At 50.8% G+C, this 71,928-nt stretch overlaps 1 long non-coding RNA gene across 1 annotated transcript; it reads left to right on the forward strand.

The window, feature by feature from the left end:
* The first annotated feature begins 40,052 nt into the window (after positions 1 to 40,052).
* Positions 40,053 to 54,483, forward strand: LOC144110958 (uncharacterized). The gene is made up of 2 exons (XR_013309958.1): positions 40,053 to 40,344; positions 54,344 to 54,483. It is a non-coding gene; the product is annotated as an uncharacterized LOC144110958 (long non-coding RNA).
* Positions 54,484 to 71,928: the final 17,445 nt, after the last annotated feature.

The raw sequence follows: 71,928 nt of genomic DNA on the forward strand, positions 1-71,928 counted from the left end.
TTTCTGCTTCTTAAGAGTTGAAATATTGACGATTTTATTCCATTTTCTTTTCATTGAAATGCCCATGCAAAAGTAGAATAGGCATAGAGCAGCAGTCAGGGCTAAGGTCAATGCAGTTTCAGTCACCCGGTGCCGCATTGAAACATGAACTGCTTCAACCTGCATTCCAGGTTGCGACCATTTGTCGGTACAGGAACATTAATCATAGCATATAGTCTGGCTGCTCAGCGAATTTACCAGGAAAAAAAAATAAATTCTAGCACAATATTGTAGTAACGCGTACGTTAAGCGATGTGACGGCATTTTTTTTTCGTTTATTTATCTTGAAGGTCCATGCGGGCATAGGATGGCAACGTCACGCAAGAAAAACAATGAACAAAACACAATAGTAATACAGTCGAGCCCACTTGTATCGAGTCTGACGGTCGCACGGATTCCGTTCGTTGTATCGGATGTTCGTAGTAACCGGTCTTCCCACATTAAAGCCAAAATACAAAGTCAGGCAAAAGCGGCAGTTATTTCTTTAAAGAAGTTCGTTACGCGAGTCTCACTGTGGTCTCCTTCCACATAACGGCTCTTTCCAAGCTCTCCAACTCGGTCACGTGTTCCTCGTCGAGACCATTGGTGCCAACGAGCTGCTTTGGGGGCGCAATAAAACTGATCGCCGTCGAAGCGCTCACGGAAACTGCTGGTAGGCGTCACCCTCATCATCATCGTCAAATGCCTGGCCGCGCATACTTTGCGTACACTGGCCTCTTCTGTTCGTGGCTCTGCGATAACGGCATCGACATCCGTGCCAACGAAATGGTCTATGCATCAACGAGGCGTCGCCACAAATCCACATGCGTCTGATCACATGCGTTTTAGACGTCGACAGAGGAGGGAAAAATTAGACGTCTACCATTCATAGCCCCATGCGGCGACGAAGCTAGCGCAACGCACGGCCTGTAGTAGCGCAGAATGTGGACAGTCGACCGGGGCAGGCCATGCAGGCGACGTGACTGGTATTCGAACGCCTCAAATCGATGCCACTGGCTGATCGGCGACCGTGGGCAGTATAGTTTCGCTTTCAATGCTCCCCTTTATCGCGCCAGCCGCGCTTCCACCCTAAGGTGGTGGTGGTGAAAAACTTTATAAAGTAGAGCAAGCCTTAACTGTTACATCCTAGTGGTGGGATTGCTCTTGGATGCGTGTCGTGGCCGGAAGGTGATGCTTCTCAGCGACTTCCAAAGCCCAGTCCACTAGCTGCCGTTGGGCAGCCGGGTCAGAACTGGACACCGCAGCCTCCCATCGCTCGAGGTCTGTGAGTTGCCAATCGGCTGGTGGAAGGAGCTCAGAGCAAGAATAAAGAATGTGTGCAAAATCCGCTTTCGGAGCGCCGCAGAGGGTGCATACTGGCCTGAACAGTCCCGGGTGAACCAGGGCTAAGTGGGCAGGGGAGAGGAAGGTGCGGGATTGTAGCTGTCGCCACGTCACCTGCTGCAATTTAGCGAGAGACTGTGCGAGCAGGAGCCGCCGACGCCTGGGGAGACGCTCGAGATCGATTGGTCGCGTATCACGAGATCACTCTACACTACCGTGAGCAACGGCTTCCACCCTAAGCGCTTTGCAAAGCCAGTACACAGACACGCACCAGCATGGTTGACCTTATAGGCCTTGTAACTCATCAGCGTGCGTTTGGCGCGCGTTTACTTGGTTCATCGATTCCACCTTTTTTGTTGATTTTTAAGTCGCCACTTTGTCCTGGCAGTGTCGCGCAGGTTGGGAGACGTTATCCAATCTCCGCGCTTGCGGAAAGCGGGATATCTTCGAACGCAGCGGCGAGTTATGGCACGCCTTCGTTCGTTCTGGAGGGGCCATATTTGTTCGTTTTATCTCGACGGTAGCATCGCCCTCGTTTGTAATAAGTGAGCGTTCGCTACAACTGCGACCGTTCAAGTGGACTTGACTGTATAACGGCGTTTAAATGAGCATGCTGGAATACATCATAACAACAGGTTTGAGCAACTGATAACGCGAATATAATATAAAATAATTCAAACATGCAAGGAAATACATCACAAGTTGCGAGTAGTGTGTTACGAGCCATAAGCTAGCCTCATTAGGTACTGCAGTTTTCGACATTATTCACAGTCTATAGTTGAAAATGCTCCCACTCCTCTGCTCCAGGCTCACCATTAATCAGGACCACTGTGAATCCCCGCGTGCCATTCTCAGCGACCGGTGTTTGATGTTAAACTGCGCGTTTTTCAGTCGGTGTTTCGGCCGCGACATGCTGCGACACTGACTCCGTTCGTCCTGCGAACAGTGTCAGAAACAAGAAAGAAGCACACGATGGTCCCACGTAAAGTTTTTACTTCAGAGATAATGTCGATGACGGGTCTTTTAGTCTGCTGCGTAGTTTACTTAGTTTGTTACATAAACAGAAGCCGTTTCAATTTTTCTCTCAACCGCCTCCTTCAGACGTTGCAATCGCAGAAACAGATCTGCGAACTGGCAGGTCTCCACTGTTTCGGGGTTTGAAGGATGACTCATTTGTATTCCCGTCAGGTGAATGTAGCCCTTGACGATGGCCTCAAATTTGTTGTAAAGATTCAGGAACGTCTTCAAAATCCCCTGTAGTAAAACCGGCGAGCACTGAAGACTGCCATCAAGGAAGGCTTCAAGCGTTTCGCGCAAAACCACCTTGATGAATTCGTGCTGAGCAAACATGCTCCTCTTCCGGACCACGGCTTGTTCGGCAACCTGCGCAGGACGTTGGGCAGCAGTTCCTACGGCAGCCCCCTCGCTTCTCATCTGGACCGCCTCCTTCAGAAGTTGTAGTCGGGAAAGCAAAGCATCGAACCGACAGGTGTCCACTCGTGCGGGGTTTAGAGGGTGCCTCATTTGTGTGCCCGTCAGGTGAAGGTAGCGCTTGACGATGGCCTCATATCTGTCGTAGACCTTCAGGAAGTATTTGAACGTCTGCTCCTTTACGGCTGGCGGGCACTGAAGAGTATCGCTGAGGGCGGCATCAAGCTGATCACACACAGCCACCTCGATCATCTCGTGCTGAACGAACACGTCGTACTGGTATCCTGTGGCATCAAGCTGATCACACACAGGCACCTCGATCATCTCGTGCTGAACGAACACTTCGTACCGGTATTCTTCCATTCGGAACGTGCTGAAATAAATGGGTGGTGGTTAATGGTTAATTATACCTCTGCGTGGCCAAACCAGCAATGCATGAAATGTCGAAATGAAGATGACCACCAACCACTGAGTGAATGGCGGTATAGTGATGATTTCTACAGAGTGTTTCAACTAAGACTGTTAGTCGCTTTTAAAGAGCATTTCTTAGTTAGAAGACCGCTTTCCTTGCAACAGCCTTTTTTAGTGGAGCTGTGCAACAGAATAGAGCTAAGACGTGGTAACTAGCCGGCTGGTTAACTTCTATATTTACCTTTTAAACTGTTGCAGCTAAGCCCCTAATTTATTGAGAGGCCTGTAGCCAGCCGTAGATAATATCCATACCAGTTTTATAGATTTTCGAAAATGCTATTCGCGTCGCCGCTGCAGCACACGGAATTTTGTGGCCGCTCACGGGCAAAACCGAAACCGCTCGGCCAGAGAGAGACGAGCTTCTTAAAATGTCCACCCTCCGACCGATGGCGTTGACCTACTGCCACCCGCTCGCGCAATATGTTCCCAGGGACGCTGTTATTCCCAGCACATCTCGCGTGTTCTCTGCCAGTTGGCCGCTCCGGGAAGGGCGCTGTGTGACGCGTGCTCGTAGGCGGCATGGCTATCGGCTGGCGCTCTTTCTCACCGCGCGGTTTCGCTATCGCCTGTGTGCGGCCCCAGAATTCCTTGAGCTGCAGCGGCGAGGAGAATGACATTTTCGGGAATCCAAAAACTGTTACATATATTAGTCAGAGGGGGCTACGAGCCTCTTAATAAATTAGATGAGTAACGGTTAAAAGTTAACTATTCATTAACCACCACGCTAGTTAACACCTATCGGCTGTATACTGTGATGCACACCACCGTTGGAAATGCTATGGCGAAGAGTTCGCTCCTCTAACTCCGCCTAATTTTAAGTATTGCTAACAGTTTAAGGTGAAACTCTCTCTCTATGAGCAACTAACTGTCCTTCATTTAAATTCGGGTGTGGTCGCATTGGTTCGCGGCAGACCTCGTTTGCAATCAGGTTCGCTTTGAAACTCGCGTGGCTGCTGTGGCCCCGCGCACAGCTGCAGTAGTGCTGGTAGCAGCAAGTCATTTCGCAAGCACGCTTCGTAGTTCTGCGCTCCTTGCAAGCCGGCATGGCCACCGCGGTGACGTCAGTGCGGGCTACTTACATAAGTTTTAAATATGATTCCAATTGTCAAACCGCCCTAGGTTTTATGTTTTAAAATTCGAAAAATTAGTACGCTTCGTAGTTCTGCGCTCCTTGCAAGCCGGCATGGCCACCGCGGTGACGTCAGTGCGGGCTACTTACATAAGTTTTAAATATGATTCCAATTGTCAAACCGCCCTAGGTTTTATGTTTTAAAATTCGAAAAATTAGTACGCTTCGTAGTTCTGCGCTCCTTGCAAGCCGGCATGGCCACCGCGGTGACGTCAGTGCGGGCTACTTACATAAGTTTTAAATATGATTCCAATTGTCAAACCGCCCTAGGTTTTATGTTTTAAAATTCGAAAAATTAGTACGCTTCGTAGTTCTGCGCTCCTTGCAAGCCGGCATGGCCACCGCGGTGACGTCAGTGCGGGCTACTTACATAAGTTTTAAATATGATTCCAATTGTCAAACCGCCCTAGGTTTTATGTTTTAAAATTCGAAAAATTAGTACGCTTCGTAGTTCTGCGCTCCTTGCAAGCCGGCATGGCCACCGCGGTGACGTCAGTGCGGGCTACTTACATAAGTTTTAAATATGATTCCAATTGTCAAACCGCCCTAGGTTTTATGTTTTAAAATTCGAAAAATTAGTACGCTTCGTAGTTCTGCGCTCCTTGCAAGCCGGCATGGCCACCGCGGTGACGTCAGTGCGGGCTACTTACATAAGTTTTAAATATGATTCCAATTGTCAAACCGCCCTAGGTTTTATGTTTTAAAATTCGAAAAATTAGTACGCTTCGTAGTTCTGCGCTCCTTGCAAGCCGGCATGGCCACCGCGGTGACGTCAGTGCGGGCTACTTACATAAGTTTTAAATATGATTCCAATTGTCAAACCGCCCTAGGTTTTATGTTTTAAAATTCGAAAAATTAGTACGCTTCGTAGTTCTGCGCTCCTTGCAAGCCGGCATGGCCACCGCGGTGACGTCAGTGCGGGCTACTTACATAAGTTTTAAATATGATTCCAATTGTCAAACCGCCCTAGGTTTTATGTTTTAAAATTCGAAAAATTAGTACGCTTCGTAGTTCTGCGCTCCTTGCAAGCCGGCATGGCCACCGCGGTGACGTCAGTGCGGGCTACTTACATAAGTTTTAAATATGATTCCAATTGTCAAACCGCCCTAGGTTTTATGTTTTAAAATTCGAAAAATTAGTACGCTTCGTAGTTCTGCGCTCCTTGCAAGCCGGCATGGCCACCGCGGTGACGTCAGTGCGGGCTACTTACATAAGTTTTAAATATGATTCCAATTGTCAAACCGCCCTAGGTTTTATGTTTTAAAATTCGAAAAATTAGTACGCTTCGTAGTTCTGCGCTCCTTGCAAGCCGGCATGGCCACCGCGGTGACGTCAGTGCGGGCTACTTACATAAGTTTTAAATATGATTCCAATTGTCAAACCGCCCTAGGTTTTATGTTTTAAAATTCGAAGAATTAGTAAAAGCCGCGCTGGGAAGTTTTGGAGACTAGCAAAATTTCGCGCCACCTGTACAGTCAACTGTGCTGTGTTTAGAGGTGTGCGCCGAGGCATCAGCGCGCCACTGCCGACACAAACTGATCGGTGCGCCACCGTTTCTAAAGCAAAAGCTTTACTGGCCGCGAACTTGCGATTTCGCCGTGGCGGTACTCCAAGGAGGCTCATGACGTCACAACGTCCGCCTCGCCGCGGACATTTCTCTCCCTCTGGCTCCCTAGTCAATACTGCGCATGCGCCACTAGTAGCACCGAGCCACAGGTGTTCCGCTGCTGCGCAGCGCCGCGTCTTTCCTCAAAATCCAACTTTCAATTTTCTCTTTCTTCTTTCCCTCCCTCCTTTATCCCTTCTTTACGGCGCGGTTCGGGTGTCCACCGAGATATGTAGACGGTTACTGGCCATTTCCTTTCCTCAAAAAATAAACAAAACAAGTGAGCCGACGGCGTTAATAGAGTTCATTGGCGTTGACTACTTTGCAAAGGCCGTTCATTTTCACGAAAGAGAAGGCGCACAACCGGCTCGATGGGTCAGTGGAGACCTCAACCTCGCTTTCATGTACGTGGCGTTTTTATGGAGGCCAAAGACTAAAGCGCCCGTGTGCTGTGCGATGTCAGTGCACGTTAAAGATCCCCAGGTAGTCGAAATTATTCCGGAGCCCTCTACTACGGCACCTCTTTCTTCCTTTCTTCTTTCACTCCCTTGTCCACTGAGAGAAGTGAGAAAATTACAGAGCCATTTCCTTTCCTCAAATCCATTTTTTTTTCAACGAGAAGAAAATAAATAGTCATAATAGTTGGTTTTTGGGGAAAGGAAATGGCGCAGTACCTGTCTCATATATCGTTGGACACTTGAACCGCGCCGTAAGGGAAGGAATAAAGGAGGCAGTGAAAGATGAACGGGAGAAAGAGGCGCCGTAGCGGAGGTCACCGGAATAATATCGACCACCTGGGGATATTTAACGTGTACTGACATCGCACAGCACACGGGCGCCTTTGCGTTTCGCCTCCATCGAAACGCACCCGCCGCGGTCGGGTTCGAACCCGGGAACTCCGGATCATTAGCGAGAACCAGTGAGCCACTGAGCACCCTACCACTGAGATGAAACAACGGTCTTGAACATCGGAATCACGACTCGATGGTCGTGGCCATTGTGGCTGCGTGTGTAATCGGCGACATGTCCGAATACGGCATCAACGCATCATAACGTATCTCAGATGGAAAATGCTCAGCTGGTGCTGCAAAAAAAAAAAGTGCTTTAATTTTTTTTTATTCTGGGAAAAGGCCGTTATAAGAAAAGTTCCTTTAAACAAATGGCGATTAATATTGAAAACAAGCGACTTCACAAATTGTCAGTCTGGAATGTTTGTGTTATAACATCTGCTCATTGGTTGACAGGTAAAGGGCTGAAGCAAGCAAAAGTTGGTCTTAGAAGAGGTCTGTTTCTTTTTACGTAAAGAATAATCTATAAACGCAATCCCAGTCAGAACAAGTGGAAGTACGATTACCATATCGAGTGTCACGTGCGTAGGCGCCGGTTTAGCAATTCTAGACGAATTGACTGACTCTGCGCAATGGAAAAAATTTACCGTGGCAAAGCAAAAAAAGAAAACAATTGCTACTACGACGCAGAAAACAAGAAAGGTTCTGAACGTTCGTGGAGCAAGAAATATATAAACACAATCAACATACGCGCTTGAGATATGTGCCTATTTTTTTATATATATGGCACCTAAATTAACAAGATTTACAGAACATTTTACATTTCTCTCACCCTTCATCCCCTCCTTATTCTGTCCTCTCAGCCCTTAGCACGAAAAGCCCTAAAATTTGAACCAGTTTAGTAAAGAAGGCTGCAGCGAAGTAGCATTTTAAATTTGTGGTTTAGGCTTTCACGCCGCCGACTAGAAAGGAGCGCCACGCCGCCGCCGTTCGAAACAGACACTCCAGCTGTGTTGCGCATGGAATGGCTAGAGCACTACAAAGCAACCTCCGATGACTGACACCAGAGCTCGCAGGCGACGCCCTCTCTGCTCAAGTCCGCAACTTGGCCACAGGACGCATGGGCTATGAGTTTGGAGCCATCCGCGCTAATGCATTCAGGCCACATCTCTCTCGGCACCGCCACATGTATCAAAGCACGAATGAGGCGTCCGCATATCCAGGGAGCCAGTTATGCGCCCTTCCTTTGCTCAAAGCTATCTCCATCTAGAACATTGTCAACGCGAACGTCAATGAACACAGTGAACGCTGACATATTTCGCTTTGTATACCCTGGATTGGCTGAACTAATCGACATTAATTTTTTCGATTACTATTGAACTGAATGGTCACTGCGATTTGAAGGGCCATTGGGTACTCAACACGCTTCAGCTGTTTCCTCATATACCCGCGACTACACCGTACCGAAGCAACGCTACCTGAACTCAAGAAACCTATTATTAAAAATCGCCCGCTGTCGTTGCTGAGACGCATTATTTAGAAAAGTCGAAACGTTTTCGTTGAATAATAACTAGCGTCTCAATGAGCATAGAGTTGGTCGGAGCAATAGGGGCAGTGTATCTGTTGTCAAACAAGGAAGGTTGAAACAGGTGATATGACAGAGTTCAGTCAGTGGTTGGAGGAAACCGTTGGCAGACGGCGTCTCTGGCAATATCGCGTCCGAGTCGCTAGCTTGAGATGAAGCCGTACCTGTTGGCGTCGGCCTGCTGGAGGCGTCAAGTTAGGCGACGTCCTTCGTTAAGCTCCGGCTGCCGTCGCAGAAAGGGCTCCTCGTAGTCGTGGTATGACGGAGCATATGACATATGACGGAGCAATACAACACGAACGCGCAGCAGTCGGCAAAACAGATGCTATCTTATTGATGTCGATGTTGCTGTTGCCATCTTCCCCATCTTTGGCGAAACTAAACCCTCTTTTCTTCTTCTGAAAAAAAAAGTGACTTTTTTTCCTCCTTGGAGTAGTCAAAATATTCTTGCGCATATAAGCACATACCCCTCTGTGAGGCAGAGAAACACGGCAGAGCAATTTAAAACGTAATTTTTCGACATGGGAATGTAGCCTTCGCGTGGTGGTCAATGTCAGCAACCCTGCCATCGACGATGACAGTAGCATTAACTCAGATGTATAGATTATCTTAAAGTGCAGTTTACGGCATTGCGGTGATTTTAAACGCTATCTGTAAAATAAGACTACTAATATGTGTCAAATATCTCCGCAAACGTTTTTTGCCGGCAGCAGCGCTGTCCATGGCAGCGCCACTGTCACCATAGTGGCAGCCTGCGTTTTTTTTTTCGTGTTATTAATTAATTGGTTTTTGGTGGAAAGGAAATGGCGTAGTATCTGTCTCATATATCGTTGGACACCTGAACCGCGCCTTAAGGGAAGGGATAAAGGAGGGAGTGAAAGAAGAGAAGAACAAAATAGGTCCGTAGTGGAGGGCTCCGGAATAATTTCGTGTGAAATCAGTTCTAGCCGCACTCCCCGGGTTTCACCTCAGTCACGTTGTGAGTGGGCGAGGGCGTCCACCTATAGCTTCAGGCAGCTATGCGTCTTTCCTTTTCTCAAAACCAGCAGAAGGTTTAGGGCGCGTTCAGACTTGGACATTCGGCGGCGAGAGGAAGCGGAATCCGCGGCCGCCGAAATGCTGTCTCGTTCACACTTCCCGGCCACCGCATCGCCGCTCATCGTGTGTGTGTCGTCTGCTCACGGCGTTTACAGATGTGGCAAGAGGTTAATCGATGCTGTCTACATACCAAAACCTTATGCACGCTTGCGTACGCTAAATGCAGCTATTTTGTCGGACGTTACGACATTTCTAACATTCTCACTTTTTAAACTCCCAATGGCGCCATCTGGTGGTTAGAACAGGAACAATTGTTGTCAACAACTCGACGCTCCTCTTAAGCCTAAAAGGGGAAGAATCGTCACCCGAAATAAAAATTAAAGCAAATTTATCGTTAAAAAGTTTTCATATGGGCGAGATAAGACAAAGCGAGAGACCGCTGGCTCTTTTATGGCCTGTGAACGTGCTGAAAAATGCAGTAACAGCGACGAATCCAGTCCGAAGCGAGGCGTCCTGCATCGAAGGGCGCCGCCATGTTTGTCGCCGCGGGTACTCGCCTTCCTATTGGCTGACGAGATTCGGCGGATTTTTTTCCGGCGGCAGAATTCGGTCCTGGACCGATCGGCCTTCCCGCTGGGTATTCCGGCGGAATCTCTGCCGCGGAAGCGGATTCCGCTCGCTCTCGCCGCCGAATATGTCCAAGTGTGAACGCGCCATTAGACTCCGTTGACTTTGAGGGACTGAAAGGCGCATAACTGGCTCCTTGGGCCATTGGACCCCTCAATCGCGCTTTGAGGTACGTGGCGGTGGTGCCCACCTGCAAAAAAAAAAACGTACTTTCGCACAATATTTCGCGCTAAGCAATGCGAACCCGCTAGCCGTCTTTTTCTGCGCGCTCAGATCCGTTCTGCCATTTGTCGTTTTGAAACATTTTAAGATGTGATAAAAAGCAGTGTTGAACCGGGCAAGACACGGTAACTATAGTGGCGCGGAAAAAAAATTAAGGTGACTGAAGTTTCGCAGGCGCAGGCTCAATATATCCACCCAAGGCAATGTATACCCCGACTGCAAGACGAAAGCTGAACACAGCACGGCGCCAGACTCGGCTCTGGCTTTGCCAGTTTAAAAGAGTATGGACACATAACTTTCGGGTGCGTGCTTTCTTCTTTGTAACGATGCGTAAAGCATTGTTATACATGGATTACCAAGTGGTATTCTCCTACGACACCTAAATAATTGGCACTCGAAGTTCTTCTGTCTCGTGCTGTTTCGGTTTCAACAGCCGTTCGACGTTCGTTGTGATTTCTGCGCTTGGTGAAGGCTCGCTTCAGCACTGTGGTGAATTGAAACGATGAAGAAGCGATTATGTCGCAGTTTTTTATGCCTCACGTGACATATAACCAACTTAACCATCGTTCAGCTGTTGAAACCGAAACCAAGAACACATGAGAGAAAAATTCGATTATAAATTATTTAGTGGTCGTAGGCGAACACCACATGGTGATTCATGCGCAGTAGTGTCTTCCGCATCATTGTGGAGAAAGAAACATGCCATCGAAATCAGGTGATTTAATATAAACCAAGTGTTTCAGCGACATTTCCACAAATTCAGGAAAAAAACAAGGAATTCGATATAGGAAGAAAATCGTTTCATGAACAAACTTTCAATAGTTGCAGACCTCACTTATGATAAAAATCATCCGAATTAGCTCGCTAACTAAAATTTACTAACTTTTAATTAGGCAGCTTCATGGTTACTGCCAATAATGAGTTCGAAGCCATGGACAAGACGATGCCGTATCATATTTTGAAACGCAAATAAACTCGATCTCTAAAGCTCTGCAGCGCGAGGAAATCGGGTACATTAGTTGCGCAGGAATCTCAAGTGCAAACGCAACGTCCGCCGGGTGCGCGTTGCAGTGACTTCGGCGCCAAATTCGAACCGCGCCATGCACTTTATTTTGCTTCGTCACTCTCAAAATAATTACGACCACGTAGTTGGCGACTACTGTCCTTCTCTTTGCAGCGAGCGGCAAAACAAGCGAATATGCATGCCGCGGTGCAACAGTATCTGTCACCAGCGGACGCTGCGTTTGCACCGAGATTCCAGCGCACCTCAAAAAACAACCCGCCGCGATGGCTCAGTGGTTAGGCGCTCGGCTACTGAGCCGGAGTTCCCGGGTTCGAACCCAGCCGCCGCGGTCGGGTTCGAACCCGGGAACTCCGACTACTGATCCGGAGTTCCCGGGTTCGAACCCGACCGCGGCGGCTGCGTTTTTATGGAGGAAAAACGCTAAGGCGCCCGTGTGCTGTGCGATGTCAGTGCACGTTAAAGATCCCCAGGTGGTCGAAATTATTCCGGAGCCCTCCACTACGGACCTATTTGTTCCTCTCTTCTTTCACTCCCTCCTTTATCCCTTCCCTTACGGCGCGGTTCAGGTGTCCAACGATATATGAGACAGATACTGCGCCATTTCCTTTCCCCAAAAACCAATTATTATTATGGAGGCGAAACGCTAAGGCGCTCGTGTGCTGTGCGATGTCAGTGCACGTTAAAGATCCCCATGTGATCGAAATTATTCCGGGGCCCTCCACTACGGCACCTCTTTCTTCTTTCACTCCCTACTTAATCCTTTCCCTTACGGCGCGGTTCAGGTGCCCGCCGACATATGAGACAGATACTGCGCCATTTCCTTTCCCCAAAAAACCAAATTTCAATATTCTTGTCGCCTCATCTTTTTCATTTCATTTCTCCATTCTGCCTGCTATCCTTTATTTCCGCTGCCCCAGCTCAGGTGCTTTAATATCGATGGCAGATGCCGGGGCTAGCAAAAATCTTTTCCTTCCTTTCTACTATTATTTTAAGAAAAAAAATCACTACTACCACCACCACCACATTACCTTCATAGTTTCTGTGACTTAATTCGCGACTCCCATACCACGCTTATCGCCTTGCACCCTCTCTGAGTGATCTCGACAACTCGGCGAAAATTCCGATTGCCGCGGCAGTGGCTGAACTTCATGTGCAAAGCAAAAGAAATGGCACGTGACGACCTGCCAGTCAAGGCAAATATGCAAGTAAACTAATACTCTGATGCAGTATGAAGAGCGCAGCGTAAGTATCAGCGGCAAAGTCGCTTTCATTTAGCGTTTGTAATTGCAGATTCTATATTTAAAGCATAGCCCGGTACAACTTTGAACGTTGGATAGGAAGGCGTTCCCTAGTGAAAGGCTTGGGTCTGATGCCTGATTCAATATGTTCTCCACCCGCAGGTTCGATTTCTCTCCAAGATGAATGCCTCCAAGATTTCTCTCGTTAAACACGCGCGTTTCGTTAAGCTTCGGTCTACAGCTGTTTCAAATCTTCTTTTCACTTGATGGGGCTATAACCCCACACCAACTGCTCGATGAAAATCTCACTTTCACTGACACTGATTGCTCTCGGCTCGGCTTGGTACCGGACGCTTTGGAGTCAATGCAGCTCTGTACAATTTAGACTTCAAGAAATGAACTCAGTCGAAAGCAATAGACGAAGAATATTATAATTTCGCTGCTTTTTTTTCTCACTGCATAAAAAGTTCCAAATTAACAACCTAGTCACTACAGCTTAGAGTGAGATAGAAATTAACATCGCTTGCCATTCTCCCTCGGCTCCAGAGACGGTTGTAGAGACATGCCCTCGGGAGGCATGTTCGACCACCTGTAGCCGGCTTCATCAGCTTCCAAAACTGCCAAGGCGGCGGCGGCGGCCTTTCACAGCACTCCAAAACATTCAGACGGACAGGAAATGTGCTATCGGAAATGAAACCCCTGCAAAAGCAGTGCACGCCTTGTAAATCGAGTAACGTTTGGAAACCACGCGTGAACACGTTTTCTGTTCCCGCGCTGGCTATTACGCGAGGCATCCAAACGTAAAAACCTGATTCGAACTTACCGCCACGGCGCTGCGAACAGGTGGCCACCCTGTGTGGCGGGCTGAAGCACTTCCCGGCTCCAACAAAGTTGCATTTTCGCCTGCGATGTGACGCAGACGACAACACGTACCATCACTGCTAATTTCTATCAATGTAGACGAGTGTTGCTGGCAGCTGAAAGGAGGAGAAAAAAGTTTTTGTAGCGGAGTATCAGCTAGGATAGAACCCGTCGCTACGGGTGTCACGTTCGGCCGGGGGCGGTGGCGCGCCTCTGCAATTCAGCTTCTAGGAGGCAGTGTCTCGAGGACGGACTGGCGGCGCCGTGTCACAGCCACCGCTCGTTGACCAGCTGCCTGGTGGAAGCCATCGAGGCACAGCGGCCGCTTTAAGGCGCGCTCACATTAGCGGGAAAACGCGCAACGCAGGACGTTTTCCGCGTGCCGCTTCCCGCACAAGCCGGTTTTTCTCCCGGGGACAGCCTGCTGTGCCGTCCCGCAGAGCGATGGGTCCGCTACCTATTTTTCCCGTGCCGCTGACCAGAACAGCCAATGGGCGCCGACCGTGAACCGTGACGTCGGTCCCAGTTCAGTGACCCCGTCGGCGGAGGCGGAGGCTGCGCGCGTCCGGCCGGCCGGCCGGCCGGCCGGGCACTTGGCGGTTGCTTTGCTAGCATGAACATGCGACTTGAGACGGTGCAGAAGCGACGGTGCAGAAGCAGCGAACAAACAAGTAATAAGTACGTTTACCGTAGCCAACAGCTCATCGCTCGAACCAGCCATCCTCGAGACAAAAAGGGCGACGGGAGGGGAGCTAGCAGACGATCAAGACGACGACGCGAGAAAAGGGTGCGCTTTCCAGTCTTCTTTAGTGTCACGTGACTATCCCCTTCTCTTTCTGCTCGTTCGGGTCCTCCCTCAGCGCCTCCTCTCTCCACATTCCAAGACAACCGCAGCGAGAAAACGCGCGCAGTGTGAGCGTCATTCTGAGGAGCTGCGAGGCAGCGTCGACGTTGACGCTGTGCCGCTGCGGGAAGCTTCCCGCTAGTGTGAGCGCGCCTTAACGCTTCCCTGTGGCCTAAAAGCGAGTGTTGGAGAACATTGATTTGTTAAGGTCGGTCAGCCCGTGCGTGGTGCGTGTATGTAGGTGCGTAGGTCATCGAGGAGGAACTCAATGTGTTAAGCGTTTCAAAAACAAATTACTTGACGGCAGCGAACAACACAACAAGGTAAAAAACAAACGGGGGGAGTAACCGCAAGAACAATGCAAAACACGAAAACGCGACAAGCAGGAGACACACAACACAAAAGTTAATCCGTCCAGTTAGGACACGAACAACAGAGGCATACAATGCATTAGATGTACAAGATACAACGTTACATAGAGAAGAAAAAAGGAAAAGTCTGGCGGACAGCTCACATTCGGGGGCCAAGGTGACGACTCCGGTTCGGGTGGCTGTCGATGCGGCTATGGCTCGAAGGCGCGGGCCTTGTGCGATGGAACACGTGCCTCGGCGCGGTAATTCCGCCCTCAACGCCGCGGACACACCACCCAACCTCTTTTGCTGCCTGTTTTCTCCCGACAAAGCCTGTTATACGTCAGTGGTGCAGGCAGGGGCTTATTATTTTTCAATCTTTTTAGGTTGCACCAACCTAATATATGTCTTCTCCCGACTGTGTTCAGCTTCCCGCAACCCGCCCGGACGGGGCCAGAGGCGAGCACACAGTTTCCCTCCCATCATCGGGACGCTTTCTCCATGTTTCTCCACGCGGTGACGACGGGTAGAGGGGACGCAGTAACCCGCAAAGCCCCCCTGGAGCGCGCCGCAGAGCCGCGCCTATGTGCGGGAGGGCAGGAGAGAGCGCAAAAGACATGTCTTCTGTGACAGCCGTCGCCTAGTCGGCCAGGCCCGCACGCTCGAGTTTTGACAACGAGCGCGTCTGCACCACCGTCCTTGAAACCTCCAGACTTCCTTAGAACTTCACTGTTGGTTTGCCGATGGCCGAGCTCCCACAGAGACCTGGACGGATCACCCGCAAGCAGCCGTGCTGCGGCCTTGTTAATGCTCTACGTGAGCACTCTGCTGGTCACCGATCACGTCACCGATCCGCCGAAGTGCGCCCCCTGCTCTTGGATTCACATGGACAGCAGGGAGCAGCCGAGAGGGACCGGGCTGCGGAGGCAGAGGGGCAGGGGTGGTCGAAAAGGAAGGAAGGGGCCAAAACAATACCCCCGTGGGGGGGTTGTGTGGGTGTCGGGACACTGTAGGCGAAAAAAAAAAAGACGAAGGGGGAAGCAGAATAGATGCGCGAAAGGAGGGAACATAAGAGGAAAGAAACCCCGAGGGGGAACAACAACAAAAAAAAGGAAGAGAGCAGCGGGCTGCACCCCACCCATGCCACCGAAGGCCACGTCTCCTGGGGAGACAGGGACTGGACGTATCGGCCCAACGAACGGTCTCCTCCTCGGTCGGCGGCGGCCGCCGGAGCAAAACCGGAAGCTGCGTCGCCACGATCACTCTCGAAGGCGTGACGTGTATTCAGCAGCCGTCACTTAGGGAGGGATCCATCGCCCGATTGAATACCCCTTGGGGCGAACCGGCTCAGGGCGGAGACGCAGCAGACGAAATCTCCCGCGCTCTGCAGTAGTGGGACAGCGCCCCGGAATGGGCACCGCGGAGTGGCCCGGATGCCTGATCCGGAATGAGTCCCATTTTTTATTTTTTATTTAAATAACGGAAGCTTGAAAGACCGGTAAGGAGTTACGGCTGGTAGAGTGAGGTTTAGGTGACATGTATTTATTTGTTTATTATGTTTTCATTTCATCCAGTCATTTATTCCGGGTTTAATTAAATCCTGCCTCCAGGAGAGAATGCTCGTAGATTGCAATGGTTGCATACCTTTGTGAAAAACATCAGCATGGTGCTGTTCGTCACTCAAAATCGCCTCCCTCTTCCGCTTATCTCCCTCTCGTGGTCCGGATCTGCAGTGACCACTTGACTCACGGGTACTGCGAACTCATTAGTGATTGCCTATCTGACATCACCGCTCCCTTGGCCAGACTCTAGATACTTCAGCCTTTTTGTTTTCGTGGCCGCAAAGAGAGAGAAAGAATATGTAGAAAAAGAGGACGGCTGAGATAGGCTGCACGACTTGCAGGTCACTGAAACAAAAATTCTGCACGCGACTGGATGCACGGAGACTGCGCTTTTACGGGAAACCAGTTATTCCTCAATGTTGCCGATGCAAAAACGGTGCTTCATCACAAGGAGAGATTTAACATCAGAACTAATAACGTTACATCAGAATCTTAGACCTTAAGAATTCTTCGAATATACCGATCGCAAATCAAATTCACGAATGCAGTGCATGTAGAATAATAGCAAATATTATATTCGTATTCCAAATTCTCAACAGTCACACATTCCATTCTATAAAACAGGTTGTACCAGACTGCGTTCGATGAAACGGCGTTCGGTGAAATTTCCGTAACCATGCCGATGGAGCGAAATTCCGCGAAGATGGCAGCGAATGAGGTGATTGAAAAGGGGGGAGGGTGCTTGGCGGGCCAGACACCAGGGGCAGCTGATCGTCCCGTGGGGCCGACGCCAGCCAGGCACTCTGCGTGGAGGAGGGGTGAGGAATATAGAGGAACTGAAAAGCAAATCAGTATGAATAGAGAAAGAGCTCCAAAATAACGTACAGGGTGGGGTAATTGGAGCATGGCGGTCTGAACGGTGGCGGCACAGGTAGAGACGAGAAGGGGGATGAGGGTGTTTTATTGCGAAGCAATACTACTTTAGGTCGCACTTCAGCCCGTTCCGTGGCGAGGCGGTTGTAGGCACCATTGACCTTTAGCGTGACCTCGCTGCGTGACGTCACACCACGTGACCTAGAGTGACGTCACACCAGCTGTGTAAAAACGGGGCCCCATCTCACGCCGTCGCGAAGCGAGGCGGTAGCCACCAACGGCGGCCTAACTCCCGCTCCTCTCACCAGGGGCGCTACGGTCAGAGTGACGTCACACCAGCTGTATAAAACAGCTCCGCTCCTCTCGCCAAGGCAGTCATACAGCCAGATGTTACGACGGTGCCTACGAACAAGGCAGCTCGGAAGAATGCAAAGAGGAAGCATCAGCGAGCTACGGAGACGGAAGAAGAACGAGAAGCTTCGCAATCACCAGGCTTAACCAAGCTAAGCCACGGCCGTTTTTTTTTGTCTGGGCTCAGCGAAGGGTGTGTGAATTGGGGCATGAATAAATAATGTGCTTCTGTGCGCGATTTACTAGGCGGTTGTCCCGATGCAGAACCACCTGGGCTGAGGATTACTTTGGAATAAATGTCGGAGGCGCCACGCGGTTAGCACAGAAAGCAAGGACTAAATGAATGCCAACTGGTGAAAGCGGTGCACGTGTGTTTGTTTCGCGAATGGAAGATATTTGCGTTCCCCATCGGCCACGCGCTGTTTTTCTAGCCCTGCGCGCACGTATTATCTGGTACGTGCGTTTCAAGGCCAGTTCGAGCCCGCAGTTGGAACCGCCGCCGCTTCCAGCGACAGCGGGAAATTTCCGAGGCTCGCTTGCGAAGCCCCGCCGCTTCCGCTTGCGGCCTTGAACGGAAGCCTTCTCCGTCGGAGGCATATCTGTCAGCCAGGCGGGTCCCCTTTCGGCTTCGTTCCTCCAGCCTTGGCGCTATTTCAAGAGCGCCGTATCGGGTTGCAGGTCACGGGCTGTGCCTCGATTGAGATGGCGGCCTACGACCCATCGGGGCATCGCGCCTCGGGGCCAAACGCGCATCATCGGTGGCACATGCGTTCCGCGTGGCGGCGCTCTGGAGGAAACGCAGGTGTGTGGCAGCACAAACGACAGGCGGGGAACGTGAACGCAACGTGCATTTTCACAGTCCGTCGTATCCGGCGCGTCAATTCGTGCTTATTCAGACAAACTACGGACCAGCGGCGTTACTCTTTCACACATTCGGAGAACTATTCATCATGCCCTCACGTGCACCCGTTAAGGCACAAATCCGAGGTTCGAAAATTGCAATCTACAGTACGACAAAACAATCAGTAGCAACATGCCATGACAGCTTCTAGATTTCTTTTTTTTTTGTACGATTGCGGTCACAGTTGCGGAGAAACGCGACGCACCCTCCCGAACCGAGGTAAAAGGGGTGAAGCTGACTCCCAGTGTTAGCCGGTTTATGTTCAGCGTTGCGGATGAGACAGAGCCCCGATGTAAGTCAAGGGCAACAACTAATGTAGTCTCAAGAATATATACAAGGAAGATATCGAGCGCAAGCCATTACATTCATTGAAGGGATACAAATGACAACATAACCATATTCGGAGTACATGCGCATCTAACTTAACACGTGTAGAATACAGATCAATATCCAAGTGAAAGTAAGGTCAAATAATTTAGGCTAAGTTGAAAGTAAGCACACAGTGACCGGGCGCACAGCGACAGTCCGTTCACCACGACACCTAGCGGTTCTCGGAGCCGATGCTCCTTCCGTAACGCAGCGGGTTGTCATGGGAGATGCAGTGTCGTCGGCGGCTTGGGGCTCCCGGGAATGCTCGGCGGTGGTTGTACCCCTCCCCCAGAGGAGCGAACTGAAGCGGGTAACGGTCGGGCTCCCTTTTACAGGCTGTGTGGCGAACGCCGGAGACACTCGTGGACACTGCATTTTGTTCACCAAGCACCTCACCCCTCAAACATCGCGCACCTGAACCACCACTTCGCCACTGCTTGGGTGTCATGTGACATGTCGCAGTGGGGTGAAAGTCACTTTGGTTTGACCCTGGTTAGAGTCCCTATTTGGCAATGACCCCCCCCCCCCCACACACACACACACGCGCGCGCGCGTGGCTTTCGCGGACTCGCGGCGAATGATGCTGGCAAACATGCGCGCCAGTAATACGCAAAAAGAGAGGCGAGGTCGTTGACACCGCGGCGGGAGGCTTCGGTGGTCCGTGGAAAGCCTTCTGCCATGGTTTTGCTCTCGGCGCGTGCTTTTACCGGGAGGAATGACGCGGGACTCGGCGCCCTACGCAAGAGAACGGCTCTCAGGAATAGACGCAGGCTTCGACGTGGACACGTGCCAGGAAGCAGACAGCGCTGCCACTTTTGGCGCTGGCCGTCGCTTTTTCCTCAATGGGCCAGCGCTAATAGAGTGCTGCGCGTACAGCTTGTACACGTGTTTGCCGAGGTTTTGGTGACGTAGGCAGAGTATAGCAGCCGTCAACGGGCGGGCATTCTGCCATGAAGTTGGAGTTACCAGTTCAGAATTTACAAGGCAACTCCAGAAAAGTGCGGATGTCACCTGTACCTGTGCAGAGTTTTCGGGAGAATTAAAAGAGAGCTCGTGTATACTTCACACGTCCGACACCAGCGCCACTCCAGGACCCGCCGCGGTGGCTCAATGGTTAGGGCGCTCGGCTACTGATGCGGAGTTCCCGGGTTCGAACCCGACTGCGGCGGCTGCGTTTTTATGGAGGCCAAACGCTAAGGCGCCCGTGTGCTGTGCGATGTCAGTGCACGTTAAAGATCCCTAGGTGGTCGAAATTATTCCGGAGACCTCCACTACGGCACCTCTTTCTTCTTTCACTCCCTCCTTTACACCTTCCTTTACGGCACGGTTCAGGTGTCCGCCGATATATGAAACAGATACTGCGCCGTTTCCTTTCCCCAAAAAACAATTATTATTATTATTATTATTATTCACTCCAGGATAAACACCGGTAGGACGAAAATTGCGCCAAAGCGAAGTTATTTCTTTCCCAGCTACGGTTTCCGGATTAGTCAGCAAGCTCGTCGGCGCAAGATTCAACGGTCCGGGGAGTTTCGTTAGCGGAATGAATCAGGGGGAGGTGCTGTTGGCACCCGCCCCGCGCTGATGTCTTCACTGTAGCAACGCAAGAAAATACCGGAAGCGAAGGTAGAAGGACCTACACCTCTTTCACGATATCTCGGACTGCATGGCCTGCCAACAAGGCTGAGCGGCTCTCAGGAATCATCCCTCGCGCAACAGATGCCAAGAGGTGGTGGTAGTGTTCTTTTTTTTATTAAAATATTAGTAAAAAAAGAAGGAAAAAATTTTTTCTAGCCCCGGCATCTGCTATTGATACTGAAGCACCTGAGCTGGAGCAGCGGAAATAAAGGATAGCAGGCAGAATGGAGAAATGAAATGAAAGAGCTTCGCCATTTTCAAGAATTCGTAAAATGGCCTGTATTCTGTCAAAATCCTCGCTCCGCAAAAGAAAAAAAGATGTATATTGTGTACAGCGACGATTTCAGTTTACGCGTGGCACTTTACAAACATTGTTGTCATACAGTGTGACTTTTGCGTTCGTATCTGTTTGTCCGGCGTAGATGTCCCGGATAGCGCCTTCAGGCTCTAAGATGAAATTTGATTACAAACGGGTGCGCCGCTTTCGGCGTGCCCATTGGCCGCGCAGACGTACAGCTGGTTTGTTTACTTACCTAATTTCCAGACTTATGACACGGCGAATAGTCAGTGTTATGCAGCACGCGTCTTTGCCCCGCTCCGTCGCGTGACCCTCAACGTGCTGCGACAGCATTGTGAAAGGCCCCGTAGAATGTAAACACGCAGCGCCCTTCGCTGTGCGCGGCGCACGAAGCAAGCCGAGTGAACGAAGGCGCCAACAGCAGGAAACGAAGGGCGTTCTTGTTCCTCCACTGCTATTCCTGACAGCGACGCGAGCCAAAAAAAAAAACGCTCGTGACGTCATCGCCGCCGGCATTCGGAGGCCACGTCACTGATACCATACAGCGAACGCTTGCCAAGTTGCAAGTGCGAACGCCGTATACTGTCGTCATTAGCGCAACGCAGTGATGATCTCTCGATCGTGACGTGGTGTCGGTGACGTGGCACACCCAGCACTACCTGTCCGTAAGAGTTTCCGTATTTCCGTGGGAAGCGAGCAGATCGTGCTTGCTGCTTTCAGCGAGCGCGACGACCGAGGGCGTCTTAACCGAAAATCCCTTTCAGCGAGCCGGTGTTCGGACGCCCGATATTGAGCATCGGGGCAGGAGCAGAAGGCGCTGTCACACTATGTGGTCGCCTTTCAGTAATATGGCAGACGGTACTGGGCATTCGCAGAGCTGGGCTTTCGATGACATCACACCACGAGCATTGTGGCCGGAAGGATGTCACTCCGCCGGCCACGAGCAGAGGTGACTGTGAGGCCTCTTCCCAGCCAGAGATTTTTTTTTTTTTTTTTGCGCCGCGAAAGCGTGATTTGCGTGCATCGCGTGGGGGTTTCCAGAAGAGATGTCATGTGCTTCCTTCTCCTCTCATTAACTGCGGTGTTGCAATGGAACCTGGAGATAAGAACCCAGGCACGACACAGCGCTGAGATGACGGGAAGCGCACAGTTCTGAATTGCGGAGCGAAAAGTGACCGATAAAACCAAGCTCATTGAAAGTAGGTCGCCAGTATATATACACGAAATCTGCGTGAGGCGAGCGCACTGCGACGCATGGCCCCGCGTAAACCGGTTGACAGTTGCGTATACAATGGTGCGATACCCTCTCAACTTTGCTGTATTTTTGCATACAAGCGACGTTAGGAAGTCTGCTGACCAAAAGACGCGCGCAGAAGCCGGCATTCTTTTCTTTACAAGTGACGCCGTCATCACACTGGCAGACGAGAGCTGGCGATATATACTGGCCGCGTGCGTACAGTGGCAACCCGCTGCTGCCAAGTCCGCGTATGAAAGCCTCACTCGAGCTCTCTCGGGATACGGACACCGCTATCATTTATTTCTCGTCGTTGCCCGGGTCGGGTTTCCCAACACCGGTCGCGTAACGCATGCGTGGCGCAACACGGCCCGCCTCCTGCGACGAAACAGCTCGACCCGTTCGCTGTCCCGCTTCTTCTGCAGAAACCGCGCCCGTCGGTTGCTCCGGGGCGGTGACGAATGGAGAGAGCACGCTATAATAGCCACGGAAGCCTCGCACTGCCAAGCGCTCGTTCGCTGCCAAGGCGGAACTTTCCGCTGATCGCGATATCGGAGTGATTACGGGGAACTGGCAGCGCATTTTCACCGGTTGCGCTTCGGCTGTGCAAACCACGATGCGCGACCGACGCAGTTCTCCCTGGATCGAACTAAACGCTGCCTGTAGCCCTAGCTGAACGTACAGCGGATGAATGACAACTCCTCTGCCGCCCAGACTGAACTGCGGAGACCTCCTCTTGAAGCAATTAATTCTGTTATCAAACGTTTATTATCGGTTGCGAAATGGGTAGAAACGATGCAACATCTTTTCCAAGAAATGATAACACGCGTTTCTGAGAAACTATGCCGAGCGATCTTTTCTCGGCCCTTATCGGGACACGGTACACCTTCTTCCATTGCATTTCCATTGAAATGCAGCCGCACCGGCATGAAACAACCTGCCGTGTTTTCATTGGTCCAATCCCAACCGCGCAAACTGGAAGTTAAATCCGTTTTGCGAGGTTATTCACTTTCGCTACGGCATTCGCGCTGATGCAATCTTCACGGTTCGAACCAAGTAAACCTCCTAGGTTATTTTATCACGAAAGCATTGCTAGTCCCACTGCGAGAAAAGCCGGCGGCGTGTGTGTGTTAGCGTGGGTACTCACAGATGATAACAGAAAATCCCAGAGATAGCAAGAAAACAGGGTGACGTCATCAAGCAGACGCCCACAGCGAGCCGAGTACTGCCGTTTGAGAAAATTATTGCACGTCGTTCGTCTATATACGCACCCCACTTGCCGATTTGCGTGTAGGGCCAGTTTTCCCGACTACATTTGTACCAAAACTGTGACGCATCCGCTTGTCGTATACAGCGTTCCGGGTGGTGTCACACGAGTTCCTGTTGCAGATAAGCACACATCATACAGTCAAGTTGGAGGCTAGCTTGCGACAGGGATTCAAACCGACGACATATGCACCTTCAATTGTATGCCTTCCCAGACTCTTTACCTCCTCCCTTAAGGCGCGTTTGAGGTGCCCACCGAAATGCGAGACAGCTACTGCGCCATTTCCTTGCTTCAAAAACCAATTTTCGTGTCAAAATTGTGATGCAGCCGTTCGTCTTACAGCGTTCCGGGTGGTGCCATACGCGCGTGCGTGTGTGTGTGTGGGGGGGGGGGGGGTCAGTGCACCCAGGGACCGCGTAATACTTTCGCGTTCCGGTACGTAAGCAATCTTAAGTGTCTCTGCCAATTTTTTTAAAGAACGATTTATTGACTAACTATGCTAATCGCGCGTCCGATTGTACAAAGAGGGATTCGCAGTTGAAACTGATATTGTTATCGATTAGTTTTGGCTCTCCTGACAGGGCCGGGAGTTGCACTAAAGGTTATTGGGAGATAGTGAAGAACTTCTCAATTTCCGTCTTCAAAATACAGCCCGATGCGCACTGTGGTTCGTCATAAGGTTAGACTCCCAGTCGTCTGGTGAGGCGAAGAAGGTTAAGACTCGTCGGTGACGTGGCTGCACTGGCCCCAAGTCGGCCTTCCTTAACTGTAAAGAGAGACTCACTTTCCAGTGGTGCTGCGCATGACAGGAAACACTGCCGCGATATAACCGGCCTGTCGCTCCTTTATTTGCGCTATTTGAAGAGCCGTCCAAAGCTCGAGCGTCTCTGCGGGAGCGGCTGCGCACGTTCCTCTGCGCACGTCAGCTGCGATACGGGCCGGTTAATAGCCTCCTCTGTGCGCACTTGTAAAGTGTTGGCTCTTACGACCGACACCTCAGCCACTTCAGCGAGCCGTGTTTGTTTCCCAATGACGCAGCGTGATAATGCGCGCGCTCATGTTCGGCGCGGACCACGCTTATCGCGCAAGAGAGGCGCGTGCTTCAGCGCCGCCTCCATTCCCGGTTTGTTCACTCGAAGTTCCGAGCTGATAACCCCGCCGATGTGGTGACGCTCGGGCAGATAACGCCGCCGGCCTTGATTCCGGCGACGTAGTTGCACGGCGCCCGGGCCGCTCCGCAAGGGCATCCCAAAGGTCGCCTAAAGAAAGAAAAGCACGGCTGCGGTTGCTGCGCGCAGGGCTGGGATCCAAAAACAGCACGTTTCCGGGCGCGCGGAAAGAGCCGGCCGTGAGGCGCCAATCGAAACTCCCGCGAAGAAAATGATGGCGCAAGCGAGACGTAATTTCAGCACGCCACTTGTGGCCGAGCGTGTCGGGTTTCGCGGGGCGGTTCACTCGGCAGAAGAGCCTGTACGCACGTCACTGATACCGAGATCTTATAGTAATCTTTTTTTCTGCGCTCTCTCATTTGGGCCGCCGATGTATCCGCGCTATTTCGCTGAAGCGGAAGGAAGTAAGGATATCCAGGCGATACTTGCAAAAAGCACGCAACGTGTCTTGTCTTCGCGTAGCGACTATATAGCCATTTGAGAGATACGCCATTGCGTTGACCTTCGCTTCCCCGTGCGATGACGTCAGTGGACGGACCGCGTGACCACTTAGACGCGTGGCTGACAACGCGAGCTTCACCCGCGTCCAGCTATGGTACAGAAGAAGGGCACACAGTCGTCAGCGCGAAAGCGTGACACGAGGGAAGTCGCTAACGCGAGAGAACTTCCGCAGCGTGCAAATCGAACTGAACCTTGGAACGACGCCCGCCCTTCGCGGCGCAACACGTACCCTTTACTGCAGTGCGTCAAACGGCGGCTTGTCGGGGGCGCACATCGGGGACCGGAGAGCGTCCACGCACGGGCGAAGCGGGACAGTGCCTCTAGCGATGCGGCGACGTCCTAGGAAGGCAGTTCACACTGCGCTCCTAACGGACGGCGCCGCTCGTTCGAGAGCACGGGTCTGCGCGCAATGCATCCGCGCAGTCTGAACGAAGCGGCGCACGACAATGCGCGGGCAGAGACAGGGAGGTTAAGTGCTCGACCAGGAAGAAGGGAGTCCGTCGGCCGGCAGCAAAAGAAAGCGGGTCGCCTAATGCAACGGCAGAATCCACACGGCCGACGAGGGACCACAGGGCAGCGGAACTCGCGGGCGTCGTCACGTAGGCGTCCGGGGCAGAGTAATCCGGGAGCATTCACGAGGGCCACCGCGGGAGCGCAGACCACCAAAGGGCGTCTGGGCGCACGGGGCCTCCCTTTATAGGAGGCCGGCGGGCGCCACTTATCTGACGCCGCCCTCCCCTGGCGTGGCGCCAAGCCTCGCGACGCCCGCGACGCTATCTCGGGCGCCCCGCGTCCCAGAAGAGGATGGAAGAAAGGTCCCCCGCCATCAGGCACGCGGCTCACGGCGCAGCTTTTACCGGGGGACCTTCGGGGACCTCCGCCGTCGGCCTCCACCTTGCAACCGCGACTGGAAAGGGAAGGGCCTGCACTCTCCGCGATCACGCATGCAGAGTCCGCCGGCCTCCTGTCCGAAACTGGTCCTCCCCCTCTCGCTTTTCCTCGCCGAAGCTGTTTGGCCGCGCATGTGCGCTGCCTCCTGATCGACGCTGTGCGATGGCATTCGATAGCCCGTCACGTCGGAGGCCTGCCGCATTACGAGGAGGAATGCGATCCTGGTGTTGTGCGGTGGCCTCTTCCATTTGTACCGAGCGCGACAGCAGGTCGCGACCGTACTCTTGTCTCACACGTCGTGCAAGTTATAGAAAGGTGGCGCTAACGCCCGAAAGCTATGCACTAGCCAATCCGCGGTGTAAAAGCCAATGTGCAGGCCACCCACGAAAGTATTTTTTGTGTGTGTGTGAGAGCAGCTAGGCGAATTTGGCTTTGGCAATGTTTCACGGTAGATATAGAGTGAAACCGCGTTATAGTTACTAGTGGTTTTGTCAGTCTCTTCTCATTAGTGAACAAGCATTGTCATCCACACAGCTTCAAGCAACAAAAGTACAGGAGTGGTAAATTTGTGGATAACTCTTGGAAACTGATTTCTTGGTCGCTCCCCGTACGTACTACATGTTGTGTGTGCAAGCATTGCAGCCCTACTCGCACCGCGCGCGACAGCCGAACGAGCTGCTGCCAACTGTCATTTCCTGTCTCGCCAGCCTTATCTGAGCGCCCAGAGGCTCCGAATTGCTTCAGCCGAGATAATAGCGCGCAGTGGCCGGGTGAAAGCGGATACGAAACAAGCCAGACCACCAGCCAGGGAGTTGCTTTCTCCATCTGTCGAAGACGGGACCTCCGCTGTCGCCGGCTGGTCCACGCCTCTGAATTCCGTCTTTGGTGGCCAACATTTTGTTTTTGCGAAATGTTTTTACTACATTTGTGTTTGAGATATCCGACTCGACTGTTCCTTCGTGGATGCAGGATTAACATTATGACAGATTTCACCAGTTTCTCTGTCGTACGCTTGGCCGTTGTTGTGGCCAGTTTCCAGGATGCGGTGATAATCTGCATGATCACATTGATACCCTGTCGTCAGTGGCATCTTCCTTCAGTTACAAAGCTTCACTTGGTAACTCCGCCGCACGCACTGGGCGGGATGCAACTGTCCCGCCTGACTTGACGTGGGCATCACGAGGCAGGGGTAGATCGAGAAAGGAGACTTCAATCGGGAAGCAGGTTCGACGCCAACGTTCATCGGCGTGATATGAACTTAAGACTCGTCTCTCCTCTCCAATCGATGCAATCACCAACCACTTCGCGATGCATCGGAATCGACTAAGCGTTCGAGAACATGCCACTCACAGTGCGCTAAGAAAGATACGCATCGACCCAATACTCCGATCACAGGGCCATGCTGCTGTCGATCGACTTGTCGTCGCCGGAGCCCCTGACGCCGACGAGGAATAAGATGCAATGCGGTTGAGGCACGCGTCGGACAACGACTGCGACATCCCCCCAAAGTATGAGGTGGAGTTCGCTTACGAAACCGATGAAGAAATGTTGCGTCAATTCCATGGTGCCGCTCGGAAAAGCACTGTCATCGCTCGGCAGAGTGGTGACATCGAGAAAAGCACTCAACGCAGTGTCGGTGCAACACTGCTTCGATGAGAATTCCGCAAATAAAACTCAGCTGACAGATCGTAATATAGCAGGTTTGTCGTCCTGCGTTGTCACGACCTCAAAAGACGCGACATTACATTCGGAAACATAACGCAGCAACACTAAACTCAGTGACGTACTCAGCGAAAAGTAATGCTCTCGCATTTACTCGTCATCAGAATTGCTTAGGTTCCACCATAATTTTTTTAATCACATGCAGTAATGACCATTAGTAAGAGATTGAAGTTTATTGAAGAAGAATTAACAGCTGGGCAGTGAGCAGCATCTTCATTGAAAACACTTGCCCCGGTTAGTGCTCAAGTTGTATCAGGAAAATGCGTACAGACAGTTTGATACACAAGCGATGCCAGAAACGCACGCGCTAATCGCTGCGCCTTGGAGCAGCTTCGCTGGTATAGTAAACGCTGTATATAGAGAATGTGAAGATGTCTGGGCCTTTCCCGTCACTCGGACAGCTCAGAGCCGCTATATATAGTTTCGTTTTGTTCATTTTTTCTTGAAACCGCTTGCGCCAGGAAGCGTTGGCATGGAGAGAACGGCGGAGAGTCAACGATGCCGGAATCAGTGGCGCCCTATGTCCGTGCCTGGGAAGTATACCGCTGGCAATGCGCAGCTGCGCGTTTCTCCATAATGGGACCGGCATGGCTGTTAAGCCAGCTCGTATGAGACTTGACTTCTTTCCGCGTTAAGCCTCCGGCTGCAGCAGTTGTTGCATGGAGAGAACGGCGGAGAGTCAACGATGCCGGAATCAGTGGCGCCCTGTGTCCGTGCCTGGGAAGTATACTGCTGGCAATGCGCAGCTGCGCGTTTCTCCATAATGGGACCGGCATGGCTGTTAAGCCAGCTCGTATGAGACTTGACTTCTTTCCGCGTTAAGCCTCCGGCTGCAGCAGTTGTTGCATGGAGAGAACGGCGGAGAGTCAACGATGCCGGAATCAGTGGCGCCCTATGTCCGTGCCTGGGAAGTATACTGCTGGCAATGCGCAGCTGCGCGTTTCTCCATAATGGGACCGGAATGGCTGTTAAGCCAGCTCGTATGAGACTTGACTTCTTTCCGCGTTAAGCCTCCGGCTGCAGCAGTTGTTGCATGGAGAGAACGGCGGAGAGTCAACGATGCCGGAATCAGTGGCGCCCTATGTCCGTGCCTGGGAAGTATACCGCTGGCAATGCGCAGCTGCGCGTTTCTCCATAATGGGACCGGCATGGCTGTTAAGCCAGCTCGTATGAGACTTGACTTCTTTCCGCGTTAAGCCTCCGGCTGCAGCAGTTGTTGCATGGAGAGAACGGCGGAGAGTCAACGATGCCGGAATAAGTGGCGCCCTATGTCCGTGCCTGGGAAGTATACCGCTGGCAATGCGCAGCTGCGCGTTTCTCCATAATGGGACCGGCATGGCTGTTAAGCCAGCTCGTATGAGACTTGACTTCTTTCCGCGTTAAGCCTCCGGCTGCAGCAGTTGCTGCATGGAGAGAACGGCGGAGAGTCAACGATGCCGGAATCAGTGGCGCCCTATGTCCGTGCCTGGGAAGTATACCGCTGGCAATGCGCAGCTGCGCGTTTCTCCATAATGGGACCGGCATGGCTGTTAAGCCAGCTCGTATGAGACTTGACTTCTTTCCGCGTTAAGCTTCCGGCTGCAGCAGGTGTTGCATGGAGAGAACGGCGGAGAGTCAACGATGCCGGAATCAGTGGCGCCCTATGTCCGTGCCTGGGAAGTATACCGCTGGCAATGCGCAGCTGCGCGTTTCTCCATAATGGGACCGGCATGGCTGTTAAGCCAGCTCGTATGAGACTTGACTTCTTTCCGCGTTAAGCCTCCGGCTGCAGAATTGTTGCATGGAGAGAACGGCGGAGAGTTAACGATGCCGGAATCAGTGGCGCCCTATGTCCGTGCCTGGGAAGTATACTGCTGGCAATGCGCAGCTGCGCGTTTCTCCATAATGGTACCGGCATGGCTGTTAAGCCAGCTCGTATGAGACTTGACTTCTTTCCGCGTTAAGCTTCCGGCTGCAGCAGTTGTTGCATGGAGAGAACGGCGGAGAGTCAACGATGCCGGAATCAGTGGCGCCCTATGTCCGTGCCTGGGAAGTATACCGCTGGCAATGCGCAGCTGCGCGTTTCTCCATAATGGGACCGGCATGGCTGTTAAGCCAGCTCGTATGAGACTTGACTTCTTTCCGCGTTAAGCTTCCGGCTGCAGCAGTTGTTGCATGGAGAGAACGGCGGAGAGTCAACGATGCCGGAATCAGTGGCGCCCTATGTCCGTGCCTGGGAAGTATACCGCTGGCAATGCGCAGCTGCGCGTTTCTCCATAATGGGACCGGCATGGCTGTTAAGCCAGCTCGTATGAGACTTGACTTCTTTCCGCGTTAAGCCTCCGGCTGCAGAATTGTTGCATGGAGAGAACGGCGGAGAGTTAACGATGCCGGAATCAGTGGCGCCCTATGTCCGTGCCTGGGAAGTATACTGCTGGCAATGCGCAGCTGCGCGTTTCTCCCTAATGGGACCGGCATGGCTGTTAAGCCAGCTCGTATGAGACTTGACTTCTTTCCGCGTTAAGCCTCCGGCTGCAGAATTGTTGCATGGAGAGAACGGCGGAGAGTTAACGATGCCGGAATCAGTGGCGCCCTATGTCCGTGCCTGGGAAGTATACTGCTGGCAATGCGCAGCTGCGCGTTTCTCCCTAATGGGACCGGCATGGCTGTTAAGCCAGCTCGTATGAGACTTGACTTCTTTCCGCGTTAAGCCTCCGGCTGCAGCAGTTGTTGCATGGAGAGAACGGCGGAGAGTCAACGATGCCGGAATAAGTGGCGCCCTATGTCCGTGCCTGGGAAGTATACCGCTGGCAATGCGCAGCTGCGCGTTTCTCCATAATGGGACCGGCATGGCTGTTAAGCCAGCTCGTATGAGACTTGACTTCTTTCCGCGTGAAGCCTCCGGCTGCAGCAGTTGTTGCATGGAGAGAACGGCGGAGAGTCAACGATGCCGGAATCAGTGGCGCCCTATGTCCGTGCCTGGGAAGTATACTGCTGGCAATGCGCAGCTGCGCGTTTCTCCATAATGGGACCGGCATGGCTGTTAAGCCAGCTCGTATGAGACTTGACTTCTTTCCGCGTTAAGCCTCCGGCTGCAGCAGTTGTTGCATGGAGAGAACGGCGGAGAGTCAACGATGCCGGAATCAGTGGCGCCCTATGTCCGTGCCTGGGAAGTATACTGCTGGCAATGCGCAGCTGCGCGTTTCTCCATAATGGGACCGGCATGGCTGTTAAGCCAGCTCGTATGAGACTTGACTTCTTTCCGCGTTAAGCCTCCGGCTGCAGCAGTTGTTGCATGGAGAGAACGGCGGAGAGTCAACGATGCCGGAATCAGTGGCGCCCTATGTCCGTGCCTGGGAAGTATACCGCTGGCAATGCGCAGCTGCGCGTTTCTCCATAATGAGACCGGCATGGCTGTTAAGCCAGCTCGTATGAGACTTGACTTCTTTCCGCGTTAAGCCTCCGGCTGCAGCAGTTGTTGCATGGAGAGAACGGCGGAGAGTCAACGATGCCGGAATCAATGGCGCCCTATGTCCGTGCCTGGGAAGTATACTGCTGGCAATGCGCAGCTGCGCGTTTCTCCATAATGGGACCGGCATGGCTGTTAAGCCAGCTCGTATGAGACTTGACTTCTTTCCGCGTTAAGCCTCCGGCTGCAGCAGTTGTTGCATGGAGAGAACGGCGGAGAGTCAACGATGCCGGAATAAGTGGCGCCCTATGTCCGTGCCTGGGAAGTATACTGCTGGCAATGCGCAGCTGCGCGTTTCTCCATAATGGGACCGGCATGGCTGTTAAGCCAGCTCGTATGAGACTTGACTTCTTTCCACGTTAAGCCTCCGGCTGCAGCAGTTGTTGCATGGAGAGAACGGCGGAGAGTCAACGATGCCGGAATCAGTGGCGCCCTATGTCCGTGCCTGGGAAGTATACTGCTGGCAATGCGCAGCTGCGCGTTTCTCCATAATGGGACCGGCATGGCTGTTAAGCCAGCTCGTATGAGACTTGACTTCTTTCCGCGTTAAGCCTATGGCTGCAGCAGTTGTTGCATGGAGAGAACGGCGGAGAGTCAACGATGCCGGAATCAGTGGCGCCCTATGTCCGTGCCTGGGAAGTATACTGCTGGCAATGCGCAGCGGCGCGTTTCTCCATAATGGGACCGGCATGGCTGTTAAGCCAGCTCGTATGAGACTTGACTTCTTTCCGCGTGAAGCCTCCAGCTGCAGCAGTTGTTGCATGGAGAGAACGGCGGAGAGTCAACGATGCCGGAATCAGTGGCGCCCTATGTCCGTGCCTGGGAAGTATACTGCTGGCAATGCGCAGCTGCGCGTTTCTCCATAATGGGACCGGCATGGCTGTTAAGCCAGCTCGTATGAGACTTGACTTCTTTCCGCGTTAAGCCTCCGGCTGCAGCAGTTGTTGCATGGAGAGAACGGCGGAGAGTCAACGATGCCGGAATCAGTGGCGCCCTATGTCCGTGCCTGGGAAGTATACTGCTGGCAATGCGCAGCTGCGCGTTTCTCCATAATGGGACCGGCATGGCTGTTAAGCCAGCTCGTATGAGACTTGACTTCTTTCCGCGTTAAGCCTCCGGCTGCAGCAGTTGTTGCATGGAGAGAACGGCGGAGAGTCAAGGATGCCGGAATCAGTGGCACCCTATATCCGTGCCTGGGAAGTATACTGCTGGCAATGCGCAGCTGCGCGTTTCTCCATAATTGGACCGGCATGGCTGTTAAGCCAGCTCGTATGAGACGCGACTTCTTTCCGCGTTAAGCCTCCGGCTGCAGCAGTTGTTGCATGGAGAGAACGGCGGAGAGTCAAGGATGCCGGAATCAGTGGCGCCCTATGTCCGTGCCTGGGAAGTATACTGCTGGCAATGCGCAGCTGCGCGTTTCTCCATAATGGGACCGGCATGGCTGTTAAGCCAGCTCGTATGAGACTTGACTTCTTTCCGCGTTAAGCCTCCGGCTGCAGCAGTTGTTGCATGGAGAGAACGGCGGAGAGTCAACGATGCCGGAATCAGTGGCGCCCTGTGTCCGTGCCTGGGAAGTATACTGCTGGCAATGCGCAGCTGCGCGTTTCTCCATAATGGGACCGGTATGGCTGTTAAGCCAGCTCGTATGAGACTTGACTTCTTTCCGCGTTAAGCCTCCGGCTGCAGCAGTTGTTGCATGGAGAGAACGGCGGAGAGTCAAGGATGCCGGAATCAGTGGCGCCCTATGTCCGTGCCTGGGAAGTATACTGCTGGCAATGCGCAGCTGCGCGTTTCTCCATAATGGGACCGGCATGGCTGTTAAGCCAGCTCGTATGAGACTTGACTTCTTTCCGCGTTAAGCCTCCGGCTGCAGCAGTTGTTGCATGGAGAGAACGGCGGAGAGTCAACGATGCCGGAATCAGTGGCGCCCTGTGTCCGTGCCTGGGAAGTATACTGCTGGCAATGCGCAGCTGCGCGTTTCTCCATAATGGGACCGGCATGGCTGTTAAGCCAGCTAGTATGAGACTTGACTTCTTTCAGCGTTAAGTTTCCGGCTGCAGCAGTTGTTGCATGGAGAGAACGGCGGAGAGTCAACGATGCCGGAATCAGTGGCGCCCTATGTCCGTGCCTGGGAAGTATACTGCTGGCAATGCGCAGCTGCGCGTTTCTCCATAATGGGACCGGCATGGCTGTTAAGCCAGCTCGTATGAGACTTGATTCTTTCCGCGTTAAGCCTCCGGCTGCAGCAGTTGTTGCATGGAGAGAACGGCGGAGAGTCAACGATGCCGGAATCAGTGGCGCCCTGTGTCCGTGCCTGGGAAGTATACTTCTGGCAATGCGCAGCTGCGCGTTTCTCCATAATGGGACCGGCATGGCTGTTAAGCCAGCTCGTATGAGACTTGACTTCATTCCGCGTTAAGTTTCCGGCTGCAGCAGTTGTTGCATGGAGAGAACGGCGGAGAGTCAACGATGCCGGAATCAGTGGCGCCCTGTGTCCGTGCCTGGGAAGTATACTGCTGGCAATGCGCAGCTGCGCGTTTCTCCATAATGGGACCGGCATGGCTGTTAAGCCAGCTCGTATGAGACTTGACTTCTTTCCGCGTTAAGCCTCCGGCTGCAGCAGTTGTTGCATGGAGAGAACGGCGGAGAGTCAACGATGCCGGAATCAGTGGCGCCCTATGTTCGTGCCTGGGAAGTATACTGCTGGCAATGCGCAGCTGCGCGTTTCTCCATAATGGGACCGGCATGGCTGTTAAGCCAGCTCGTATGAGACTTGACTTCTTTCCGCGTTAAGCCTCTGGCTGCAGCAGTTGTTGCATGGAGAGAACGGCGGAGAGTCAAGGATGCCGGAATCAGTGGCGCCCTATATCCGTGCCTGGGAAGTATACTGCTGGCAATGCGCAGCTGCGCGTTTCTCCATAATGGGACCGGCATGGCTGTTAAGCCAGCTCGTATGAGACTTGACTTCTTTCCGCGTTAAGCCTCCGGCTGCAGCAGTTGTTGCATGGAGAGAACGGCGGAGAGTCAACGATGCCGGAATCAGTGGCGCCCTATGTCCGTGCCTGGGAAGTATACTGCTGGCAATGCGCAGCTGCGCGTTTCTCCATAATGGGACCGGCATGGCTGTTAAGCCAGCTCGTATGAGACGCGACTTCTTTCCGCGTTAAGCCTCCGGCTGCAGCAGTTGTTGCATGGAGAGAAGGGCGGAGAGTCAAGGATGCCGGAATCAGTGGCGCCCTATGTCCGTGCCTGGGAAGTATACTGCTGGCAATGCGAAGCTGCGCGTTTCTCCATAATGGGATCGGCATGGCTGTTAAGCCAGCTCGTATGAGACTTGACTTCTTTCCGCGTTAAGCCTCCGGCTGCAGCAGTTGTTGCATGGAGAGAACGGCGGAGAGTCAACGATGCCGGAATCAGTGGCGCCCTATGTCCGTGCCTGGGAAGTATACTGCTGGCAATGCGCAGCTGCGCGTTTCTCCATAATGGGACCGGCATGGCTGTTAAGCCAGCTCGTATGAGACTTGACTTCTTTCCGCGTTAAGCCTCCGGCTGCAGCAGTTGTTGCATGGAGAGAACGGCGGAGAGTCAACGATGCCGGAATCAGTGGCGCCCTGTGTCCGTGCCTGGGAAGTATACTGCTGGCAGTGCGCAGCTGCGCGTTTCTCCATAATGGGACCGGCATGGCTGTTAAGCCAACTCGTATGAGACTTGACTTCTTTCCACGTTAAGCCTCCGGCTGCAGCAGTTGTTGCATGGAGAGAACGGCGGAGAGTCAACGATGCCGGAATCAGTGGCGCCCTATGTCCGTGCCTGGGAAGTATACTGCTGGCAATGCGCAGCTGCGCGTTTCTCCATAATTGGACCGGCATGGCTGTTAAGCCAGCTCGTATGAGACTTGACTTCTTTCCGCGTTAAGCCTCCGGCTGCAGCAGTTGTTGCATGGAGAGAACGGCGGAGAGTCAACGATGCCGGAATCAGTGGCGCCCTATGTCCGTGCCTGGGAAGTATACTGCTGGCAATGCGCAGCTGCGCGTTTCTCCATAATGGGACCGGCATGGCTGTTAAGCCAGCTCGTATGAGACTTGACTTCTTTCCGCGTTCAGCCTCCGGCTGCAGCAGTTGTTGCATGGAGAGAACGGCGGAGAGTCAACGATGCCGGAATCAGTGGCGCCCTGTGTCCGTGCCTGGGAAGTATACTGCTGGCAATGCGCAGCTGCGCGTTTCTCCATAATGGGACCGGCATGGCTGTTAAGCCAGCTCGTATGAGACTTGACTTCTTTCCACATTAAGCCTCCGGCTGCAGCAGTTGTTGCATGGAGAGAACGGCGGAGAGTCAACGATGCCGGAATCAGTGGCGCCCTATGTCCGTGCCTGGGAAGTATACTGCTGGCAATGCGCAGCTGCGCGTTTCTCCATAATGGGACCGGCATGGCTGTTAAGCCAGCTCGTATGAGACTTGACTTCTTTCCGCGTTAAGCCTCCGGCTGCAGCAGTTGTTGCATGGAGAGAACGGCGGAGAGTCAACGATGCCGGAATCAGTGGCGCCCTAAGTCCGTGCCTGGGAAGTATACTGCTGGCAATGCGCAGCTGCGCGTTTCTCCATAATGGGACCGGCATGGCTGTTAAGCCAGCTCGTATGAGACTTGACTTCTTTCCGCGTTCAGCCTCCGGCTGCAGCAGTTGTTGCATGGAGAGAACGGCGGAGAGTCAAGGATGCCGGAATCAGTGGCGCCCCATATCCGTGCCTGGGAAGTATACTGCTGGCAATGCGCAGCTGCGCGTTTCTCCATAATGGGACCGGCATGGCTGTTAAGCCAGCTCGTATGAGACGCGACTTCTTTCCGCGTTAAGCCTCCGGCTGCAGCAGTTGTTGCATGGAGAGAACGGCGGAGAGTCAAGGATGCCGGAATCAGTGGCGCCCTATGTCCGTGCCTGGGAAGTATACTGCTGGCAATGCGCAGCTGCGCGTTTCTCCATAATGGGACCGGCATGGCTGTTAAGCCAGCTCGTATGAGACTTGACTTCTTTCCGTGTTAAGCCTCCGGCTGCAGCAGTTGTTGCATGGAGAGAACGGCGGAGAGTCAACGATGCCGGAATCAGTGGCGCCCTATGTCCGTGCCTGGGAAGTATACTGCTGGCAATGCGCAGCTGCGCGTTTCTCCATAATGGGACCGGCATGGCTGTTAAGCCAGCTCGTATGAGACTTGACTTCTTTCCGCGTTAAGCCTCCGGCTGCAGCAGTTGTTGCATGGAGAGAACGGCGGAGAGTCAACGATGCCGGAATCAGTGGCGCCCTATGTCCGTGCCTGGGAAGTATACTGCTGGCAATGCGCAGCTGCGCGTTTCTCCATAATGGGACCGGCATGGCTGTTAAGCCAGCTCGTATGAGACTTGACTTCTTTCCGCGTTCAGCCTCCGGCTGCAGCAGTTGTTGCATGGAGAGAACGGCGGAGAGTCAACGATGCCGGAATCAGTGGCGCCCTATGTCCGTACCTGGGAAGTATACTGCTGGCAATGCGCAGCTGCGCGTTTCTCCATAATGGGACCGGCATGGCTGTTAAGCCAGCTCGTATGAGAGTTGACTTCTTTCCGCGTTCAGCCTCCGGCTGCAGCAGTTGTTGCATGGAGAGAACGGCGGAGAGTCAACGATGCCGGAATCAGTGGCGCCCTATGTCCGTGCCTGGGAAGTATACTGCTGGCAATGCGCAGCTGCGCGTTTCTCCATAATGGGACCGGCATGGCTGTTAAGCCAGCTCGTATGAGACTTGACTTCTTTCCGCGTTCAGCCTCCGGCTGCAGCAGTTGTTGCATGGAGAGAACGGCGGAGAGTCAACGATGCCGGAATCAGTGGCGCCCTATGTCCGTACCTGGGAAGTATACTGCTGGCAATGCGCAGCTGCGCGTTTCTCCATAATGGGACCGGCATGGCTGTTAAGCCAGCTCGTATGAGACTTGACTTCTTTCCGCGTTAAGCCTCCGGCTGCAGCAGTTGTTGCATGGAGAGAACGGCGGAGAGTCAACGATGCCGGAATCAGTGGCGCCCTATGTCCGTGCCTGGGAAGTATACTGCTGGCAATGCGCAGCTGCGCGTTTCTCCATAATGGGACCGGCATGGCTGTTAAGCCAGCTCGTATGAGACTTGACTTCTTTCCGCGTTCAGCCTCCGGCTGCAGCAGTTGTTGCATGGAGAGAACGGCGGAGAGTCAACGATGCCGGAATCAGTGGCGCCCTATGTCCGTACCTGGGAAGTATACTGCTGGCAATGCGCAGCTGCGCGTTTCTCCATAATGGGACCGGCATGGCTGTTAAGCCAGCTCGTATGAGACTTGACTTCTTTCCACGTTAAGCCTCCGGCTGCAGCAGTTGTTGCATGGAGAGAACGGCGGAGAGTCAACGATGCCGGAATCAGTGGCGCCCTATGTCCGTGCCTGGGAAGTATACTGCTGGCAATGCGCAGCTGCGCGTTTCTCCATAATGGGACCGGCATGGCTGTTAAGCCAGCTCGTATGAGACTTGACTTCTTTCCGCGTTAAGCCTCCGGCTGCAGCAGTTGTTGCATGGAGAGAACGGCGGAGAGTCAACGATGCCGGAATCAGTGGCGCCCTATGTCCGTGCCTGGGAAGTATACTGCTGGCAATGCGCAGCTACGCGTTTCTCCATAATGGGACCGGCATGGCTGTTAAGCCAGCTCGTATGAGACTTAACTTCTTTCCGCGTTCAGCCTCCGGCTGCAGCAGTTGTTGCATGGAGAGAACGGCGGAGAGTCAAGGATGCCGGAATCAGTGGCGCCCTATATCCGTGCCTGGGAAGTATACTGCTGGCAATGCGCAGCTGCGCGTTTCTCCATAATGGGACCGGCATGGCTGTTAAGCCAGCTCGTATGAGACTTGACTTCTTTCCGCGTTAAGCCTCCGGCTGCAGCAGTTGTTGCATGGAGAGAACGGCGGAGAGTCAAGGATGCCGGAATCAGTGGCGCCCTATGTCCGTGCCTGGGAAGTATACTGCTGGCAATGCGCAGCTGCGCGTTTCTCCATAATGGGACCGGCATGGCTGTTAAGCCAGCTCGTATGAGACTTGACTTCTTTCCGCGTTAAGCCTCCGGCTGCAGCAGTTGTTGCATGGAGAGAACGGCGGAGAGTCAACGATGCCGGAATCAGTGGCGCCCTATGTCCGTGCCTGGGAAGTATACTGCTGGCAATGCGCAGCTGCGCGTTTCTCCATAATGGGACCGGCATGGCTGTTAAGCCAGCTCGTATGAGACTTGACTTCTTTCCGCGTTAAGCCTCCGGCTGCAGCAGTTGTTGCATGGAGAGAATGGCGGAGAGTCAACGATGCCGGAATCAGTGGCGCCCTGTGTCCGTGCCTGGGAAGTATACTGCTGGCAATGCGCAGCTGCGCGTTTCTCCATAATGGGACCGGCATGGCTGTTAAGCCAGCTCGTATGAGACTTGACTTCTTTCCGCGTTAAGCCTCCGGCTGCAGCAGTAGTTGCATGGAGAGAACGGCGGAGAGTCAAGGATGCCGGAATCAGTGGCGCCCTATGTCCGTGCCTGGGAAGTACACTGCTGGCAATGCGCAGCTGCGCGTTTCTCCATAATGGGACCGGCATGGCTGTTAAGCCAGCTCGTATGAGACTTGACTTCTTTCCGCGTTAAGCCTCCGGCTGCAGCAGTTGTTGCATGGAGAGAACGGCGGAGAGTCAACGATGCCGGAATCAGTGGCGCCCTGTGTCCGTGCCTGGGAAGTATACTGCTGGCAATGCGCAGCTGCGCGTTTCTCCATAATGGGACCGGCATGGCTGTTAAGCCAGCTCGTATGAGACTTAACTTCTTTCCGCGTTCAGCCTCCGGCTGCAGCAGTTGTTGCATGGAGAGAACGGCGGAGAGTCAAGGATGCCGGAATCAGTGGCGCCCTATGTCCGTGCCTGGGAAGTACACTGCTGGCAATGCGCAGCTGCGCGTTTCTCCATAATGGGACCGGCATGGCTGTTAAGCCAGCTCGTATGAGACTTGACTTCTTTCCGCGTTAAGCCTCCGGCTGCAGCAGTTGTTGCATGGAGAGAACGGCGGAGAGTCAAGGATGCCGGAATCAGTGGCGCCCTATATCCGTGCCTGGGAAGTATACTGCTGGCAATGCGCAGCTGCGCGTTTCTCCATAATGGGACCGGCATGGCTGTTAAGCCAGCTCGTATGAGACGCGACTTCTTTCCGCGTTAAGCCTCCGGCTGCAGCAGTTGTTGCATGGAGAGAACGGCGGAGAGTCAAGGATGCCGGAATCAGTGGCGCCCTATGTCCGTGCCTGGGAAGTATACTGCTGGCAATGCGCAGCTGCGCGTTTCTCCATAATGGGACCGGCATGGCTGTTAAGCCAGCTCGTATGAGACTTGACTTCTTTCCGCGTTAAGCCTCCGGCTGCAGCAGTTGTTGCATGGAGAGAACGGCGGAGAGTCAACGATGCCGGAATCAGTGGCGCCCTATGTCCGTGCCTGGGAAGTATACTGCTGGCAATGCGCAGCTGCGCGTTTCTCCATAATGGGACCGGCATGGCTGTTAAGCCAGCTGGTATGAGACGCGACTTCTTTCCGCGTTAAGCCTCCGGCTGCAGCAGCTGTTTCCGTAGAAACAGTTGCAAGCCCCCGTTCCCTGCTTCACTCGAGCTCAGTGCGTAACTGCGCATATTATGAAGTCAAGGCCGCATGATGTGTCCACACCACAACAACGTCGATACGTCTCCCGCTGAGGGCTGACCGTGTTCTGTAATAAAAAGCAAACGAGCGTGGATTGTGTGTGTGTGTGTGTGTGTGAGGGGGGGGGGGGTGCGGTGGATAGAAGAAGAAAAAAAGAGCCGTTTTTTAGCGCTGCTGTATGCGACTAGCTATAGCCGAATACCGTATTCCGGTGGTGCACAACGCCGCGATGGGCTTTGAACCGTTATTTGCTTCCCGCGTGAGCTCGATTCTTGGTTTGCCAAGTTGGGCATAGATTCCATATTCCACGGCGCCTGCCCAGCTGAATCAGAAATTTTGATGGTAAAACTGGGTAAGGCTTTCATTTGGGCTAGTTGGTTGTAGCTGTGGTTGTAGTTGTGTTGTAGTTCGTTGTAGCTGTGTGTTGTAGCTTTCTTTTACCTATGTCAACCTGATTGTTCTCAGCACATTCCGTGCTATGGTGATGACTTTTGCGCTTAAAACTGGGGGCGGCCGGTTCAGGGCGTCGCTAACGTTAACGCGTTGCGGGTGCGGTACTGAGCGATTGTTCCAAGCGCGTGGCGGTAGCTGAGCCCGACTACTGGCGCGGAGCTGGCGTTTCACATGTTCTGCTGTCGAGACGGCCGTAAGCAGCGCAGCCGTCAGCGTTTCCGCCAGTGTTTATCTCGACGCGCGTGCGACCGCCGGCCCGATTTCCCGACAGCGGCAGTCGACTATAAAGCGGCTATTATGCTGTGCAGCACTTCCCTGCGTTCGCGTTTATGGCCGCCATCTTTTTTCGCACCATTCAAGGCTGGATAGAGACGAAGGGCACCCGCTCACCTCGACGTGTCCGCAGTGAGTGAAACTAAATACCACGCAGGTTGTGTGTAGTACATTCTTCTGAGCCTGCTTTGCAGCAGTAACCTACAGGGTGACCCATTTAAAGTTAACCAGGAGTTTCATAAAATTTCCGGTTACAGTCGCGGGAACGGAGCTCAAGCAGTTACTGTGACGATCTCCGGGACAAACGCTATAATATTCACTCATTAGTAATCTGATCAGTTAGTTAAGGTTAACTGATTACCCTTCAGATCGCCGGAGCTACACGTAAAGTGCCCCTCAGAGGCGTGTAAAGCGTCAGAAAAGAAAATGTTTAAGTGGCGCACTCTGTGAAAGGACATAAGTTTATTCTGAGCCGTTATTGTTTTTCTTTTTTTCACGCTATGGAAAAAAGCGCGAGGCCCAGGAGGATGAGGACGTTCGCTCGCGCGCGCTGATAGCGACTGCAGCTAAGCGAAGCTGGGTGTGACGTCAGCGGCCGTTAGGGGGGCGCTTCGCATGTGCGGGGGGTTCAAAACACGCGGAGCACTTTCGCAGCAATTCTACTGCTACAAACATTTCTTCATTTTGCTCATTTTTGACGCTCTACAACTTGCCATTCCTGGAACTGTTTGTGCATCTCCACCAGTTGAAAAGTTGATTCAATTCAACCCATCAGTTTGATTCTTATAGCTTGGCTTCGGGGTTGCACTCACGATTTTAATAGGTATTTCTTTCCAACCGTGATTTAGGAACGCAATCTATTTCCTGACACACTTGCTATGAGCGCTATGCATTTAGTTTTAAGGCAATGTTAGCGAGCCATCTCCTTGAATGATATGTGTTTCTGCCTTCCTTTTATGTTCATTCTATTTTGTTCTTTGTACCCGTAAACATGTCGGTTATTCTTTTTTTTTCTGAACAGCTTGGTGTTGTCCACACAGCATGTCGAGCTTTTTGTACAGCGGTAGGTGTTAGAGCGACGTCTCGGTGAAACGCAGCGTCCATAATTGCCCCTTACAATCCGCGCACACTGACTAACTGCGCATGCGCGGAAAGACAAGAAACGTACGCTCCGACAAATTGCGCATGCGCGAAAAGACAAAGAACTCGCCTGGGCCCCTCTTTCGTTGCGTTCGCCGTTCGCTGGAAAGCGTGTCGCTCGCTCAGTTCTCGCCGGGGCGCAAAGTTCGCACGCCGTCTGAAGACCGTCAATGGCGAGTTGGACGCTCAGAAGAAAAGCGAAGGCAGGACGCCAACTGTCGCGCACGAGAACCAGCGGGTATGCGACATTTGCGCGATGACCCCGGACATTCGTCAACAGGACGCGACCGCCGTCACGGCCATCGGCGCATATGGCTGTCCGTGTTCACAAGTGTCTTCCCGGTATTTTATGCCTGAACGAGAATGACGGGGTATGACTGAACTGATGCTGAATTTCGCTCTCACTTGGGGAGCCGACCCGCCGCGGTGGCTCAGTGGTTAGGGCGCTCGACTACTCATCCGGAGTTCCCGGGTTCGAACCCGACCGCGGCGGCTGCGTTTTTATGGAGGAAAAACGCTAAGGCGCCCGTGTGCTGTGCGATGTAAGTGCACGTTAAAGATCCCCAGGTGGTCGAAATTATTCCGGAGCCCTCCACTACTGCACCTCTTCTTCCTTTCTTCTTTCATTCCCTTCTTTATCCCATCCCTTACGGCGCGGTTCAGGTGTCCAACGATATATGAGACAGATACTGCGCAATTTACTTTCCCCCAAAAAAAACAATTATTATTATTATGGGGAGCCGAATTAATTTTTCAGGCGCCCGTATCAGAAACGTGCAAATCGTTAAAACTAGCGTGTGTAGTTAAACGACTGGAAGGTGTGAGAAATGAATCGCCTGAAGAAAATAATCGCACAGGCGACAGACCCGCAGCTGCGGTTAATCCCAAGGTTGCGGAATACAATCCCAGCTGCAGTTCGATCGAGGCGAAGGGCAAAATATGCGACTCTTAGAGCGCGTTGAAGAACCCCAGGAGGTCCAAAAATAACCCGGAGCCCTCCACTACGGCGTCCCTCACTGGCTATAATAAACAGCTTCTGGGCGTTACACTCCATGTGGACTCCATGGACTTCGCTAAGTGGTTTATTTTTACGAAAAATACAAAAAGGAAGGAAAAGATTTTACCAGCCGCGGCAGTTATCTAATATCTTAAGAGGAAATTAAGTGGCAGGGAGTCGTCCCGGCGTGGGAAATTTTCGCGGAGACACCAAGGGTTCCTCTCTCGGAAATGAGGGGGCGGAACCAGTGCAGCGCTAACGTATCCTTGAGCCTCGCACGTGAAACAGTGTAAGCAGCCGCCCATCGGCGGCGTGTTCTGCTTCGCGGAACTGCGTTGTGCTGTTGACCTGCGCGGTATTACGCACACGCCGCTGCCCACTGTTGCGCAAGCTTTTCGCCGTGCCGATTAATCGCACCCGCTCAGTCTTGGCAGGACGGGGCGGGTCAATGGCACGGCCTCAAATGAGAAGCGCCTGCCTCCGATGCGGCCGGTGTGCCAAGGACTCCGAGAAGACTCTACACGGGGGAAAACTCGGCTCCCGGCGGCGCTGCGATCGTTAAGCGTATATACGCCCCTCCTCCGCTGGCGGGTGCAGGCCGGAGAGACTCGAGCGCAGCGTCCCCGTTTGACTTTCGCAGTAATACGTACGGCAGAAAGACGAAGGACTGTCGTTGCGCAATGCGTACGAGAAAAAAACAAAGCATTCCGCTCCGGAGACTGCGCTAAACGAAGAAAAACAAGGAGCATAAAGCACAAAACCGGTGAAACTCGCTGGGGCCGCAGCCGCGCGCTTCACGCTTTTGGTCGACCTCTGTAAGCCAGCTTTCTCTTGTCCCGCTGTAAACAGCTACGCTGCCATAGATCCTGGAAAAAATGGCAATCTCATGAGCAGTATATGTACCAGCGCGGTGCCTATAACATCTGAGCAAGAGGCGGCAGGTCGGAACTGCGGCTGTATTTCAGAGAGGGCGAAACGCAAAGCACTCCGAGACCTCCGGCTTGGAGACAATGACAGCTGCACCACCCATGCATGCCCGGCCGAACTTGATCGTCCAGGGCCTATTCTTTTAGAGAGCGCCCTCTCTTGTCCCGTCGGTCAGTAGGTGAATGAAGGGCTGCCGGTCAAGACGCTAGTTTGGCTTGGCTATACAGGGTGTTTCACATAAGATTTTACGATATTCTTAAAAATAGGCCTTTTGCGTTGGACAAGCGCTTTTTCGGCATATCAAAAGGGTTCTGGCGGAGTCACTGGGGTACAACCAAGCTTTTTTGGCGGCATCAGCTGGGACTTCGAAGACTTGCAGTATTTAGGGGTTCCCTTGCATCAGTAACGTAATAGTGGGCCTCACTGGGATTCTCAGATCTCGTTAGTTGCCCATCCAAACCCACGCTCGGATGGGCAGGAAGGTGTCTCTATTTCCACGAGCACAACTTTGCAATATATTCTTGGATTTGAAGCTTATCTAAGTCATGCTGGTGTTGCACCGTGCAAGGAAAAAAAGTAAAGACAGTGCATAGAATTTCTGCGAATTTTGTGTGGCGCTCTCAACGGGAGCCTATTCGTCGAGAGAATTTGTTTCTCCCTCTGGAGGCTGGTGGAGCTGGCCTTCAGCGCTTGTTTGTTCATCAGCTTGTTTCGAGGGTTTCCTTTTTTAAAACAGCAAACCATCCCTTCCTCCTAGCTGTGTTTAACAGCCGATTAAGTGTGCCTATTCTGTTTGCGCCCTCTGGTCAAGGGAGTGAGGGGCCTTTGTGGGGGTTTTTCTTAAGGAAGTCGCCGACACATTTCATTTCCTCACTGTACGATTTTCCTTAGAATTTCTATAGAGTCTATTCAGAAGACAATTGACAAAAATTCTGATTGAGACGTTGTTTCCTGTGCCGATGTATTGGCAGCCTTACCTCTTATTTCTAGACGACAGCGTATTAAAGCGGGTGCCACGGATCTGTGTCCAATCGGCAGCAAAGATTTTCTTTCTCAAACTTCACACGTCAGCCTTACCTGTCAAAACGTGGCTTAGTGAAAAAGGGAATTCTATGCTATGGTCTGCAAACGGTCGCTTGTGTCAGCAGCCAGAAACTATCGATCACTGCTTTGTATTTTGTCGTGATGCCCGTGTTTTTTTTTTTGAGGGGGTGGGGGGGGGGGGTGGACATTCTTCAACGGACTCTCAAAAAGGACATTGAGATTACGCCGTATACTATAAGATTTATGCCTACAAAGGAAGGTTCTAAGGTTCCATGTGACCTTTGTGGTGCTCATGGGACTGTTTAGCCTGTGGAATAGCAGCATGACAGATCGCTACGCAGAGCCGCCATGTTCATCGAAGACTGTTCAGAGAGCAGTGTGCTATATGGTGCGGTGGGAATATGCTCCGCCGGATCGACCTCCTGCCTGGCTGCCTTTACTCGATGCCTGCGTGTGTCTCTTGGAATTTTGATGGGCGGGCAAAGTGAGAGCAGGATGCTGGTGCGATTGTGTATGACAGGTTGCGGGATGCGACCTGGTTAAGTAGGGCTTGAAGCCCGTCAGGGAGGGTGTACTTCCATGCAATGAAGAAAATAAACCGACCCTTCGTGGCATATGCGTTGCATGCCCTCCTGGTACGAAGAGGGCCTGGGTTCGAACCCCAATGCCGGCGAATTTCCTTTTATAGTGAGGCCACGTGAGAGGTGCCACCACCTGTGGACACAATCCTGCGGACAACTTCCGGTGACGGATTTTCCTTCAGATGGGGCACATAATGCTTTCCCATTAAAAGACAATTTTTAAGAACTGTGTAAAGTCATGGGTGAAGCACCCTGTATACTGAAGCACACAGGGCACGATACCGGTGCGCGCGCCACTCTATTTTGTTGTTTTGCGCACTATTTGGTCGTATGCTCTAGCCGTTCCTGTTGTGGTCGGCAGCCACTGCGAGTAATGACTGCGTCTCCGCGACGCCTACACACTGCGCCTGGCCCGATAACGGCGCGCGCCGGCGGCGTTCGCTCATTCCTCGCATGGAGGATTGTGAGACGAATTTACGGCAGCGCGCCGCGCAAGACTTTTTCGCCCAAAGAATTTTGCGATTTCTTTGTCTTTTCCCCCTTTTTCCGTGTATGGTCCTCAAGCAACAATCAGCCATTCCCATGCGTCGCCGCTGACAGAGGCAGGCTTGCGTGTCGTCACACGTTGTTTGTACGAAGGAGCAGTGAAGTGTGTGTCCATTTACCTCGCTAACGACATGCAGGTGCAATTTGCAGGCGCACTTCTCCCAGCATTATCTCGCTTTTTTTTTCGGATAGACGTAAAGCCCTTCAGCTGTTGAGCTCTGAAGAGAGAGAAAGATAAAACTTTACAAGTTTTCTTAAAATGTTTGATTAGTCAGGTGGGCAAACTGCTTTAGTTCAGGACTCCGGTGGCTTGCGATGATGTCTGGACGCGTCGCACGGTGTGACGTTGGTCCTCCAGGCCACTGCTGGCCAGGGCTGGCTCCCATTGCTCGTCCTTATGTGGAGTGGTTTTCTCACGCAACTGCACGAAATGCAGAACAGTGTGGGCTTACAGGCGGCAGGTGGGGGTGCTATCTGGAAGGGCGGATGAGGCTGCACAAGTAGAAAAGGGAAGGTGCCTGTCTATACTCGCCTCCAGAACGTGGCTGCTTCTGTGGTGAGTTTAATATGGGGAAGGGGACATTTCCTTCGGTTCAGTCTGGTTTGGAAGAAAACGCCAACATAGCAGCGCGAACCTTGCGGACTACGAATGGGCGGGAAAATCTGCTCGTCTTGCGGCTCGTGATGCAATGCTCGCACGAAAGCAAGAAGCACGGGCGCCGCTCGCTCCTGGCTCCGTTCCCTTTTTATTTGTTATTTTTTTATTCGCGCCGCATGAACCAAGTGACGCAACTCCGTGCCCTTGCAGCCGTGTTGCGCCTTTCTTGTCAGCACTCAAGCAACCCCAAAAAAGCGCACGCAGTCTGTGCCTTTAACGAAAACATAAGCAAGAACAGCGTGTTAATTCGTCCAAGCTGCCTTGCCACATGAGCAATCGTGCTGGACTTTTTTGTTATTTTTATTATTCAAACTGTGCCGTCGGCAAAGATTACATCGCATTGCATAAACACGAATCGTAGTTGATTCAAGGTGATGATGGTGTCAGAAAAATAATGCACTATTTATCGAAACTTAAGCGAAGCAGCTAGCCACGAATTTTCCCTAATTTGTGACTGCAGGAGTGAAGCAAAGTATGCGCAGAGACTTCTCTTGCTGTACGTACCACACCTTGTCTCATATAATTACAGATAACCTGTTGCAGACAAATCAGATCGATTCGTTCCTCTTTAGTCGGAAGTTTTTCGGTTCACGCGTGCTTGGCGGACGCGTTAATAGTAATAATAATAATAATAATAATAATAATAATAATAATAATAATAATAATAATAATAATTGGTTTTTGGGGAAAGGAAATGGCGCAATACCTGTCTCATATGTTATTGGACACCTGAACCGCGCCGTAAGGGAAGGGATAAAGGAGGTAGTGAAAGAAGAAAGGGCGGACGCGTTCCAGATTAGAAAATAAGGACAAACATGTCACCGACAAAGCGGAACAGACCAGATAGAGACCAAAGGACGGATTGAAAATAAGAGAAATCGGACCAACTGCCCTCGCGAGGATGACGTCATCAGGCTGCCAGAAGGGGGTGCAAACTATATCGAGCGGCATTCTGCGAATTTGCCGAGAATAGTTCGTTGCTTTGCAGCGCTGTCGCTCAAAGGGAGAGGGTCACTTTCCAGGGTGCAGAACGAGCTAGCCGTGAGGCTGTGCGTCGGCAGTAGCGCTGGTCTACGAGTATACCTTCCCTGGATTGATTATGCATGGGGGAAAATAAACCAAATGCGCTTATAACGCTCAACTTCCGTCCTATAAACGCCTTCTACTACGCATATACAAATACGTGAGCACTCTGAATATGTGTGGGCGCCAGAAACGAATGCGATCAGTAGTGAAAAACTGCGCTAAACCCTCCAGTCCTGCAAAGAAATACAATGCTTCCATAAATACAATAGTGGCTAAAAAACAGGTTTCTGTACAACGGCTAACCTTCTTGAGAGTGCGCGGATATACACTTTTGGTGTTGGCGCACTATGTTGCTGGACGAACTCCGACGGAGATGGCTTCAGAAAGCCGGCTCACGACCTCCACCGCAGAGGCCTATTGAGCCGCCTCCACTGCGCCAGGTAGCTCGTGTTGCACCGTAGGTGGTCCAGGGGTGCCGACGAGAACGCTCTGTAAATAAGACGAAGGACTGCCACCTCAACAACGTGCGCAGTGAGTTAGTTCGACAGTTAGCGTTGCCAAGACGCCGCCCCAGCCGAAGGGCTACACTTTCTCTACAGTCGCTGTTAACCGGCTACAAAATATCTCGTAGACTTTGAGGGGTAAACTGCACTGTTGTCCAAACAAGTGGACGACTTCCGGTCGCACGCAAAGCCGCGCCGTCGCGAGGACTTCGCTCGACAGGGCGGCCTCGACGCCGCGAAGCAGCCCCGGCGCTGCCGGTCTGGGCTGGCCGGGGCACGGCAACGGCGCGTGCCTCGGCCCGGGCCCTTGCCGCGAGTCCTGGGTCCTGGCGGGCCTTCCGGGGTGGGGGCCGAGGTCGCGCCCCGGCCGGCCAGGACCCAGGCCTGCGAGGCCTGTCCGTCTAAGCCGACAGTAGTAGTAGTAGTAGTAAGTGGATGAAAGGGGAAGAGGAAAGGAAAAAGCACGGGCCTGTGACTGGTGTTAAAAACACCACCACCACTGCCGGCGTGCAGATAGAGAGAAGGATAGGTGAAATGCAAACCGCTTAGCACAAAACAGAAACGCGTATGGGGTTTGCACGTGAATACGTGTTATGTGCCAAACTTATATGCCTACCCTCTGATGGGACAGCTTTCGTTTGCGCATTGTTTCGACAGACTAAAGTAGCCCTGTCCAAACTCCGAAGAAAATATTACGCGCAGAAAGATGCATCGCGTGCGGAGACCGTGCCCCCGGTCACGCTCGCCTCTGCGGACACGAAATGACTACGGACACACACACGTCTCTCCCGGGAACCTTCGGTGTTTTTGTTCTGGGAGAGTTAGCGCAAGACACGGGCTATATGCTCGGGATGGTCACTTGATCGCGTCCCCGTGGGGTGGTTCCCCCTGCTCGTCTCCTTCCGGTCACGCCCGGTCACGGACGGACGCTCTGTGCGAGAACCTTGGAATTGACAGCTAGCGCTGTAAATGAAAAAAAAAAACAACAATAATTCTCTCACTAAGCCTATCCTGCGCACCATTTTGCAGGCAGTCGTAAGAGAACAAGATCAAGAGACCGACCGCGGGCAGGAGCATGTCTGCGAGCGCCGACAGAAACGCAAGGTGGTTTCGTCTGCAACAGAAACCGCACATGCGCCCTCCAGGGTCGTCAGGAGCTGACGCTGTTCCCGACATCCCGTGCTTTCCTGGGCCGAGTAGCACACCTAGGCGTATCTTTTGGAGATTCCCTGTTTTCTCATTCTACAGTGCTGACTAGGTGTAGCGTCAGTTGCCAGGCGGCAGACAATGGGACATGCATGCAGCGTGACGTGCAAAGGCCGAGGCGCGCAGTCCTAGCCGGTGAGGCAAAGGCAGATCAAACCGAGGTGCTCGAACGGCCAAAACAGTTCCAGAGAAAACGCAACCGCTGGCGCGTGATAGCTGCGGATGCTGAAGCCGCATTACGTGTGTGTCTTTTATCGCCCACCAGTGCGCGCGCATACTATGTATCGTCGCGTGTGTGGAGCCCATGTGTGCCAGTGCACCGACGCGACCACGGACATAAACATTGGCGGCGAGGTGGTTTCCTGTTGCACTTGCTCCGCTCGCTCCGATACTCGAGGAGGCGATAGGGAGGCAGCCACAGAGGAGGCGCGATCGCGCACAGTTCGAACACGCGCCCACTGACTGACAGGATGCGCGATAACGCCAGCCTGGCCCGTCCGCCTCTTCCTCCTCTTCGCGTGGCGCTCGCGCGCGCGAGGCGGCGCGGGAAGAAAGCGAGGAGTGCCGTACGCATGTAATATGCCTCCGCTTGGGATCAATGAGGAGCAATCGAGCGGCATAGATAACGGACGGCTGAGCCGCCAAGCGCCACCAAAGGAGAGGATCCTCCTCGTGACGATGGATGCGCACGCGCGACCCGCTTCGGGATACGGCGCCACGTGATCGGAGAGTGCGCCTCTCTCCACTCTCGCCACGCATCGGACGCTGCGCTGGCCGACCGCTGTGCACAGTCATCTTTCGCCGGCCGGCCCCCTCCCCACATCCCCTTTCCCCATCCCCCGCTCCAAGCTGTGCCCCCGCGATATGGGTGGCAGAAATCGAGCACATTCCCCCCCACGTAACCACAAGAAGAAACTCTCGAGGGTTTCGGAAAGATCTACTCTGCTGGGCGCGCTTCGAAAGGGCATGCACGAGCAGGGCGATGCGCTTGAGTTCAAGATACTCCGCCGGTGTTTTTTTTTTTTTTGTCCACGAAATAGTGAGGCAATGTGACAGGAAACAAAAAGTTGTTAGGGGCGTGTAGGGGATAAATGGCGCGAAGGCGCTTGCCGACTAGCGCGTCACGGGGCTGAAAACTTGGCGGTGACAGAACAGCTGCCTCCTCCGGTAAGCGGTACGACTGTGGCAAAGCGAGGTAGCCCCCCACTGTCGGCCTTCAACGCCGGACAGCTGCCTCAACTTTTGACGCCCGCTCCCTGCAGAGCATTCGGCCTCCGCTTGTATTGGGAGTTCAGGTCCGGCACGCCTCATATTTCAGCAATGCGCTTTCGCCAACTCTTCTCTCTGCCGACTACCCTCCCATGGTTTTGGTCACTGTACCAGGCTCGCACAACGGGATCCGTGTAAGAACAGCGGGTAAAAGTGCAGGCTTCATGGTACTTCGTCTCAGATGCAACGAACAAGCATGGCCGCACAACTCCGTTAGAGCGAGGTGCCGAGGAGGCGCCGAAGTCGAAAACCTCACGCTTCCTGCGGCGGCAGTGACCGGTCGAAGAGCGTCTCCCAGTACCCGTAACGCGACCTCCCCCCCCCCCCCCCCCCTTCCGCCTCCCTGCATCACCTTCTTACCTTCTTTTGAAAGAACGGGGCGACTCGAGAAAGCAGTAAAAAAGGCGGGACGGAAACAGTGGATAAGAAACTGTTTACCAAGTGCGGCCGTCAAAATGCATGAGCTGGAAGGCGACACTTGCGCTGTAGCGTCCTTCTGTACGTAATACGAGCATGTACGGCAGCGACAGACGGCTGCCGCTTGTCAGAGGCGAGTCTCGCAGCCCGAGGTACAGTGCGAGCTACGCTCGCTTACGCTAGAGGCACGCGACAAGGGACTTTTGTTTATTTGACGAGTGTTCCACAAAGCATCAGTTTAAAGGGAGGGGGGGTAGGAATGACGCACAACTATTCGCTTAGGGGTTCGTTCATTTCAGGCACTACATGACGAAAAAGAAAGGCAATTTCCTGCTCGTGCTCGACTGATGTGCGGACATGTCCAACATTCTTGAACAAAAATTCTGAATAATGAAATATTGTAAGGTATTGCTATGCAAATATTGAAGGTAATGGTCCGTTCTTCCGATATGTAACGAAATCTTTCTTCTAGAGTGCTTCCATCGCTTGCGTCGAGCAGTTAAGCCTTCCGCAGAAAACCATTGGGGAACGCTTTTGCCGACAGCAAAAGCGTTAACAGCAAAAAAATGCAAGCCTGCCGACGGGAGATTGGCGGATATATTGATTGTTATGCTGAAATCTTAAAATATATGAAAAAATTGCGTCCATACACTGGTTCCCGTTCAAAAATGCTTTTGTCCAGAATTGTTGGGTATGGCCCTCTCTGACTGCCGTGACCAAGCCACCGAATGCGATGCGAAAGACCAGCCACTGGACATGGACATCATTCACGCGCTTTATAGGTGTCGTATCGGTTGCGCGTCAAAGCTTACACTGAGAGTAACTGAGAGAACAGATACCAACGTCTCGGTTGGGATTTCTTTGTTCGCCGCATCCTGAACTGGTTCAGTGGGATATAGATTTGTGGACCCGGGAACGACGGCGGACGCGGTAGAACACCCATGAGTTCAGACGTGCTTGTAATTGTGGAAGTCCATCCAAAGCTGGCAGGACATGAGGTCATTTAGGACAACTTGGTATGCGCGGAGAGTGACGCCGACATCGCAGAGGTATTACAGTACGTGAAATATAAGCACTCCTCGACATACCTCGGCAAAATCACGAATGCTCACTCAGGTTCACCCACAAAAGTTTGGTCGACCTATGGGCTCACTCAAACTCAGACTCACAAAGGCCCAAGCTCACTGTAGCTCATGAACTTAAGCTAGTTTGGACTAACTCCGACTCATGACTAATCTGAGGTCAGCCACTCGTTACGACTCACGACTCATTTCGATTCACGACCCAGCTGGGCTCACTCACTCATTTCGTCTCACAACTCATCCGACTCGCGCAATCATTTCGATTCAAAACACTCTGAAGCTCCCAAGTGGCACGCCCCCAGCCGACCTAGACGCGCGACAAAGGACCCCGACCCCCGCGCAGCGACGTGCTGGAACTCGGGCAAAGCTTCGGACACATTCCCACTCAAATCGCAACTAGGAAAGGTCTCTGCCCCTTTACTAGTAAGCTAGCAATGCAGGAGGGACAAAATGCCGTCTTCCTTGTTTCCGCGGAATCATCATCTTCGGTCGCCCGTGCACAGACCTCACCAAGTTGCCGCGCCCTCAAGCGTCTTGGTCGCGCAGTAAATCATTCCTCCCCTCCGCTGTCAGCAAACAAAGAGAAAAAAAAAACTAAGCACACACTGTCGTCACGAAAATACAAACAATGATCTAAACCTGAGCCCGGACTCACTCACGACTAATACTACTAATAATAATAATTGGTTTTTGGGGAAAGGAAATGCCGCAGTATCTGTCTCATATACCGTTGGACACCTGAACCACGCCGTAAGGGAAGGGATAAAGGAGGGAGTGAAAGAAGAAAGGAAGAGAGAGGTGCCGTAGTGGAGGGCTCCGGAATAATTTCGACCACCTGGGGATCTTTAACGTGCACTGACATCGCACAGCACACGGGCGCCTTAGCGTTCTGCCTCCATAAAAACGCAGCCGCCGCGGTCGAGTTCGAACCCGGGAATTCCGGATTAGTAGCCGAGCGCTCTAACCACTGAGCGAGCCACCGCGGCGGCCAAAATGATGTTTTCTCGTGAAAGGTATATACCATGAGGCAATTTTTGCAGATTATAAACAACTCCTGAGGAAGTGCATGATCAGACAAATAATTGAAAAGTGGTTTGGTTTCTGAAACTGCAACGAAGCTCCACCTACATTTATGACTGCCACACACTGTTTGTCCGCAACAAGACAATAGTCTTTTGTTTAAGCTTTTCTTACCTTAGCAAAGTGCTAGTCACAAAATGAAATCATAAGTGCAAGAATTTTCATGCCTTCGACATGTATAACGGAACAGAAGATTTCGGTCACTGCTGTACGTGTGAAGCACCCTGCGGGCCATAGACCACTGCTGCGCATTGCTGTTTAAGTTGTAATAGTAGTGCCCTTAACTTGTACATCATAAGGAGGAGAGTTATTGCCACCTACCAGGGATTTGGAGTGCTGGGAGTGATGCAAGTTGCAATATGTGGCCCAGAAGCAAACCCAATGGCATGGAAGCTCCATGGAGGGCTCCAGAATAATTTCGATGACCTGGGGATCTTTAACGTGCACTGACATCGCACAACACACGGGCGCCTTAGCGTTTTGCCTCCATAAAAACGCAGCCGCCGCCGTCGGGTTCGACACCGACAAGGCGCACACCTCAGAAGCTTTTGCGGGTCAGTAGGCTGGAAACGCCGATTGGTCGGTGGGATGCGTGTCTGCGTGCCGTTTTTTTCCGCTTCGCCCTCGTTCTCAACCGGATGTGGGGTTGCCGCGCCTCTCTCGGCCTGTCCCTAGAGTGCCTAGGGAATCGCTAGGTCCGGCCGTCCGCCGTGCGTACTTGTCCGCGGGCATTCCCTTCGTGAGCCTAGGCGGCGGCGGGCGCGTTTCGGGAGCTGTCCAGGTATCCCTTTTTTGCGTGGTGCGCTCGTCGGCGACAGCCAGCTGAAATTTCTGTACAGTTCTCGCTTCCATGACATTACGACGACCCGCATAAAGGTACGCATTTTATCTCAAATTTCGCATCAGGAAGTGCTGTACCGCTTACCTACATGCCTTGCACATTCCAGGACCTCGTTTTACTGCTGCAGGAGCACGTGGCTAGTGTCGTGCTGGTGTTCAAAGTTTGGCCACGCCATTACGACGACCCACATAAGGCGCGGTTTGAGGACCGCCGGCGCCGCCAGCTTAACCGCCGTCTGCCAGTGCAGTGCAGCTTTGCTTAATTCCTTAGAGACTTCTCGCGCTTTGTCGAAATCGACGGCAGCCGTGAAAATTTACATATTAGACCTCGCTACAGCATTATCCCAGCGCAGCGCGCCTTTGTTTCTTTGCGTTGGCGAGCGTTAGAAGCACGCGCCATCTCGCGCTTTGTCCAAGTCGGCTCTAAAACTCGCGCTAGGCCTCGTTGCCGGGCTGACAAAGTGCATGGCTTTGTTCCTTTCAATGACAAGCCTCTGCCACTACAGTCGGCGCCCTTAATTTTATGATCGCTGTTAGCTTCAACAGCAAGTCCAAGAAAAGTTATGACGATCGCGCGGTGTGGAAATCGGCGGTAGAGACAAAAAACTCGTGCTTGTAGCTACATGCTTACCCAGCTCCAGTGCGCCTTTGTTTATTTCCGTACCGACTACTCGCGCTTTGTAGAAATCGACGCCAGCCGTGAAAGTTTACATATTAGACCTCTCTAGAGCAATAGCGCAGAGCGCCTTCGTTTCTTTGCGTTATAACTTGTATGCAGCACACCTTTGTTTGCTCGTTACTTTTGTTCTTTTCAGTCGTTTCCTGAATCTGTCCAAAGAGCCGGGGTAGGTGGATGATTGTTCGCCGTCAGTGGAACCACATGGCGATCGCACTGCATACAGCACGACTTTGGTCCTTGTGTTTTTTGAATAAAAACATCAGATGTCGAAGGTCATGGTCGTGTCCGAGGATTGCTTCGACAGCTGGGGCAAAACCATGGGGACCGCACACGCTCTGACGCCGCTGCCAAGTGAAGAGGCACAAAACGGCTGTCAACCTTAAAAAAGGCCCTTCTCGGGGCCGCATCAGTGTTTCCTGGCAGATCACGCGCTTTGCACCCTGTGCACGTGTTCTCCACATTTCCAATTAAATAGGTCCTTCAAACCCTGCAGAAGGCTTGAATTAGGAACTGCTAATATTAAGATTGTGCATGGTACTTGAGAAACAATAGCGGCTACAATGGCAAAGGTGAAGCAGAGCTGGAGTTACACGTAAATAAAAAAAGGTTGGGGGTACCCAGGTAACGAGCTGAAATGGTTTTGGACAGGACTCCTAGTTATTAGACATAAGACTCAAATAATGCATATTCAAGAGTTTATCAAGGTTTCTGTAGAAATATACTCTAGGCACTTTCCCTTCAAGAACATTAAGCAGTCTAAACGAATAAGAAAACTATGTATCACGCCAGAGCTCAAAAGAATCATAAAGCGCAAAAACAAGTTGTACCATGCCTTTTTGAATAATCCCTCTCTAGAATCCCTAATCTTATTTTTTAAAAAAAAACAAGAAATTAACTAAATGCTGAGCTTAGGCGTGCTAAGATTGTGTATCATCAAAAGCTGTTCTCTGATGTTAGAATAAAATATTCAGACGCTGTCTGGAAAGTTGTAAATAACTCGTTACGTCGCAATACGAAAAATGCGCCAACTCAACGAATAATCTATAAGGGCTCTGAATTATCCGGTCAGGCCCTTGCTGACCATTTCAACAGCAATTTTTAACTACCCATTTATCTATGATGCATCTACCTGAGTATTGAAGAAGCGTAGCTTGTTGGGCCAGTTGGTGCAGTTTGTGTTGGGCCAGTTGGGCCAGTTGTTTTTCCAGCGTTGTCCTGTGTACTTCTCCTCCTTGTGAATGCGTCCTTTTCGCTGGTTTTCCACATATCTACCTGAGGTTCCTTCATCTTGTAGCCCTTTCGAAAGCCTTTTCCTTGAGCCCACCAGTGAGACCGAAGTATGTGAAACCTTTATGAATTTAAGTAATAGCAAAGCCTTAGATGTTGGCAATATTCAGAAAAAACCAGTCAGATATGTACTATCATGTATTGCACCTGTGCTAGCATACATCTTCAATTTGTTAATTGAAACGGGAGTTTACCCGGAAGAAATGAAGAAAGCAAGAGTGACAGTTGTGTTTAAAGGGGGAGATAAAAATGTAGTGTCCAATTATAGACCAATATCTGTGATTCCAATGTTTTCAAAGGGCTTGGAAAGAGTAATTTTTTCCCGTGTAGTGAACTTTTTTTTAATGCAAAACAAATCCTGTCTGATGCTCAATTTGGCTTCCGAAGGGACAAGTCGACGGAAACGGCGTTGTTGTCACATAAGGAATGTATCCTGCAAAACATTGAAGCAGGTATTCTCACTGTCGGACTCTTCATTGATTTTAGTAAGGCTTTCGATTCCCTAAACCATAAAATTTTAACTCATAAAGTTTCTCAAAACGGAGTTCGTGGAAAACCTTTAGACCTCATGAAATCATGCCTGCAAAATCGAAAACAATCTGTCTATATCCACAACCATCAGTCTTCTTTTCTGGCGGTACGAAATGGTGTGCCTCAAAACAGCATTCTGGGCCCGATGTTTTTTAACATATATATAAATGACATTGTGCATATTTATGACAAAGCGAAATTAATTATATACGCCGATGATAGCAGTATACTAATCTCTGGTCACGACATAAACAAGTTAATTGAAGAGTGCAACGTAATCCTTACGAAACTAGAGAACTGGTCCTCTTCTAATTGCCTCCAAATAAACCCTACAAAGACTAAGGTAATAATTTTCCGTGCAAGGAACAATCCAGTCGAACTACAACGAGCTCCTAAATACGCAGGTCAAGAAATTCAAATTGTTGACAGCCACAAAATCCTTGGAGTTACTTTCTCGTCGCATCTCAGCTGGGATCGGCATGTGGAAAATATTTGTAAAAAGCTCTCTTCAGTAGCAGGTGTTCTATCACGATGTCTATGGCTCCTTCCCACTCACGTGAACATTCAAATTTATCATGCTCCTTTCGGTTCCGTTTTGAATTATTGTAACTCTGTTTGGGCAACCACCACAAAATCAAATGGGATAAAAATACAAGTTCTGCAGAAGAAAATGATCCGCTACATTGCAAACCTTACATTGCAAACCTACTTAACGGGAATCCCTTTGCGCTCGCACCGAACGAGAGAAGAACTGTAAGAGACAGAGGGAGTCCTAACCTCGAAAGAGGGGCCTCGAAATACTGCTTTCTCTGAACTGGGAACCGCCGGCAAGAGAGGAGAAAATGATCTAATGTTTCAACTTGCCCACATGAGACACAAAGGTTTGTCGCAGCGAACCCGCATTTGCGTAAGTACAAATTTATGTGAGGAATTTTGTATCGCAGAAGTGTCATGGACACTTCACAACGCCTTGATTTACACCACCATGGGTACTTTAAGTGGTGAAAATCCACGGTATTGAGCAACGGATCACTCAAGCTGGCTGAAATATTTTGGAAAAGCTGGAAACGTGAAGTTTCCAACAGAATGAGGTGAGGGACGGGATAGATTACAGGAGCGCTTAGAGCTAACCTTGCCAATAAATCAGCCACCTCGTTAAAATAGACACCCGAATGCCTGCTGGTACCCGGACAAAGCGGATCTCACGTACTGAGCACGGAACAAAAAACCTAAGCCATCAATTCAATAAAGATTTTCCGGAATTTTGGAGAGAGACTAGAACTGAAAGGCAGTCTGCAAGAATAAGAACCCGTGCTACATGCCTGGGAAGATTGAGAAAAGCCAAACCAATAGCCAAAAGCTCTACGAAGAGTATAGGAGTGTAACCAGGGATACGAACGGAATAGCTCCAAGCTAGATCTTGCGAATATATCCCAATCGCCGCCTTCTCACAGCTGCCGGAGGCATCAGTGGAGAGAGCAGTATGATGAGAAAAATTGTGTAGGTGTTCAGAAAGAAGACCGTTTAGGATATTTGCGGGCATATGTTTCGCATGGGACGGGTAAATATGGTAGTAATAGAAGACGGGGTCAGCCTGCGTATCAGCAACTCGTTGCAAGGAGATCAGATCAACCTGAAGCGGAGCTTGCGTGAACCTAACTTGCGGAAGCTGGTAGGCAGTGCCTCTTCTTCTTCTTCTTCTTCTTATTCTTCTTCTTCTTCGGCTTCTTCTTCTTCCTCCTCCTCTTCTTCCTCTTCTTCTTCCTCCTCCTCCTCTTCTTCTTCCTCTTCTTCTTCTTCTTCCTCCTCCTCCTCTTCTTCTTCTTCTTCTTCTTCCTCCTCCTCCTCTTCTTCTTCTTCGTCTTCCTCTTCTTCTTCCTCCTCCTCCTCTTCTTCTTCTACTTCTTCTTCGTCTTCTTCTTCCTCCTCCTCTTCTTCTTCTTCTTCTTCCTCCTCCTCCTCCTCCTCTTCTTCTTCTTCTTCTTCGTCTTCTTCTTCTTCCTCCTCCTCTTCCTCTTCTTCTTCTTCTTTCTCTTCTTCCTCTTCTTCTTCTTCCTCTTCTTCTTCTTCTTCTTCTTCTCCCCAGTGCCTCCCATGCCTACTGTCTTTTTATTCCATGAATCATGACAGCTTTCCGGCTCAACCCTGTCTCCATGCTTACACAGACATTTCTCACAATTAGCCTGAAAGCCGGCCGTAGTATGGAATGAGTTTAGGGAAAATTACCTTTTTAGTCGTTTTACCTGCACAGCTTAGAAGTATGTGAAAGGTACTTTGGCTGTGAGTGATTTGCCCTTTCTCTCTCATAGTCTCTTTGCGAACTGAAGTGGTGAAATATATATTGACTTCTTCATTACGTATTGTGCCATCATTGTCGCAATAACAAAAATTGGGCCCCGCCGCGGTGGCTCAGTGATTAGGACACTCGGCTACTGATCCGGAGTTCCCGGGTTCGAACCCGACCGCGGCGGCTGCGTCTTTATGGAGGAAAAACGCTAAGGCGCCCGTGTGCTGTGCGATGTCAGTGCACGTTAAAGATCCCCAGGTGGTCGAAATTATTCCGGAGCCCTCCACTACGGCACCTCTTCTTCCTTTCATCTTTCACTCCCACCTTTATCCCTTCCCTTACGGCGCGGTTCAGGTGTCCGCCGATATATGAGACAGATACTGCGCCATTTCCTTTCCCCCCAAAACCAATTATTATTATTATTATTATTATTATTATTATTATTATTATTATTATTATTATTATTATTATTATTATTATTATTATTATTATTATCACATATAAATATCTGCAAGCATTGAGGATTTGTCTTTAAACTCTGACATCATTATGGATCGAATCAATACAAAGTAGAAGAAAAAGTACAGTGGAGCACATATATTATTGAAAGTGAAAGACGAATGTTGTTGATATTGTTATCCTATCAAAAGATGGCACATACCCACACTGGGCGATCGGCCAAGAATCCGGTGGCTATTCATCTGTACTCAATTAATAAAAAAGAAAACCACGGGGGAACGCAACACTGGCGGATGTGCTGAATTTCAGGAACAAACCGTGCAACAAGTAACAAAAATATTCCTAAATCAGATTTTACATTGCTTAATGAACCATGACTGTGCCAAAGCAATGAGACATAAGTGAAGCATTTCATTCCTTTCGTAACATAAATGAGTTATGAGGTTTGTTGAACAATTAAATAAGTGATTTTTCATGGCAGCCAGCATGGGTCATTTCAAGTTATAGCTCAAGATTACAATCACATCTGATATAGATGACACGCATGCTATGAAAGCAAGATAATTTTTTTCCTGTTTTTATGAGAAATGCACAGGCAGTTTCACGGCTTGCTTCACAATTTAATCTCTGACGTATACACAAAGGCATGCCTATAAATTATTCGTGCGTTACACCAGAACCAACACTACTTAAGTTGGTAAATCATGTTCATTACCTGGGTGTCATTAATAGCAAACATATACTAATGCTGCTAATGTTATAGACGAACAAACAGCGGTTTTATGAAGACGTTAAGCAATACGTGATACTGTTGTGTCCATCAGGTAATGAACTGTGCGGCAGTTTCAGTTTCTCTTCTTTTCAAATTCAATTCTCTTACTTTCAGTTTCTCTTCTTCAGAGTTTCAGTTTCAGTCACATGCATGTTGCTTGACACCGCGTATACGTGACGCAGGAAAAGTAGAGGGGGGGGGGGTCGGAGGAAACTTGGCGTCAGCATGACATCGCTCGCTCCGGTGTGTCGTTCGATCTTGCATCTACAATACAAAACGTGCCGACGAGGTAAACCTTTACTATGAGTTTCACGGGATCTTACGCCCCCTCGTACATTCCTGCAAACCCAGGGCCAGCCACCACTACCATGGAACCAGTGGAAGGCACTGTTTTCTACCTACTTAGAGGCGTCTGGCGCCTGAGTTTCCTGCATCCCGGCGCAAAGCTATAGATGCTTCTGCAATCGCGCGGCGTCGGAGGTCAGCGTCGTTCCGGAACGCCTCCCGCCACGAGCGCAATTTTAAAACGAAGGAGACCTCAATTAAGTGAAGTTACGAAAGGCGAAGATGCGTCGAAAGCGCCTCCGCCCCGCCTTCCGTCGCGGAGACAAAAAGATGGCTCCTTCCTAGAAACTGAGAGAGAGGGGAGAGTAACAGAAAGAAAATGGGGAACGAAGGCGCGAAATCGCCCAAGTGTGCGTTATTGCAATGGGTTACTGCTTATATGGAGCATCACGCTCTATTATCTGCAAACCAGGAAAAAAGAAATCAATAAAATATACAAAATATATAGAAAGTTGAGGGGGGGAATAGGCAATATGCTTTGCTGTCACGGTCATGAACATGAAAGAATGGCAGGGGGAGGCGAAGGGCGGCATATGTAAGCAAGCACGCAAATTGGCATGACCTCAGGCGATGCAGTCGGGGTGCTGTGAATTTCAGTAGGGCTAGGACTCTGACCTCTGAAGTGTGGAGAGAGTACCAGGGTTCTCATTCATACCGGCCTGCACAATATTAAACTTATATATAAAGTATGGTTCTCGTTGCTCACGCTCACGGGTATTTTGGAAGCCGCTCTGTAGCAGCGTAACTTTTAGTTTGTGAAGCTCGTGACCTTCCTGGGAAAGGTGTTTCGACAGGGGGAGGAGAGGAAGAGATCTGGTGTGCGCGCGGTGGTTGTTGAATCTAATTCGGAAGGAATTCTCGGTTTGGCCAATGTATTGCATCTGACAATCACCACACTCGAGCATGCATACTACGTTACTACTGTCACAGTTCAAGTTTTCACGGATGGAGTGTTTGAAGTTAGAGTGTGTGCTTTGAGCTAGTGTTGTTGTCCGCATGTGCTGGCAAACTTGGCAGCGATTCTTCCTGCAAGGTAGGCAAACCAAAGTCTTTCCCTTATTGACAGTAGAGTGAACTACATAATTCTGCATGTTTTTGATAGTCTGTAGGTAACCCGTAGAACTGTTGGAAAAATTTTTGACAGTCGATCGTTTTGTTCGATTATGCTGAAATGTTTTTTTAGAGTTTTGTTGACATTAGGAAGGTTGTTTGCGAAGGTTAAGACGACATTAGAGCGGTGTTCATTTGCGGTTGCTGATGGGGGATCCCCAAACATTTCATTACGATCTGTTGCTTCCGCTTTCGTAACGGCATCATCAATAATAGAGGCCGGATAACATTGGTCCCTCAGAACCTTCCGCATACGGCTAGAATTTTCTTCGAAGTCTTCTGGTCGTGAGCAGATCCGTTTGAATCTGATGGCTTGGGAATATGGAATTGAAGTTTTGCAGTGGCGTGGGTGGCAGCTCTTGTAATGAAGGTACTGTTGCCTATCCGTGGGCTTTCTATAGACACTGGTGATTAAGGTGCCCTTCTCTATTCGAATTGAGACGTGCAAGAAATTAATTTGACTGGTGTAGTAAGGGTGTGTGAAACAGATGTTTGGATGTACGTTGATAAATGCTGAAATAAACTGGATGAATTGGTCCTCTGTTTTCGTCCATACCATGAATATGTTGTCTAGGAAACGTTTGTAAAAAGCCGTTTTTGTTGGGTATGAGCGGATAAACTCCGATTCAATGCTATGCATATATATGTTGGCATAGTTTGGCGCCATTTTCTTTCCCATAGCGGTACCACTCATTTGTAGGTAAAAGGAGTTGTTGAATTAAAAAAAGTGGAGCTTGAGGACCAGATCAGCAAGTGCAGCGATGGTACTTTGGCTAGGAGCATCAGCGTTTTTGTGTTTTCCATAGGATGCGACCAGAGCTCGGATGCCATCATCATGCGGTATGTTGGTGTACAGAGACACTACATCAAGGGTAACTAAATATATATATGCAAAGTTGAGAGACGCTTCATTTAGACAGATTTATTTTGAGTCGACGTTTCGGACAGAGCCTGTCCTTTCTCAAGACTGAAGTTACAGCGATCTTCCTCCCGGTCTTGAGGAGTTGTAATTGGCACACATGTCCGCCACATGAAAATAGCAACAAGCAATTGGGTGCTGGAAAGAAGATGGACAGAGAAGAAAAATACTAGAAAAGGGAGAAAGAGTAATAAATAGAAAAAGAAAAACGCGCTGTCGCACCCTGTCCAACGAAAATCCGCTGGGAGCGTGCAGAAAAAAAAAGAGAAAGGAAGAAAGCAAAACGAGGAGCGGGAGGGGAGAATGGTCGCCCCTCAAGGCAGAGCGGCGGCGAGTACAGAAACAGACGGTGGCGGATTCGCGGAGATGCGTGTACTCGCGTGCCGCTGGCAAAAACGAGTAAAAAAAACAATAAAGCGCAGACATGGCAGGACACTTCCCTGGAGCCTCTTCGGCAGGAATAGTCAATGCGGAATCAGCGGCGCAGTTAGCTTAAGTAGAGACACGTGCACTGTGCATGCAAACACAAGCACACAAAATAAAAATAAAAAAGGCGACAAAACATCCGAGTCCGGGAAAGTGTCGTGGGGGGATGGGCGGGGGGTAAACGTGAGTGGCGGGAGCATTTAGGCAAGGGTTCTGCAACTGCACCCCGCTCGGCAAAGTGGTCGAACTGGGTGGGGTGGAGGTAAAGATGCGCTTTTTTTATCCCGCGCACGCTGTCACAAACGTGGGGAATTCCTAGAAAACTCTAGGGAAAATGCGTCTGTCCCCAACCGGACATGACGTCATTAAGAGTCACGTGACCATGACGTAACAGGCGTGACGTCACTTTTTGGACCAATCAGCGTTTCCAGCCTACCGACCCGCAAACGCTTGTCTCCGCAGCGCCATCTCTCGCTCGCAGCAAGCAAGGCGTGGGTCACGTGAGGCGAGCTCGCGCTGTGACTGGCACGTTTTTTGTGGGGCGGGGCTCCGTTCACTGCTACTGCTCATGCCACCTCACGGCATAAAAATGTAGCGAAAGCTTATGGTCAGTTATACTGCAATTTTTCTTAAACTTTCGCAATGACGATCATTAAAAGCGCGTTTTCAATAGTTTGCCCATTCTTTGCTGCAATAATTTTACGCGTAAATCAGACTAGTGGCAGCGCCTAACGGTTAGTCTACTTGTACCAGACGGTAGTGTCCGCTCTCCGAAGACGACGCTAAAGACATATGCCATCATTATTTTATTATTGACACTATGCTATTAGCACCGGTCGTACCGCGTATACTGCGGTTTTTAATATTTTAATTCGCTCGCGAAAACAAATTTGTGGCGCTGACGGTGTCACCATACAGTGGCAGTTTTTAGCAGCGGATATGACATCACTTAGTGGAAGCTTGATGATTGGACAAAGAGTATTGACCTCCTTCACCCCGCGACGTCACGAAGATGCGGTGGCGCTGATGTTAGCAGCGACTTTCGCATGGTAGGCAAAACAGGTTCCGCTTGCCCGTGCCTACCGCAGCTGCCGCAGCTACCGGCGGCTGCTTCAAGCCTGTGCACTGCAGAAGCAGCATGTATTGACCAGCTGCGTCACTGCTGGATCCGCGTAGTAGCATAAAAAATATTAAATTAGCCTCGATAGGTTTCTCGCTCATAAATGCCGCATTCGGAAACTGGCTAACAGGCATTGGGCCACGGTGGTAAAGCGCGAAGTCTGGGACTCGATAGGCACTGCCACTCAATGCACTTAATAGCATGCAAGTTACTGCGTTCATTCACCTGAACTTCAGGATAGTAGGCTGATAATTGCTCAAGGAAAAAAAGACATATGCAGCTGCACACGTACTTATCACCTTGAGCCGGAGTGCACGGGGCGCCGACAGGTTCACTCGCCCCCAAGGAATGCGTTTTTTTGTTAATAGCACACCATGTTTTAATGGCGCGTTTTATGACATTTAATATTTACTTGAAACTGTTTCTTGATATGACGACGTAATTATTTCATTCGAGTAGAAAGAAGTCTGGTAAGTTGTGTCAATCTTGCGCGGTCGCGTTGGTGTGCTTAGAATAGCGTACCTTAAGTGTGCTAAACGCCATATGCTTTTTCATTGCATCATGCATGTGTCATGTTTCATGAGGTAGTACATGATCGCGAAGCTTGTTTGGAAAGAAGCAGCCGCAGGCGTGCTACTAACAGACACGTGACGAGATTGAGAGGGGACGCGGCAATGAAAAGTGTTTTCGTTATTCATGCATGCGATATGTAACTAAACTTGGTGCAAATATGGAATTCCTACGCTAGTTTCAGTAATTCCATTTATTTATAGCTATACCTGGTGCAGTTCTAGGTAATTATAATTAACACCGTCGTCAAGTCCCCCCAAGGTCTCAAATAATTGAGTAGATAGTGCGCAATTTTTTATGCCAGCATGTACATAAAGCCCTGTTCTGTACGATGACGCGATTAGTTCTTTTTCTATATGATCAGTACTTATGCATGCATAGTTACATGAAAACGTTTCTTACAAGAAATAACTAACACGGTACTGCACATGTAGGGGAAAAAATCGAGAGATTTATGACGCTCCTCAACGTCTCAGGAATAGTTTGCTACAAATGGAATCATGTGATTTTCATTCGAATTACGAAGGTGAGTGATCCAGTCGCAGAAAATGTGAGATGTCACAATACGAACCTTAAAGTTTATTCCCTCGTTTATGGCATCTTCACTTTCGCTTTGGTCAAAGAAATGCGGCACTGAAATCAAAGAAATTACCTCACAGTTTTTGACGATCACACTTCTAAAAAGCGTAATTTAAAAATTTGTACTCAATATTTTGCTATAATTTTTCGTCACGAAACTAGACTTCAGGGCTAGGAAAGAAAATAATTCTAGAAATCAAAAATTTTCACCAAATCGACCGGCTTAACAAGAGGACAAGTCGGCCTGGCTGGTGCGTGGTCATGCGGCTAAAAACAGCGCTAAGCGAGACAGGAGATCAGGGACACGACGCTGTCCCCACTTTTCGCACAGCGCGACACGTACGTATGTCAGCAGACGATTAGCGCATGTCTGCTCCGACGAAACAAGGCCAGCACTTCCCCTCACTATTGTCCCGAAGTAAAATCATTCCGGCTAGTGCAGAGTGTCAAAACTTATTTTATTCAATGCCTAGCGCATAAATAAACAGCAGGAACGCTTTCTACATGTTTACTACTGACCATATATACAATACAGTGGCAAACTATTTCTCTTTATAGGCCGCACGTGGCCAACGCGAGCTCGTGTACTTCAACAAATTACTAAGTTGGAACCATCGAACATTGCTATGATTCGCAGAAACTAGAAACGCGCCTACAAGCCTTGTACACCGACGGCTCAGTGGCCCGCGACAGCTGCTCCCTTGCTGCGGCGGCCACCATCCCCGCCCTGCGACTGCACAGCCAGCAACACGCAGCCTTCCTGGGCTCCTCCACCACGGCGGAGTTGATGGGGATCCGGCTCGGGCTGGACCTGCTCCTCACCCTCGGCCCTCCGCCGCCCAGGACTGCTCTGCTGTGCGACTCCCGCGCCGCCCTCAGCCGCCTGTAATCTAACGGCCGCGGTACCCCACTAGTGCGGGAAATCCGCTCGCGCATCGAGCGCCTCGCGCAGAGAGGTTGTGCCGTGCGTGCACAGTGGGTGCCCGGTCACTGCAGCATCGCCGGCAACGAAGAATCTGACGACCTCTTGACCGCTGCACACGAACTACCTGCCAGCGATCTGCCCCTTGCGCTGGAGGACGTGCGTGCGGCCATCCACGACCATCTCCGAAAGCAGCACCCCGACCCACGCATCGCGGGAGGTGAGCGCATTGACAGTGTCACCGGCTGTCGCGCACTTACACGGTCACAACGTGCAATGATCCTCCGCGCGCGCATTGGCTGCGTGTGGCCCGGGGAACGACGGGTGCGTCACGGAATCGCGACGAGTGATGTGTGTGACGGATGCGGTGCAGTGAAAACACTAGAACACCTGCTCCTTCGCTGTTCCGCGTTCGCCGATGCTCGTCGCGATATGCTCGCGGCCTATAGGGCGCAGGGCATACCACCAGACTCCATCAAGACGCTATTGTGGCCGCAGGGCAGTGCGCGCACTCGTGAGCGAACTTTGGTGAGCCTCTGTGCATTCCTTGAACACACGGGCTTGACGTCCCCTCTGTTCTCCGTCAGGTAGTTACACGCAGTGACCGAACGCTCCGCGAGTTCTACCTTGAACGATTAATAACTGGACGCCCCACTCCAGTTGTAACCAACACAGTGATGTGCGCGTGTGTGATTTAATTTCTCTAAAATGAACTAATCACGCGCACTACCTGGACACATTTCTTATTGTGTAAATAGTTTGTACATATTACTTCTCCCCCTATCCTCTATTCCTGTCCCCTCACCTCTTTCATTTCATTTCTCCATTCTGCCTGCTGTCCTTTATTTCCGCTGCCCCAGCTCAGGTGCTTCAGTATCGATGGCAGATGCCGGGGCTAGCAAAAATCTTTTCCTTCCTTTTTACTATTATTTTTAATAAAACCACTACCACCATCACCACAAGCCTTGAAAACCCGCACTCAACACCTATCCGCGACGCCACTCCCCGACCTTTTGCCTACCACGAGCTCGCTAGCGACTGCAGCGCCACCTCGTTTGTTTACAAACATGCAGGAGGTCTATAAATATACAGCAAATTGTGCTAATAACTAGAGATACGTCTTGTCAAGTTTTTGTGTTCTATATTACATTAACAAAACCAACTTGTTTGCCCTAGATAAAAGCACTGTAAAGCAAGTAAAACAAAAATACACCACTATAGTCGGATACAACTTAAGGGCCGTTGTACGATCGTTTCGGAGCGCCTTCCGCCTCGTCCGCTTCGCGAGCGGGCCTGGCGGATCCGCCTCGTTCGGCGAACGGATGGAAAGTTGGTCAACTTCAACTTTCTGGCGGACGAGCGCATCCGGCCGGGGACCGGATTGCAGCTATTGGCTGCTTTTCCCGTGACGTCAGTGACGTCTCGAGCCCCTCCGCCTCGGTTCTGCCCTGCCGGGGCAAGATGGCCATCCGTCGACTGAACTGGGGAGCGCGGCCTGGGCAGTGGCAGCGATGTCGCGAAGCATATTATATTGTACACATCGTGATATTACCAGTGTTCAGAGCGACTGCAAACTTCGCCGCGTTAAGCAGTGGCGAGCGATAGTTCCACTAGTTGAATTCTGTAATCATCTACGCTGACGGAGTTGACAGAGCGCCGCTTCAAACCGATGCAAGGCCTGTGCAGTGGCGGTGTCACGAAGTGTTTATTTCGAGCTGTTTGTGGTTGTTGTAAGCGTTTGTAATTCCTGCGAGGATCATCACGGACAGCGGCGAGTCAGGGTGAATTTCTTGTGCGTGCATGAGCTGCATAGCACAATGACAAGTGTCCGCGTAGTGAACGTGATTGCGATCGGAGCGAGTGCTTTTACGTCAAGGCAGAGAAATGTGTGCCTGCGAAAGCTCACGACGGACGCTGTGCTTTCCGAATGCTGAAATGATCGTGGCGTTGCGCAGCTAGTCGCATTCGTTGCGATGGTTGCAGTGATCGCTACCACACTACGTTATTTCAGCTACGTATCCATTACCATTTTGATCGCGATTCGTGCGGGCGCTGTGCTCGAGTACTGCCGTGTGTGCGACGTGACACGATCTTTGCTGCACGGCCGTCGGACTGTTTTCCGCGGCGACAAAAGCAACGCTGCCATCCTTTTGCGTCTTGGTGCTCCATTCAATACATTTTGTGATTATGGGTGCTCGGGTTACGAGTGGCCGGCGGCACTGTGTGACTTGTGTGAAAACATTGGTGAGCAGTGCAGATGTATCTTCGGGGGCGTCATTTCTTTTTATTTCCTGCCGGCTGTGCAGATATTTGTCTGCAATAAATATTTGCGCGATGAATGGGTGACTGAACACTTCCTCTAGCCATTTCGGTTTAGGTTGTGACATGGTATTACGCGATTACGAACAAGAATCATTGCCGCATTTAAATCACGGCTAGTTCACAGTGTAGAATCTCTCATATGTGTTAACTCATGAGTCTACTTTTCAATGAGCATTCTACTCTGTTATGCAAAAAAAAAATAACTGGCAGCAACTTATGGGGTAAAAATTGTCCACAAAACAAGTTGTGCATAACAAGTCTTGAAAAATATATATATATATATTAAGAAAATATTTCCCCATTGCTTTTTTTTACCTTTTTGCTTTGACAAATTCTTGGCAATGTGAAGTTGAAGTGGGATCTTGGTTTCCACTGTAATCAGAAAAATTCGGTGACCTTGAAGCGCCTCATGAGCCGTGACACTGTTTGTTGTTGATTTTACTCACGGTCCCTTTCGATCAGGAGATCAGCGGTACGAAAGTGGATGTGTGCACAATGCTATTGTTGCAGAGCAGCTCGTGAACTCTGCTTTGCTAGTGTTAAGTGGTTATTCACCAGCACTCCCTGGGACAGCCGCACCAGTTTGTTTAACAACACAGTTTCGAAGCCTTGAGAAGGTGATGTCAGAATGCACATGCACCTTGCTACCTTCATTTGCCTGTGAATGCGTGCTACGGACATGATTACTTGTCTGCTGAGTGACGGCGATGGCGAGCACAATCAGCTGTGTATCGACAGTGTAGAACGCTTCCAAGATTTCCTTAATCCTCCTTACATTTTACACTAACAAAAGTTTATTTGCTGACATATAGACGCATATTTGCACCTTCCCCAGTGATCGGCTAGGTTGTCTGGCCCACTTATCCTTTCACATTTGTGTGGTCACGACAGTACCATTCCTGCACAGATTCAAAGCTACAATAACAAAGCTTATTTCAGTTTTTTGAAATGTGCTAAGCATTGTTGCATGGTGGTTGGTTCTGCAATACCGATGTTGCCCTGTTTCTGAGAGTCCTGTAGTATCAATGGAACCACTGACCTGCCAAGGCAAAGACCACATTTAATTTGAACCCATTCCTTTACTTGAATGAAATAGCTGTTGCTGCTTGCATTAGCAGATTCCCTGCTTTGCACCGGTGCCTAGTTCTGTTCTTGCCCGCTGCGCATGCCTGAATCAGGAGTGTTGCATTTTTCTTTTCTTCTGCGGTGTACTCAGTATAAAAAGTGCTAACCTAGAATTGTGGGCTGCGGGTAGGCATACGTGAGGTTATAATATAAGCAAGCGATTCTGTTGTTTTAATTTTAAGCAGGTTATTTCATTTTGTGCAATGAGGAATCCAAGCCAGGGTGTGATTCGCCGAGCCCTGACAGTGATTTTTACACTAGAAAGAGAAGCTCTTTAGCAACCAGAAAGTGTGTGAGCTGGTTAGAAGTCAGTGTGCCTGGCAGTCCACGGGTTAGCATAACAGTCTGTGCAGACAGTGGGGCAAGCATTGTGATGGCAATTCTAGTGTGCAAGATAGGTATATGATTCAGGCAGCGTTCGATTTATCTGCTCAAATCCAAAATTTTAAGTCTTTCCCCTCTGCACTTTAATGGGACAAGAACATATGCAACAATGGGCCGTACGCATTTTCACTCTGTCCACTATGATCAGCAAGTTTCTATGCTAGCAAAGCGTAAGTGCATTGAAAAAAGTTTTTTCCCCAGAAACACTGCTAATAGTATGAGTCCATATTAACGAGGACTGCACTAATGAGGAATGGCTGTATATGTGAAAGTATGGTTAATTTTTTTAGTTCTGATGATGACACAAGCAATCAATCTGTGTTATTTTGAATATGAGACTAAAGAAGTACATTTATCTTGCAACTTATGAAGATGATTAGAAGGATGTGTTGTATGGCACAGCAGTTTGTTGGTTGAAGAATAGCGATTGGCTTTACCTGACACCACTTAAAACAGCAGACTGCAAAATGAGCCCTGTAGAGCTGGTAAAGGTATGTTAGGAACAAAGTCGACGGAAAACAGCACCACTACACATAGTAACAATTCTTGCTCTGTTGTCCTCCTCCCTGAGCGCAGTTTCAATATGCAAACTTACTGCCGGTTCACCCGACAGTACACCCGTACCAAGTTTTGTGAAATTTGTAGCAAACATGAACGGGACAGGAAGCACGGTGTACGCATATCTAGTGCATACTGTGCAGATAGCTTCCTTCCTCATCATAGCTTGGCCCCTCTATGTTTCTTACCCATCATTACCCAGCACCTATGGCCCTATTTTGCCATTGTCATGTGCTGCAAATCACCAAACACATTTTGTACTCTTGTCCTGCTAGATTGTTTTGGCCCATTAAGTCGTTTCATCCAAATTGGCAAGCTTTTAGAAAACGTTCCTGCAATAGCCAACTTGCTCTTGTTCTTCACGACATGCACTTTGACTGCAATATCCCCTTCGATGCTTTTCTTCTTGGCTTTGAAAAAGCATGTGATTCCCTTATTTATGTATGGCTTTTTTTTGTCGTGCTTTAACCTGTATCCAATAGCTCTAAACTAGATCCAAGCCAGCCGTCGGCAGATTTCCCTTGCCAATCCTTAAGCATCCTGCCTTTTTCTGCTGTCTTGCATATCCCCCAAGGCATTGCCCTTGAGCCTTAGCTTTTTACTGCCTACATTATGGCTTTCCCTTCAGTGTTTTGTTACATGCATTCACTGATGGCTATATTAAGGGGTCTGCCATCTTGCAATAAATACCCATGTTTTAGTTCTCCAAAACAACATTTTGCATGCTCTGGAATGGCCTGTTTGCTAATGTTACTAAGAATGTGCTCACGTCTTTTTTTATTGTCAGCAAAACTACATTTTGCCTACTTATAAGGGCTTACCGAGAAAGGTATTTTCACTGGATACTGGTTGAAATACTCAGCCGTTCACATGGCTCGCAATGTAGCATGGTCTCACCTCTTAATGCTTGTACGCCCTCCCACAGCCTAGGATATTTACACCATAACATGTACTTAGCATCGCCGTCTTCCAAGTTACTTGCGTTCAGATCCCCTGTGTGGCACCATCTGGCACATGGCACAAACCGAACTTAACTAAAATCCTAGAATGAGTTCAGACCTGAGCCCTTGTTTTATTTGCTCAGACTATTGTTGAAGCTCCAGTTTCACAGCACCAAAGGTGTATCTTCAAATTTCTTCATGTCGGGCAGAAACTGCAGGGTTTTTTTTAACTCTTTACCATCACATAACCAACTAATCTGTTCTGACTCATCTTTCCTTCTGCACTAGCCGCACAAGTACTGTTGTGCCTCAGTTAGCTCATGCCACTGCATTTCAAGATTGATTTTTGTTTTTGCCTCTAAAGGCTGGAATGGCCTTCCACCTCACAAGGCTTACTAGCCTCTTGTCCTTTGAGCTGGTCACTGCAGAAATCCACCCAGCAAATGATGATGTCCATCCATTGATCAAAGTGATTTCCCCAAGGCAGAGAATATTTGCAATAGGGGAGTAAATATTCATTAATGTCCACCCAAGTGCAGTCATAAGGCCATAAAGAAGAGCTACAAAGCTTTCCTTTGTAGCCGTATGGCTGTGCTTGGATTCTAATGGTTGATTACTTCTACACAAAGCTGACCACTCAAGTATTGTCATTTAGTACTATTTAGGTATAATAAATGTTAAAATAAATTGTTCTAATGAAGTGCTTAGTCGCTTGCTCAGCTCGGCAAGCCAATGCAATGTTCTCTTACGCGTAAGAACTTTCCTCACAATCTATTTCAAGTAATATTGGGGCACATTTACACAATACTCTTGTTGGATGGCATACAGTTGCATTTACGCTTACTTGCACACTGTTCAAAAGCTAGGGCTAGCCAACTGAACGTGTGCACTCAAAAGCTAAGCATGCATTATTGTGCCTGTCTAGGTCAGATTTTTCTTGGTTTCTCTCTTATAGTCTCTTCAGCTAAGCAACACACCGCCTTCATAACATGGCTCAGTGAGAATGCTACGAATGCATGTTTATGCATGTGACTTTTATATATTCAGGATAGTGTTAACAGGGC

This window comes from Amblyomma americanum, chromosome 1 (genome assembly GCF_052857255.1).
Source record: "Amblyomma americanum isolate KBUSLIRL-KWMA chromosome 1, ASM5285725v1, whole genome shotgun sequence".
Classification (NCBI taxonomy): Eukaryota; Metazoa; Arthropoda; class Arachnida; order Ixodida; family Ixodidae; genus Amblyomma; species Amblyomma americanum.